Source organism: Lactuca sativa, chromosome 9, assembly GCF_002870075.4.
Source record: "Lactuca sativa cultivar Salinas chromosome 9, Lsat_Salinas_v11, whole genome shotgun sequence".
NCBI classification, from domain to species: Eukaryota; Viridiplantae; Streptophyta; class Magnoliopsida; order Asterales; family Asteraceae; genus Lactuca; species Lactuca sativa.
In genome coordinates, this window is record NC_056631.2 from 218379319 (window position 1) to 218451407 (window position 72089).

The window sequence follows — 72089 nt, forward strand, 5'->3', positions numbered from 1 at the left end:
TGCTTGGCTCATTGAAATTATCTGGCTTATTCAAGGGTTCAGGTATGTATCTACCTTTACTCATCCAAGAGGTTCTTTCTGATAAGCCTACCGTTTCGTTTGCATTATCTATTGGAGCTGACCAGAAGTACTCATCACAGCCATCAGCATTGTCTTCGTTTACAATAGCTGTGAGTTCAGCCGTCTGATGTTCGGTTACTCCAGTGACCTTGTACACTTGATTTGGAGTGGTCTGGACCTTTTGATATACAACCGCTTTCTCTACTAAGATCGGGGACTTTTGTTGGGATAATCGAGCGAACTCCATTGAATTTTCAGAAATTAGATTTTTGTGGTTTTCAGGTTCGTTTTTTACAAATTCTGAGCAGTCAACCGTGTCCTCTATAGAAATTTCACTCATGTTGTCGTCCTCGTTAAGCTCAGATGCATTTTCAACATCAATTTTGTTTTCTGAGCTTACATTGGCGTTTAAAGAGTCAAATTTTTGTATGGTTTCGGTTCTCAGTTTAAGTTTATCATTTTCATCCAAAAGATTTTTAAGCATGTTCTTGTGGACCTTGGATTTAATGAAAGATTCTATTTTGTCCAGTCCATACATGTAGGTTGGATTGACGTCATCAGATGATATCACACTCTCACAATTATAGGCTTCGGCATCAATTTCATCCTCCTTAAACTCAAGGAAGGGCAAAATCATGCGATGGATCTTTTGGCCTATTTCACAGTCCAAGTGAAGCTGAGTAATATTAGAATAAAGACGTTTTGCAATTAAACAAAAAACATTCCGCTGTTTTAACAACTTTAAATTGTCTCTTTGTAAATAAATGTTTTCGTCTTTAATTTTAACTAATTCAGACTCCTTCAACTCGATCCACATGCGCCGCTCCTCACTCTTCGAAGACACCCTACTTAATTGATCAGTTAGGTTAGAATTGGTGACTCGAGTTTGAGTTAAGCTACTATCTAGATGAGAAATTCTTGTATTAACATTTTTTAGTTCTTTCTCATATGAGGATTGTGGTACTTTAAATGAAATGAAAACCGATTGTACCTTCTTTATCAGTTCATCAAGCTCATTGAACTGCTGGCTGAGTGGTTTGGCCATAAAGCACATGCCCTCCTGCCCCTTCGGTTCATTGCTTCCACCATCAGTGTTGTATCCCTCATCTGAGATACATTAGACACCATGAAGCATCTTCCTCCACTTCTCTCCTCCTTTGCCACATAAGCCTTTCCATGAGTAGGCTTCCTTACTTCATCGTCTTCTGAGTCGGTAGACCAAACTTCCATTCTACTGAACTCTTCATTAGCAACCGAACCCTGCACAATAAGAGCATTCATGGAAGGGTTAGCTGTAGATTTCTTCTTCCTCATCTCATCGAGCCTTTTCTGCAGCACAGCTTCCTCATCCTTTTCATCATCCTTTTCAGCCATCTTTTTAAGGACACAATCTTTAGCATAGTGGTTTTTCCCACCACAGTAGTAACAGCTTACTCCAGAATCACCATCCACCTTCGGTTCCTTCTTGGGCTCTTCAACCTTCGGTTCATTGTTAACTTTTTCTGAACTATAACTCCCCTGCCAGTTTCGGTTTTTATTGCTAGGGAATCTCTTCTTTATGAACCTCTTGGGGTTAGACACCATCATAGCATAATCCTCAGACGTGAGGTCATACTCCTCCAAGTTAAGGTCTTCATCCTCCATCACAACTTTACTTTTTGATAGGAGGGCCAGCGAACCAAGGCTTGAAACAACGTTCTTCTCCTGCAGTACAATCTTCTCCTGGGACTTGAGAATACCCACCAGTTTCGCCAAAGAATATGATTTAAACTGCTCATGGGCTTTGACTGTAGACACCAATGCTCTCCATTCAGACCTTAGACCATTTAAGAACGTAACCTTCTGCTCGATAAGCTTCCTTTCAATGTCATGTTTGATCATCCTGCTGAGAAGATGATTGAAGTGATCGAACGTCTGGGTCACAGTTTCTTCGGCTCCTTGCCTGAATTCTCCAAACTCAGATAAGAGCAAGGTTTGGATAGAATGTTCCAGATCCTTGTCTGTAGAGTACAGTTCGCGAAGTCTATCCCAAACTTCCTTTGCCGTCGTGCATGAGCTGACCAACCTGAAAGTATCGGACTGAAGGGCGAATCTGATCAATCTTAACGCCTTGATATTGCACTGGAATTTATCCTTTTCATCTTGCGCAATATCTTTAACATCCTTCAGCAGATCATTGTACTCCTTTTGAGTTTTAACAATTCTTGACGTTGCAGAATGAGAAAAAGGTCCATTAATGATAGCTTCCCATATGAGGTATCCATTATCCTCAAATCCTATGACGTAGTCTTCAAAGTGATGCGCCCAGACTTCATAATCATGGGTATATAGGATTGGAATCTTCGTCGTCGAACCGATGCTGTTGGAAATATTGATAGGATTTGATTGCGATTCGTCCATTATGATCGAAAAAACCTGTTAAAAGATCAGACTTGTAATAACTCAGATTAAGGCAAAACAATAAATATCAAGATACGTCAATAATGAGATGACGGCTCAATAAATATTAGTAATTGCGGAAAAACCCTAATTGAAACCTTTTCACAGAAAAGATGTGTATCGATTACACAGCCTCCTGCTCTGATACCAATTGATGAGATTAATACTTAATCTTGAAGATCGATTAGATCTTAAACAGGTGAATAAATATTTAAACAGTAAGAACGAATGAAAAATAAAGAATAACTCAACGATGAATCAAACAGGTTGAATGATTATAAAATAACCCTCAGAAGAGCTCGATAAAGAACATCAACTGTAGAGGGTTGGAGGATTACAAGAACGATAAAAGAAACTGTAATGCTATCGTAATCTTCTTAATCGTTAATTCATTAACCTAATATGCATGCAAGCATATACTTATATAATAAACATAATGGGCTCTCGTTTGGACAGGCCCAAACCGGAATACAAAATTAAATAAACAAATAGCCGAGCCCAAAGACGCAACCCTTGAACAAATCTTCAACCCAACAGTTAACTTAAGTGCCACATCAATATTGCATGGCATGTATTTAGGGCAATGGACTAACATGCATCTAGGTCAGGTATTATTGTCCAACAAACATCCATGATTTTCCCTCCTCTCTCATCTCCTTAATCGGCTGATTTCCTCATCTCTCACTGTAACAGCCCGGATTCCCAGGTATTATTCATTTATTTATTTTGTTAATTTGTGAGGAGACTCGGCGAGTTGGAGCCTAGACTCGCCGAGTATGATCGCAGATTTGGACGCTGGTTCGCGCCTGGACTCGGCGAGTGTAAGGAATGGACTCGGCGAGTCCGCGCTGTTTAATGAAACCCTAATTTCCCGGCTTTGAGCCCTATTTAAAGGACCTTAAACCCCTCCATTGCGGCTACCTTCGACCTTGAGAGCACCAGAGCAGCTGACAGTTCTTGTGAGTGAGATAAGAGGCCATTATTCACCATTTTTGTGTGTAATTGCAAGAAAGGAAGAGGAAGGCCAAACTAGAAGAGTTGGGGAGCTTGGATCTACTCCCATTTCAGCAGAAGAAGCTATTTGAGGTAACATTCAGAGCTTATTCTCGTGTTTTTCTTGATATGGTCAAATCTAGGGTTTCTTCATGCCTTGTTTGCCTTGTATTTGGAGTGTGAGAGGTCCCATGGGGATATGGTACCTAGATCTGGACCTTAGTAGGTCCAGAGAGTCACAAATGCCATGCTTTATGCCTTTCCTTTTGAGTTGGAGACTTAGGTTGCCATTTTAGAGGTCATTTCTTCAAAAGAAGCCTTGTAGGCGTTGCATGGTAGCCAAGACTGTGAATTTACATGATGAATGTGCTTGGGAGGGCAAAATCTATGAGTTGTTGGAGCGGATCTGACCTCAGAAGCGAGATTGATTTGATGCATGGCATGGACTCGCCGAGTCCGAAGAACAGACTCGGCGAGTAGCATGAAGATTGTCCTTAACCACTCATCGAGTGGTCTTGCCGAGTTAAGGGTTGACTCCGTGAGTCAGGGAGAGTTAGAGAGGGTTGACAGGTGGACTGAGTCGAGCTGGGACTCGCCGAGTTATTCTTGAGACTTGGCGAGTTGAGTCGTGGTAGCCCCGCGATTCATACCAGGTGGAACTTGTCGAGTCAGTGGAGTACTCGACGTGTCAAAAGAGGATCCTAGGGAGTCAGTGAACACGTATAGACTCGCCGAGTCTGGTCAAAGTTGACCGTTGACCGTTGACCAGAGTTGACCAGTGTTGACTTGATGGGGGTAGTCAACCTTAGTTGAGAAAATGTTAATTAGAGGTATATTGTGTTATAGGAGGATTATAGCTCGGAGGATCGAGCGCAAGTGATTTCCGGGATTTGCGAGTTATCGAGATACGCGAGGTGAGTCTTCTCACTATACTTTACCTTGAGTAAGTAATCAGAGTTATGTGACAGAGTGTTTGTATGCTATATGTATATTATGTGTTGTACCGCATTATTTCTATGTGATTTATGCTGTGCATGTTTACAGAGTTGGAACCGGAAGGTTCCCAGAGTTAGAACCAGTGGGTTCACAGAGTAGGGTCTACGGACCCACAGAGTTATAGCCTCGAGTGGCTAATATGTGTTATGTGTGGTATTTTGGGGAACTCACTAAGCTTTGTGCTTACAGTGTTAGTGTTGTTGTTTCAGGTACTAGTGATGACCGTGGGAAGGCGCCGGCTTGATCTGTACACACGCATGAGATTTTTATGATATGTGATCTTGGGATTTTGTATGATATGGATTGGAGTTTTAAACTTGATGTTTTATGAAAATTAAATGAAAATGTTTTTATATTATGTGAAAAATTATTTTGAAATTCACGGTGTTACAATTTGGTATCAGAGCCTTGGTTTGAGGGATTCGAGTACACCTTTGGGCGTATTTGAACTCAAACTGAGGATTTGAGAAGTATTTTCAAAAAGAGTAAAAGATTTTGGAAAAAAAAAACGCAGAGCAGAGTGTGTGTACGATCGGTCCGCGCCCGAACGGTGATTTCCCAAAATACCCTCATGTTATGTGATATTGATATTGATATGATGTATTCGCATGCTAGAGTAGGCTAGGTATTCCTATTAGGACTAGAGTGGCTTGATTTGTGATGCCTTAGCCTAGGAAGAGGTGAGCTGCTATAAGATGCTTGAGAGTGAGTAGGTAGCAGCGAGGGGCTTATGAAAGATCTATTGGAGAGTGGCTTATGCATGATAGAGTACTTGGAATTTGGGATCCGAAGAGCAGGACTTGGGGTGTATTCTGATACGGTGCGGACAGTAGTATTGGGCCCGTACTACTGAAAGCACCGGAGCGGTGTACAGCCCAAGTAAGAATCTTCGGAATACCAAGGATCAAGGAGGGATGAGTTGTCGAGTGTGAGTATGCTCGAATGGGTTCTAATTTATCGTATGTTGTATTTCAGAGGTAGATCATGGTGAGGACACGTTTGATGCCTGAGAGCAGTGATACCAGTGATGAGGAGATCCGTCGGATCATCCATGAGGAGGTGGTTGTGGCCATCAGGGCAGAGATACCAGAGATGTTTGGGTCTATTAAGACCACGCTGATTGAGACCTTTGGCGAGCGTTATGCCGCTCTTTCTGAGGCTGCTGTTGCAGCGGCCACCACAGCTATTGCTGCCGCGAGGCCGCAAGGTGGTGATGCGTTGCTGTTCCGGGAGTTCAGCAACACAAAACCGCCAGAGTTTGATGGGAACCAGGACCCGGTGGCAGCTATGAGGTGGATTTCTGACATTGAGGGGTGTTTCTTCACTTGCTCATCTCCTGAGCATTTGAAGGTTCGGTTCGCGCTGAACCAGCTTCGCTTGGGAGCGAAGGACTGGTGGAAGTTTGTGACGGCGCACTTTACGCCTGCTGAGCTTGCGGTAGTGACCTGGGAGAGGTTCATTGCCATGTTCCGAGATGAGTACGTTCCCCAGGTGGAGAGGGAGCGTTTGGCCCAGGAGTTTCTGACCCTCAAGCAGGGTACAGAGTTGGTTACAACGATTACCAGGATGTTCCATGAGAGGGCGATGTTCTGCCTTGAGCATGTGTCCACCGAGCAGGCACGTATGAGCCGATATCTGAGTATCTTGAGGCGAGACATTCGGGAGTTCGCGGCAAACTCCTCGTACCGGACATTTGCTGAGCTTCAGGAAAATGCCCGGAAGAGGGAGATTGAGCTAGAGACTCAGGCCAGGGAGGAGGCGGAGTCTCAGGGGAGGGATCGGAAACCGGCACAGTCTCAGCCGGCAGCCAAGCGGGCCAAGCCCGCTGATCCCAAACCAGGGAGCTAGAAGGGCCGCACTTGTGGGAAGTGTGGAAAGGGTCATGATGGATTCTATAGAGCGGGATCTTGCTACAAGTGTGGCAAGGAGGGGCACATGGCCAAGGACTACCCCAAGGGGTTTGCGGTGTGTTTTCACTGCAATCAGACCGGACACCGGAAGGCAGAGTGTCCGCAGTTGCGAGGATCATCTCAGGGAGCACCTCAGGGATCTGCCCCCTGCCGCCATCAGAGCTACCGAGAGTCAGCCAGTGAAGGTCGAGGCGCCGAGGGCACGAGGGAGAGCTTTTCAGCTGACCGCATAGGAGGTCCGCGCAGCGCCCGATGTCGTGGCTGGTACTCTTCTTGTGAATTCTGTACCTGCCTTGGTGTTATTTGACTCAGGTGCGAGTCGGTCTTTTGTGTCTTTGGCCTTTAGTCAGCATATCAGTGTTAGTCGTGAGGCGTTGAGTCGACCTCTGAGAGTGTCCATAGCTGATGAGAGGGTGATATATGCCACAGAGGTTCTCCGAGGGTGCGTGGTCGAGATTTTCGGTGTTGAGTTCCCGATTGATCTGGTTCCTATTGCGATGGGTGATGTCTGTGTCATTGTGGGCATGGACTGGTTGAGCAGATTCGGTGCGGTTATCGACTGTGAGCGACAGCTGGTGACCATACGAGACCCTAGTGGGGGAGTTCTTTCGGTGTACGGCGAGGGTATACGTTCAGGATCAGCATTTTGTTCGGCCGCTTGGGCGAGGCAGTGTCTACAGCAGGGCTGTAAGGGTTTTGTGGCGTATGTGATGGATATGCGGGTGGATTCCGAGAGGCCGAGTTCAGTTGAGGAGGTTCCGGTAGTGCGTGAGTTCCCGGATGTATTTCCCGAGGAGTTGCCGGGTGTGCCTCCTGTGAGGCAAGTGGAGTTCAGTATCGATTTGGTTCCGGGGGCCGCGCCTATCGCTAAGGTGCCTTATCGCCTTGCACCTCCAGAGATGCAAGAGTTATCCTCGCAGCTTCAGGAGCTGCTGGGGAAGGGGTTTATTCGGCCGAGCAGCTCGCCGTGGGGAGCGCCTATCCTGTTCGTCAAGAAGAAGGATGGTTCACACCGGATGTGCATTGATTACCGGGAGTTGAACAAGCTGACGGTCAAGAACCGTTACCCGTTGCCGAGGATCGACGATTTGTTCGATCAGTTGCAGGGAGCATCTTGGTTCTCCAAGATCGATTTGAGGTCCGGATATCATCAGGTGAGGGTACGGGATGAGGACGTCCAGAAGACAACATTCAGGACGTGTTATGGGCATTACGAGTTTGTGGTGATGCCTTTCGGGCTCACCAATGCCCCGACAGTGTTCATGGATCTCATGAACCGAGTGTGTAGGCCGATGCTGGATCGGTCAGTGATTGTGTTTATCGACGACATTCTGGTATATTCGAGATCTAGAGAGCAGCATGAGGAGCATTTGAGAGAGGTTCTCGGAGTTCTGAGATCGGAGAGGCTTTATGCCAAATTCTCCAAGTGTGATTTCTGGTTGCGGGAGGTCCAGTTCTTAGGACATCTCGTTAACTAGGAAGGGATATTGGTCGATCCGGCCAAGGTTGAGGCGGTGATGAGTTGGGAGGTGCCGAGGTCACCCTCCGAGATCAGGAGTTTCCTAGGGTTGACAGGGTATTATCGGAGGTTTATCAAGGATTTCTCTAAGATCGCAGTGCCACTCACCAGATTGACCCGGAAGGGTGTTGCTTTTTCATGGGGCCCCGAGCAGCAGGCCTCCTTTGAGACACTTCGCCAAAGGTTGTGCGAAGCCCCGGTGTTAGCCCTCCCGGAAGGGATGGAGGACTTTGTGGTATACTGTGATGCATCGATTTTGGGGTTGGGAGCGGTGCTGATGCAGAGAGGGCATGTGATAGCATATGCATCGAGGCAGTTGAAGCCTCATGAGACGAGATATCCCACCCATGATCTAGAATTGGGGGCAGTGGTGTTCGCCCTCAAGATTTGGCGTCACTACTTGTATGGGGTTCGGTGTACGATATACACGGACCATAAGAGCTTGAAGTATTTGATGGATCAGCCCAACCTAAATATGCGTCAGAGAAGGTGGTTGGATGTGGTCAAGGATTATGATTGTGAGATCCTGTACCACCCAGGCAAGGCTAATGTGGTAGCCGATGCATTGAGCCGCAGGGCGGAGAGCACCCCGCTGCGGGATGTATGTTTGAGATTGACCGTGATAGCTTCAGTGTTGGACGCCATTCGTGGGGCACAGGCCGAGGCTGTGCAACCTGAGATGCAGAAGAAGGAACGGGTTGTTGGTTTGGTTACAGAGTTCGTTACCGATGGTCGGGGGCTTATGACATTTTAGGGGCAAATCTGGGTGCCGTTTGTGGGAGGAACGCGTACCATTTTGATGGAGGAGGCTCATCGTTCGAAATTTTTGATCCATCCGGGGGCCACTAAGATGTATTTGGATATGAGAAAGGAGTATTGGTGGCCCTATATGAAAAGGGATGTCGCATGGTTTGTTGAGAGGTGCTTGACCTGCCGTAGGGTGAAGGCCGAGCACCAAAGGCCGCATGGTAAGTTGCAGCCATTGGAGGTTCCCGAATGGAAGTGGGAACAGATCACTATGGATTTCATCACCAAATTGCCGAGGACTGCCAGAGGAGTTGATGCGATTTGGGTGATTGTGGACAGGTTGACGAAGAGCGCTCACTTCCTTGATATCAGCGAGAGTTCTTCAGCAGAGAAATTGGCGGAGGTGTATGTGAGGGAAGTGGTATCTCGGCATGGGGTGCCGATCTTGATTGTTTCAGACCGTGATGTGCGCTTCACTTCCAGATTCTGGAAGAAGTTTCATGAGGAGTTGGGTACTAGACTGCATTTTAGTACCGCATATCATCCCCAAACAGACGGTCAGAGTGAGCGGACGATTCAGACGCTCGAGGACATGCTCCGGGCATGTGTGTTGGATTTTGGGGGTAGCTGGGATGCGTATTTGCCCTTGGCAGAGTTTTCCTACAACAACAGCCATCATTCGAGCATTGGTATGCCACCCTTTGAGCTGTTGTATGGGAGGAGGTGTTGGACCCCCACTTATTGGGGAAAGGTTGGACAGTGGGTGATGGGCAGTACAGAGATCGTGCTTCAGACGTCAGAGCAGATCCAGCAGGTCAGACAGAGGTTGTTGACCGCTCAGAGCCGACAGAAGAGTTATGCGGACAGACGCCGGTCCGAGCTTGAGTTTCAGGTCGGCGACCTGGTACTCCTGAAGGTCTCTCCTTGGAAAGGAGTGATTCGATTCAGGAAGAGGGGCAAGTTGGGACCCTGATATATTGGTCCTTTCCGTATGATCGCGAGGGTAGGCCGGGTAGCCTATCGTTTGGATTTGCCAGCAGAGTTGGGGCAGATTCACGACACTTTTCATGTGTCGCAGCTGAGGAAGTGTATAGCCGACGAGTCGGCAGTGGTTCCATTAGAGGATATTCAGGTGGATGCGAGCCTGAATTATGCTGAAAGACCAGTGGCCATCAGAGATTGGAAAATCAAGGTTCTGAGGAACAAGGAGGTATCCCTGGTTTTGGTTCAGTGGCAACATCGGAAGGGGTCTGAGATGACTTGGGAACCGGAGCGTGAGATGCGTGAGCAGCATCCAGAGTTATTTGCAGAGCGAGACTTCGAGGGCGAAGTCTAGTTCTAGTGGGGGAGAATTGTAACAGCCCGGATTCCCAGGTATTATTCATTTATTTATTTTGTTAATTTGTGAGGAGACTCGGCGAGTTGGAGCCTAGACTCGCCGAGTATGATCGCGGATTTGGACGCGGGTTCGCGCCTGGACTCGGCGAATCCAAGGAATGGACTCGGCGAGTCCGTGCTGTTTAATGAAACCCTAATTTCCCGGCCTTGAGCCCTATTTAAAGGACCTTAAACCCCTCCATTGCGGCTACCTTCGACCTTGAGAGCACCAGAGCAGCTAAGAGTTCTTGTGAGTGAGATAAGAGGCCATTATTCACCATTTTTGTGTGTAATTGCATGAAAGGAAGAGGAAGGCCAAACTAGAAGAGTTGGGGAGCTTGGATCTACTCCCATTTCGGCAGAAGAAGCTATTTGAGGTAACATTCAGAGCTTATTCTCGTGTTTTTCTTGATATGGTCAAATCTAGGGTTTCTTCATTCCTTGTTTGCCTTGTATTTGGAGTGTGAGAGGTCCCATGGGGATATGGTACCTAGATCTGGACCTTAGTAGGTCCAGAGAGTCCCAAATGCCATGCTTTATGCCTTTCCTTTTGAGTTGGAGACTTAGGTTGCCATTTTAGAGGTCATTTCTTCAAAAGAAGCCTTGTAGGCGTTGCATGGTAGCCAAGACTGTGAATTTACTTGATGAATGTGCTTGGGAGGGCCAGATCTATGAGTTGTTGGAGCGGATCTGACGTCAGAAGTGAGATTGAGTTGATGCATGAAATGGACTCGCCGAGTCCGAAGAACAGACTCGGCGAGTAGCATGAAGATTGTCCTTAACCACTCAGCGAGTGGTCTTGCCGAGTTAAGGGTTGAATCCGTGAGTCAGGGAGAGTTAGAGAGGGTTGACAGGTGGACTGAGTCGAGCTGGAACTCGCCGAGTTGTTCTTGAGACTCGGCGAGTTGAGTCGTGGTAGCCCCGCGATTCATGCCAAGTGGAACTTGTCGAGTCAGTAGAGTACTCGACGTGTCAAAAGAGGATCCTAGGGAGTCAGTGAACACGTATAGACTCGCCGAGTCGCTCTAGTGCACTCGCCGAGTCTGGTCAAAGTTGACCGTTGACCGTTGACCAGAGTTGACCAGTGTTGACTTGATGGGGGTAGTCAACCTTAGTTGAGAAAATGTTAATTAGAGGTATATTGTGTTATAGGAGGATTATAGCTTGGAGGATTGAGCGTGAGTGATTTCCGGGATTTGCGAGTTATCGAGATACGCGAGGTGAGTCTTCTCACTATACTTTACCTTGAGTAGGTAATCAAAGTTATGTTACAGAGTGTTTGTATGCTATATGTATGTTATGTGTTGTACTGCATTATTGCTATGTGATTTATGCTGTGTATGTTTACAAAGTTGGAACCGGAAGGTTCCCAGAGTTAGAACCAGTGGGTTCACAGAGTAGGGTCTACGGACCCACAGCGTTATAGCCTCGAGTGGCTAATATGTGTTATGTGTGGTATTTTGGGGAACTCACTAAGCTTTGTGCTTACAGTGTTAGTGTTGTTGTTTCAGGTACTAGTGATGACCGTGGGAAGGCGCCGGCTTGATCTGTACACACGCATATGATTTTTATGATATGTGATCTTGGGATTTTGTATGATATGGATTGGAGTTTTAAACTTGATGTTTTATGAAAATTAAATGAAAATGTTTTTATATTATGCGAAAAATTATTTTGAAATTCACGGTGTTACACTCACCCGACCATTCATTTCAAACTTCATTCACTTCTCTTTTCCTCTCAACTCTCAAAAACTTCTTCATCCTATTCCTCTAAAAATCGTGAGTTGTGTGTGTGTTTTCAAGAGGATTTTCTTAAAGTTCCATCCCTTGGTAAGTTTATGACAAACTCTTTTTCTTTGTTCTAAGTTTGTATTAAAGATCTTTCACTTACTCTCTTATTTTCGTGAATATGCTTCTTAGAACCATCTCAACTTCGAAAATCTCCTCAAGGAAGCAATCTAGGCCGAAAACCTTCTCCATCTTCCTCTTCAAAACCAAAAAATCCCCAAGGTGAGCTTCATACCCCTATTTTTCAAGTTTTCTTTCTTTTGGGGGAGGATACAAGTCAAGGTTGTTGAGTCTAGGAGTTGCGTCATTGGGCTTTTTACTCGGTCCAATATTGTCACGGTCTGGGGCTGTCTAGCCGTCTCTATGTCATTAGGGTTTAGTATTTATGATGCATGCATGTATCGTTATCATGATGCTTCATAGTCATATTTCTTTCATCGTATTATAACTACTAGAAAAACAGCCTTTAATGACGCGCAAACAATGACGCGCAGTGATTTACGATACGCAAAAACATGCATCCTAAAATAAATGCGATCTCTTATAAAATTTGAAAGATAGAGGACGCGTATTTGTGCGTGCCCTGAAATTAGTGTTAGAAAAGAAAAAAAAGAAATACGGAGGATGCCTATTGTAAAATGTGTGTCATGTAAGGATGTCGCTTTATATTTATTTAATGAAACACGCGTTTTGAGCGGGAAATGAAATCCCCAAAAATTAAAAACCCCCTATGTGAAAAATTAAAACCCCCTCTGCTTCCAATCAGCAAGAAAGAAACCTAGGTCTTCGTCTTCCTTTCTCTCTCTCTCTCTCTCTCTCTCTCTAACCTAAAACCCAACCTATGATTTCACAGAGATCTCCCAAGGCTTTGCATATCTCACTTAAATCGTAATAACGATCAATCATTATCTTCACCTATTGACTCGACAGCCATCGTCCGATGCCGACTTTGCGTCCTCAGCCCATCACCGTATGAGCCACCACCTCAGTCGGCTGCTTCTTCACCCTCCGCTGAATCCTCTCTTTTTCACATCTCATCGGTTTCCAAAATATCCTTCACCAACACCGATGACTTTCCCTTCTCCGCTGCTCTTTGGACATACTATCGCTTCCTCTTTAACTCTAAACAGTTCGCATGTTGCCCACCACCATCCTCTCCCACCTCTAACATCGCCTACCTATGGTAATACTACTGTACTCAAATCCCAACGACAGAAGGAAACTCTCTATCACAGCAACAGAAAGTCGGAGACTGGAATGGGAGAAAGAGAAATAGAAATCGGGAAATCGACTTATACAGTAACCGGGGAAGAATCGATGATGCACGCAACGTGTTTGATAAAATGCCTCATCCGCCATGGTCTTAATCTACAAGTCTCTCTCTCTCTCTCTCTCTCTCTCTCTACCCCATACTGCTCGACAACCACCCAGGCACCCACCACCCTTCGTCTTCTCTCTGGTTCACCACACTTCTCCTTCCTGTGTTTGTTAGATTCGTCATCTGATTGGCGAGTTTTCTGTAAAAAATGACCTTTCCGTTTCATATTTTATGGATACCTCAATCTTCCATGATGATTATGAATGTGTTCGATTAAGTTCTATGTCAAATAAATCAGAGATCAAGAAACCTAAATGCTTGACTAACCATTCCATAGGATTGTCAGCATGATATCTAACAGAGGACTGTACGATCCCTTATCTAAAGGACAAGATTGATTAGATCAGAGTTTGACAACGTCTTTGAGAGCTACGATTGCAAATCGGATTGTACTTGTGCATATAGTTACTAGACTTATCCAAGTGGGAGACTGTTGGAATAGTGTCTAAGGCTGCAACTATATTAGGCAAGTATTTGACCCGGTTGTGCATGGTCCTTTTGGGTTGCCTTCACCATAGCAAATTGATAGGATGATTTATTAAGAGAGAATAAATATTATTGATATATTATGGGAACAATATAAAGAATAATAATATTGTTATTTGATTAATATAAGTCATAGAATTAATTAGAATTAATTTGGTGACTTAAAGAGATTAATTAAATAAGAGGGTATAAACTGTCAATTGTTTGATAGTTAAACTTTAGACTGTAAATCCATATTGGATAAATAGTGGACGGATTCTAGAAGCTATGGATAACTTTAAATCGTCCAAGGTTATCCAAGGAATGGATTTGGATTGCTTTAAGAGAAGATTATCCAATTAGGGTTTAAGCTGTAACCCTTAAGGAGTCTACAAGTGTAAATAGACCCTATGGCAAAGGGAAATCGGCACTTGATCAAAAGTAGAGAACCCCTGGCCGAATTCCCTCCCCTCTCCTCTCTCCCAAATCATCCTCCTTTCTATTTGGTGTTTGTAAGCCATTAGAGGAGTGACAATTGTGACTCTAGAGCTCCAAGACAACAAGATCAAACAAGAGATTCAAAGGTATGATTCTAGATCTGATTTAGTATTGTTCTTATACCTAATTAGTCATTAGAAGTCTTGGATTCAAAGCATGTTTAATTAGAAAGCCTAGATCCAAGCATTAGGGTTTTGCATGCGCACATAGGAAAGATCTTATGGCTAAAATCCATCAGAAATTTCACATTCCAATAATGGCAAACTATTTGATGTCATCTATTTCCACTTTTAACACGACGAAGATTATTGTCGCCGATCCAACCAAAATTCTGTTCATCGTTTCAATTCCTGAGTCTATGTACAACAGTGTTTCTGGGGAAAGCAAGCTCATTACTGAATACAAGAAGCTTCTTCCTACGGGACCGAGACAACTAACTTCTGAAATGCAAAGATCGTTGGATGCTGCTGATAAACCAGTGAAACAAGGGAAGAAGTTTGATCAATGAAAATGCGAGAAGGAAGGACCATCATCTAAAGCTGCTACACCTAAAAAGCGAAAGTCAGAACAAGCAACTACTTCCACTCCTAAGAAGCGAAAGATCAAGAAGAAGGCGCACAAGCCAAAGGCTCAATCTTCACATGATTCAGACTATGTTCCCTCTGACCAACAACCCGAACAAGAGTCAAGTGGTAGTGAAGATTCTTAACATGAGAGTTTGCTCTGAGGAGCTTTGCCTCCAACTTCACCGACTCATCAGGTTAACCGAAACTCACCTGCTTCCTCTCCTACTTGCTCTGTTCCTATCATAATTTCTCCATGCCCTCCGCCAATATCTTCTCCAACTACAACTTCTATACCAATACCATCCCCCTTATTCACTGAAATTACCACCACCATCACACATACAACCGAACCTCAAGTTCGTGTCAACGTATCTGATACGGGGGCACCTACTTCAAGAACCAAAATCCTAATTACATCTAAACCTCTATCTCCACCTATCTCCAACGAATCTGACACCGTTCTCGGTGGGGAGGATGCTGACTTTGATTATTTCTATTATAGCCCCTACAAATTTCAGAGCGATGATGATGATGATGCTCTTGTAACGACACGACATTTAAAGGATCTTAATGAGAAGCTGATTTCCTCTTCATCTTCCACTCCAAGAAAGACTTACTCAGAGACTGCTATCAAAGCTATGTTGGCAACTTTTGTCAAGGATGTTGGGTCAAAAATATGGTTTATACTTTGCTTTTCTAGGAAAATATTTTTTTATGTAATGTTGTATGTGTTTGCGTTTTGTGTGTACGGCCGCACACCCTGTGTACGATCGTACACAGGGTGTGCGGCTGTACACATGTGTATGGCTGGAGGTCCATATAAATAGAGGAGTGCATGTGGGAGTGTATGGTTACAGGAAAAAGAGAAGGTTACAAGAGAGCATCTTGTAGAGAGAGAAACTTAGAGAGAAGAAGTGTGTGTGTGTGAGAGAATCTATTGTAAGGAGCATAATTCATATTGAATACATCATATATTCATCATCTTCTTCTTCTCATTCTCTTCTATATGGATCTGACATCATCCAATTGATTGGGATTCCGCATCATCAATTGGATCTGATTGATACACAAGCAATTTTGGGGACATACAATTGGTATCAGAGCTTGGTTGTATCAATCAATTTTTCCAGATCTGGAGCTTATTTGATCTTATTTTGAAAAGAGAATAGCGTTTTTGGATAGATCTCGCAAAAATAAGGGGGGTTACTTCTTTGTATTTTTCATAAAAACGAGTTTTTGATCGAGTTTTAGAGAAAAAAGGGTGAAAAACGTCGTTTTTTTCGTGAATCTGTTGAAGGTGTGCGGCCCGGTTGAAGGTGTGCGGCTCATCAGCCTCGGTGTGCGGCTCAGTGTGTGCGACTCGGACGTGTGCGGTATCGTGCACGGTCCAGCTCCTTCGACTCAGTCTCGCATCTGGTTCACGGCTCAGCAGCATCGGTCTCGGCTTCGCAGCCGTCCTTGATTAGCAGCCTTCGCATTAAAAAGGAAATGGGTTTGAAGGTGCTGGGGATCGAACCCGGGACCTCTAGTTGAGCAACCCACCGCATTACCAACTCGTCTAGGAGGCTTCTTGTTTCTTAAATCCGAAATTTAGAATATAACTCATCGTTTTCGCATATAATTTCACAAATTGACATTTTCAACCCCAAAAGTTCAAAATTTTATTTTTAAAATCCTTTTTCAACCCAAAAATTTTAGTTTTTAAATTTTAAATTTCATTTTTCATTTTTTATTTAAAATTTTGACTTTGACTTTTAAATGTTGACCTTTGACTTTAAATTTTGACTTTCTCATTTGACTTTTAATTTTTCAAATTTGGTTTTTCGGTTTGACTTTTAAGTTTGACTTTTCAAGTCTGACTTTTGAGTTTGATTTTTTTTTGACTTTTAAGGTTGACTTTCTCTTTTAAGTCAAAGGGCAATTAAAAAAAATAAAAAATAAAATATATATATATATATATATATATATATATATATATATATAAATTTTAAAAAATAAAAAAATGAGTTCCACATCAATTCCGGTAAATGAAGTTTCATGTACTCCATCTTGTAAAGCTACGATTAAATTTCTCTGAGATCAAATCGATTTATTAAAAAGAGAAAATGAGGATCTCAAATACGAAGACTATACTCTTAGGAAAGGCCAGAAACCTTTAAAAGCACATTTAGAGGCCAAGATTAAGGACTTTAGGAAACTGCAAGAAGATTACAACAATAAGTGTGAGAATTATGATCACATCAAAAGAAAACTTGCTGCTGTAACTGAAGAACTTGATGCTTTGAAAATAAAGTATGGAAAAACAAATGTTAGTTTCAAAAATTATACTGCATCAAGTAAGACAGTCGAGTCTTTAGTAGAAAATCAATTGAGTTTTAAAGATAATCAAACCAAGGGTCTAGGGTATCACAGTGTGCCACCTCCATTTAATCACAACTATAACCCACCTCTTGAGACCAATGAGGAAGAAATGCCTGCTCAGTATGGTCAAACCCTTGCTTCAGCTTCAGTTAAGACTGAACAATCAGGGCCAACTGAGAGTGTTGAGTTGAATGATACTAATGCTTCTACTTCATGTGCAGGTAAAGTAGCAGAGGATGAGAACAAGGAGAACACCATTGCACAAACCAACATCTCCTTAAACTCTGAATCTGTTGCTTCGAACTCAACTGCTTATGATCAACCTGCTGTTGGTAAATACATGCCACCATTTCAAGCTAAACAGAGTGCCTGTTGTAATTGTGCGTGTGGGAAAAGCAATAGACAAGGCAAAGACACGCCACCAGGGGCAGGAAGAAACAATTTCCCAGTGAAGAAAAAGACTTGTTTTCACTGTGGAACACCTGTTCATATTGCCCGAAATTGTCCAAATCGCGCATACGTTCCTTATTATGCACAAGGCTGGCAGAACATGCCAAGAGGGAGATACTCCAAAAGATACCCCTCAAGATCACGATCAGACATTGATGACTGGAATGCCAAGAAGGCCAAGAATTCAAATCCCAAGGGCAAGAAGGGAATGTCGGCCAAGAAGCCCAATCCAAGAGATGCTCCTGTGAAGCCAAAATCAAAATCATCTCAACGGCCGACATCAAGTTCAAAAGCAAGTACTGAGCCACCCATCGGATCGAAAAAGAAATGGGTTAAACCCAACTACAAATGGGTACCGAAGGTTCAGTCTCCCAAATCACCTAACGCTTCTAATATTTTTACATCTTCTGTTTGTGATAAGCAGGACATGTCATGGGAGAGAGTACCATGCAAGGATGACAAAGGTCAACCCAGTTTCAAAATGGACTGGGTTCCAAAGACCAACTGATCCCGCTCTGTGTCGGAGCAGCTATGGAGGCATATCATCAGACTTTGGTTTGTTGGTAGTGGCTGTTCCTGGCACTTGATAGGGGAAATCTCTCAACTGTACAACATTCAGACATTTGTTTGAGAGTATGTGTCCTTTACGGGAAGGGAAGAAAGGAAGGGATCACATGGGGTTTGTGCTTAACGACATGAAGAATTTTTGGATCTGTTTTGAGTTTACGCGTGCTGTTCTCAGACCTTCTGGATGCAAATTCAATCGGTGACTTACGGTTTGCGTTTTCTTCTCTATACTCCTGAGGTTTTCTTAACCTGATTCGCTTTAAAGACTAATTTTTGTTTTAGGATAGTTTAAATTTGTGCATTTACTTTTGTTTCTCTCTTATGCACGAATTTAGGGGGAGAAATAAAAACAAAACAAAAATTAGAAAATTTTAAAAATCCAAAAACATTAGAAAATCAGATAATAAAAAAAATTGTTGGTTATGAAATGTGCTGCTTGAGGGAGATGTTCTGGGAAGTGATATGATAAAGTGATAACAGGCAACCTGAGTCTGCGTAACGTACCCGAAGTTGAAGGGTCTATGCTCTGGTTTGATGCGTCGGTGGGCACGGAAATTTTTTAAATGGACTTGACTAGGGAGAGTTGAACTTAGGAAATTTATAGACTTGAAAAATCTTGACCTAGTTAGATCTGTTCAGCCTGAAAATACGACGCTCGGATAGGTTGAGCAGGGAGATATATATGGGAATCTACTCGTCACAATAATTGAACCCGTACTTGGAACCGTGGCTTAACTTTTCCTCGATGTGCGGATTCTGTCCTTAATTCTAGTTGGATGGGGCGACTGGTAAATTCCGATAAATTAGGTCTGTAGAATATCATTTTCTTTCTTTCCGTCTGTTAGTCATATGTTGTCTCCTTTGCGTGACTTCCAATCCGACTTGGTACACAACATATGCAACTCTATTTCTCTGCAGGTTATATATGTGAAAGACTTCTTATCTGTTAGCCATATGCTGTCTCCTCTGCGCGACTTCTAATCCGACCTGGTACACAGCATATGCAACCTTCTACTTCTCAACCCCTCTGAAGTAATAAGTAATAAGTAATAGAATTCTGAATCTATCTTCTCTCTGAATGGTTTTCTGCTCACCCGGTGTAAGGAGTACTCTGGAAGTTCTTGATGGTTGGGGCATATTAGGAAGCGGGAAACATGTTCTAGTACACTTAAAATTGAACACATACAGATTGTCTATAGATGTCGCTGCTCAATTTAGGTGGACAACAATATCCCTGGTCGTCGTCAGTTGAACGGTCCTTAAGATATAGTATCTAGAAACTTAGGACCAGATATAGTATCTAGGAATTTAGGATCACATTGTCTTGTCACTTATAGTATGTCCTAATTTTGTCACAATTTTTCGTGTTTAAGTGGACAACAATACCGGCGATCGACCAGACAAAGACGTGAAGATGGAAGGTACCGACAAGCGGATAAAGGCTGTCTAAAAACTTTGATCCCAAATCATTCTTAAAGTTGGATATAATTTTATTTTTGTTAAATTTGTTTATAGTTTCTTCTAATTTAAACATTAGGGGAGAATTAAAAATTAAAAATAATAATAATAATTCAAAAATCAAACAAAAATCAGAAAATAAAAAAAATAAAAAAAAGTGTTATTTCTTGTTCAGAAAATCCAAAAAAAAAAAAAATACTGCTTTATTTTTTCAGAAAATATGAAAAATCCAAAAATATTTTTTTTGTGTGCTAATTTTTCTTTTAGTTTTGTTTTGTCTTGAAAAGTGATTTCAGGCGTAGATGAGACTCGTGGAGACTGTATTGAAGATCTTCTGAGCCAAGGCTTCATCCGTAAGCATCGAAGAATTCTCATTCGAAGGAGCAAGAAATAAAGACTATTTTTCCATCATTCAATCTTTCAACCCCAGAAGCATGGTGAAGTTGAAATTGAAGATTATGTGACGGATTGCATTGAAGCCTCCTCAATCAGTCTGCTGCTATCTTATACCTGCTGAAGTGATCCAGAAGATTATTTCTCTCTGATGTTCTCCCTGAAGATTCTCAAGCTGAAGGAGCTATCTTTCAAGAAGCCTCCTCACCCAACGTGCGTTCAATGTCAAATTTTGAAGAAAAACCCAACTGCTCAAGATGAATTCATTTATTGAAGATTCATATGTTTATCTTGATGTTGTGAAGAAATTTGAAGATTAATGCTGAAGCCAAGCTCCCAATGAAGATTAACAAGAAAAAGTCAGCTACTTTTTAGGGGAGTTTGTTGGGCCAATTAGAAAAGAAAGCTATAAACCAAGGGGGAGATTGTTGGGTCAAAAATATGGTTTATACTTTGCTTTTCTAGGAAAATATATTTTTATGTAATGTTGTATGTGTTTGCGTTTTGTGTGTACGGCCGCACACCCTGTGTACGGCCGTACACAGGGTGTGCGGCTCTACACATGTGTATGGCTGGAGGTCCATATAAATAGAGGAGTGCATGTGGGAGTGTACGGTTATAGGAAAAAGAGAAGGTTACAAGAGAGCATCTTGTAGAGAGAGAAACTTAGAGAGAAGAAGTGTGTGTGTGTGAGAGAATCTATTGTAAGGAGCATAATTCATATTGAATACATCATAGATTCATCTTCTTCTTCTTCTCATTCTCTTCTATATTGATCTGACATCATCCAATTGATTGGGATTCCGCACCATCAATTGGATCTGATTGATACACAAGCAATTTTGGGGACTTATAAAGGAGCATGACTCCTCTATTTCCAAAGCTACCAAAACCATTGAAGCTTCCTCCTCCTCTTGCCAGAAAGTAACCATCGCTGTTGAAGAATCAACAAAAGAATGCAAGAAAGCGACCGAAAACTTCGAAAAACTAATTTCTAATGCTAATCTCTTTCTAGATTCTCTTCAGGCGGCTACTCAAAAGAACGCCAAAACTGTTAATGCCACTATTGAGAATCTCACCAAATCGCTTCAAGCTAAGAAGAAGCATTTTGAAGAAGTATGCCAAAGCATCAAGTCTGACAACACCGGGCTTCAAACATTAGTCACTGCCCGTATTGATAAACTCTAGGCTGATCTTGCCTTAGAAAACTAAGTCATGGATGAACTCGCCCTAAAAACAACGAAGATTAAGACTCAGGCCTTGAAGCTTAATCAGGCGACCAATGAAATTGATGACCTCAAGTTTGAGAGAGCAGTTATCAAAAGCTGTGTTGGTGATGTGCACTCTCTTGTATCCAATCTCCTAGAGGCACATGATTCGGTTCTTACTCTCACCGTCCGAAGGCACTTGGGTGAGAAGCTGCGACCAGCTCTTGAGATGTTGAGCCGTATAGAAGGTGTTTTGGAGACTGGTGTCCCTCCGAAACAAGAGGGAGAAGTAAGTCTAGGACAACCACCACAACCTCCAACAAGCAAACCTATCTCTTCACAACCGAAAGTCACCACTGAACCGAAGGGTAATGAAGCTAGAGGAAGGAAAAAGGCAAAACGATAATCGATGATAGTGATGAGAAAGAAACCGAAGAAGATGCTCTCAAAAGAAAGCAATATGACTGAGAGCTTGATGACAATCTTTGCATCACAAAAGAAGAAGAATAGAGGGAAAGAAAACGAAACGAAGATCACGATGCATTGGAAAGTAGAAAAACTCTATTTCCTTTGTGGTCATTGGAGAAACTCTTAAAAGAAGCAATCGAGTCTCCTAGTACTCATTGGCTTGAACCGTTCATCTTGTTTGATCGTGAAAATTCGAGAGACTCTCAGTCCGACATGCCTATCACCCGGAAGGCATTCATGTTTCATTGCTTTGAGCCAAATGTTTCTATTCCCTCTCCTGACCCGAAGGTTGACCGAGAAGTAATTGAATATTATCTCGCATTCTCTCAATCACAATACTTGACCTGGAGTGCACAAAAGATCACAACGGTCAAGGTATTGAATCCAACTTCAGCGGGGAACTTTATAAACGTAAAGTTCAAACATGAATATTATTGTAAAAACGGGCCATTTTGTAACACCCAAAATCAGAAAGGTTTAGAAAAGGAAAGAAAACCCTAAGTCAAAAGAGTTGACTCGTCGAGTCCAGGGAGGAACTCGACGAGTCGGAGCGGGATCCGGGGGATCGAGTAAGTGACCAACTTGGCGAGTCGGCTCGTGGACTCGGCGAGTTGGGTCTGAAGAGGAAAACCCTAAATCCGGGACTTTGGACTCTATTTAAGCACTTTATTCTCTCCATTAGGGTTCCTTAGAGTCTCTCTCATCCAGAACATAAAACCCTAAGCCTCCATTGTTACTCATTCACGCTTTCTTGCCATTTTGGGTGATTTGAAGGAAGAAGGAAGAAGGGAATCATTGGGACTTCAAGGATTGTCTTTAGATCCATAGTTTGTGGAGCTTTCCAGAGCATTTGAAGGTGATGAATCGTTACCTTCCCTCTTTTGCAGATCGATCAAACTTGGTTTTGAGATTTGGGGATTTTATTCCATGTTTAAGAACCAATTCGAGTTAGAAGCCCAAACATGAAGTTGCTACTTCAGATCTAAGCATATCTTGGCCTAGAGAAGCATAAAGTAACTGCTTGGGTTGATTGTAGAGCCTCTTTGTCTTAAACCCTAGTTTATAGTAATTTAAGCCTAGATCTCTTTATATACACGTAAAGTTTGCCACTTTATGTAAGGGATAGGCCTTTGAAGAGTGGATCTATAGTTTGGAGTCCAAGCATGAATCAAATAGCCTCTGCATGTATTAAGGACTGAATAGACTTGGTGAGTCCTTCGAGTGGACTCGGCGAGTTGTATGGAGATGGGAAGGAACTCGACGAGTTGGATGAACAACTCGGCGAGTCTGTTGAAGATTGCTTAGGACTCGGCGAGTCTGGTCGCAGAACCCCAAACCCTTTTAGTTAAGACTCGGACGAGTGAGTTGAGTGGAGACTCAGTGAGTTGGATAGGTCATAACTCGGAAATTAGTAGACTCGGCGAGTCATGGGCTGACTCGGCGAGTTGAGTCGCGAAGGAGAGGGTTTTTGAGCTTATGAACTCGGCGAGTCAGTAGGCTGAGTCGGCGAGTAGGGTCAATCTAGAAGGTTGACTTTGACCAGGACTTTGACTTTGACCATACTTGACTTAGTTTGACTGTTGAAGGGAAGTTTGGGACTAAGTGTTATATTTGGTATTAGTAGATCGGGGAGTCATTGGAGTAGCAGTACGGGAGTTGTCAGATAGCAGTCAGCAGGGTATTAGCAAGAACTCCAGCAGTGCAAGTGAGTTTCCTTCCAGTAGGAACGGGTCTAAGGCCACAATGCTGACCCATTTAGTTAGCAGTAGTTTACGGACTTCGGTCCGATGCAGTAGTTAGTATGTTTGATGTCCTCATGGCTCAGACATGATTTATGTGTTATGTGATCCGGGCTAAGGCCCGATGCAGTATGCAGTATGTGTGTGCATGCTAGTTGATATGTTTATGCTATGCTATGTTCAGTCAGTTTCCGGACTTCGGTCCGATGCAGGGGGCAATGCTGAATGCCCCAGTTAGTCCGGGCTTCGGTCTGATGCAGGGGACAAGGTCCCAGTCAGTTTTCGGACTTCGGTCCGATGCAGGGGGCAAGGCCCAAGTTAGTCCGGACTTCGGTCCGATGCAGGGGGAAATGCCCCAGTTAGTCCGGACTTCGGTACGATGCAGGGGACAAGGTCCCAGTCAGTTTTCGGACTTTGGTCCGATGCAGGGGGCAAGGCCCCAGTTAGTCCGGACCTCGGTCCGATGCAGTGGGCAAGGCCTAGTATGTGCTTTATATGTTTGTATGGTATGTGGTAGTTTGGGGGAGCTCACTAAGCTTCGTGCTTACGGTTTCAGTTTTTGGTTTTAGGTACTCAGTTTTCAAAAGAGGAGCTCGGAGCGATTACAGTGCACACACCATAGTCAGTTAGCCTGGGATGTTTTACTCTGATAATAAGTTATGTTTCGAATTAATACTATGAAATTATGTTAGGACTTATGATACGGTTGTTATAAATATGGTTTTAGTAATGTTTTAAAAGAAATTTTTAGTCGTGATTTTTGGGTCGTTACACATTTGCAAACATTTTTGGGTAAAATGGGCTTTTATGACAATTTGGGTAAAAATGGGCCTTATGTGAAAATTTTAGTAAAATTGGGCCTTTGTTGATAATTTAGTAGAATTGGGCCTTTATTGACAATTTTAGTAAAATTGGGCCTTTATTGATAATTTTAGTAAAATTGGGCCTTTATTGGCAATTTTAGTAAAATAGGGCCTTTATTGACAATTTTGGTAGAATTTGGCTATTTTTGGACAACAATGGTAAAAATGGGCTATTTTTGACACTTATAGTAAAAATGGCTATTTTTGTCACTTATAATTTGTAGTGGAAAATATACACTAGTAACATTATTTATAACGTTAAATAATGGAATTCAATATTCGCATAAATTTCGTTAAGGCTCTTATAAGACACTCCTTCACTCGTACCTACCTAGTGTACATCGTAAGTCTTGTAGTTATAACCAGAGTCTCCTGGAGGGAGAGTGGAATATTGTGTATAGATCTATACGAGGTTGACACCCCCACACCTGAGCTGCTCGCTACAGCTAGACAAGCCAGTTTAGGGTGACAATTATCTTTAGAAACCGACGCCTGAAGAACGTCAAGATAGGCACTCTCATCATATTAGTATGGTTGTAATGACTCACACAGAGAATAACAATATTACATTAAAATTTACGCAATACACATACTCTACTCAATTTATGAAGTACAAAACTATGCGTCGACTATTTTGCATCTAATTTCACCACTCGGGTCTTAGGGTTTTAAGACCACAACTTTTCGTATGACAGAAAATATAGGATTTTCTGGGAACCATTGTCTATATGTTTTTCAAACAAGATAAACAATGAATACACATGAAATTATACATGATTTGAAACGAGACTTATATTTTTTACAGGAAAATATTGGATTTTCTGGAAGCTTACAAACTATTACAAAGTTTTCTTACAAAGATGCTTATGAACTCACCAACATTTTATGTTGACACTTCTCAAAAAGATTTGTATTCTCAGGGACTCAATAAGTAGGTTGGCAGGTACAAAATTTGGAAAATTGTTGTATTTTTGAATTATCATACCTTATGTTGTTTGGTTGTAATTTTTGTAAGCAAACACAAAGATGTAAATAATGCATGTTGATATTGTTAATGTATGATGAAGATGGTTGCTATGTTTCATTCATATTCAAATGTTATGATATTACAAGATGAAGTCACCCGCTCCCGGACGTTTTCGCCATCCCGGTTTGGGGGTGTGACATGACAATGTTCAATAGTTGAGCATTTGACAATTTTAGAACCTCCTATATAGGGGGACGAATTTTAGATGCTCTCCAGGGTTTCCTTGAGCTCTAAGGATGCCTTGGATGCATTAGGGAGGAAGTTAAGGAATTATGGTTATCTTGAAGATACCTGCCTTATCCAACACCTTCCTAGACTCATATATAAACCCATTAGGCTTTAGATTTCATGACTAATTCTTTCTTGGAGGCTAGGGCCAAAATTCTTCTCTACCCCTCTCTCTCTCTATAATGTTTCTTGGTTGCTAGGGTTTGCTTGTGAGTCATTAGAGGTGCGACACTTGTGGCGCTTGCTACCATAGGTTTTTCAAGATAGGATTAAGATTGTTATTAGTACATAACAATCAAAGGTATGTTTTTCTAACCCTAAATATGAATTTCAAAATTATTCTTGTAGTATTAGGGTTTTCCAATTGATGTTCAAATACTTGTATGTTCAATTAGAGAAAACATAGATCGGGACAATTAGGGTTGCATGCACACATATGATTGTTCGTTTTGCTGAAAACCCATCAGTGGTATCAGAGCCTTGGCTTGTTTTCTATTGAATTTGATACAATTGGTTGAATTTGATCAATTAGGGTTTATGGCAATTATACCCTTGGGGCTTGGAATTTTCACAATTAGGGTTTCCAAAACCCTAGATTTTGAAATTTTTTGGAAAGGGTTTAATCCTTTCCCTTGTCCCTCAAGATTCAAAAATTAGGGTTTCCTAACCCTATGGATTTTTGAAATTATGGCAAGGATTGAAATCCTTGCATTCCTCCCTAAGATTTGCCAAAATTTGGAAATTCGGGTTTTGGTAGGGATTTCTTAATTTTGGCAATTATCTCCTTATTTGATTAACTAGATAATTGCAAAATTTTGTTTGATTCGTTCCATATTTTTGAAAATAGCTAGATATGGTAGAGATTTCTTATTTTTGGTAATAATCTTCTTACTTGTTTAACTAGATAATTGCTAAATTTTGTTTGATCCCTTCCATATTTTCTAAAATAATTATGGAAGTGGATTATGGTAAATTATGTTGATTAATTTAGTGGATAAACCTAAAATTTATTTAATAAATTAATTAAATTTTTAATTAATAAGTAATTATTAAATCATTTGGTTTAAATTTAAATTCAAATTAAATTGTTTTAGTTTTTGAAATTTAGTAATTCAACCTAGTATTTTGAAATGTTTAAAATACACCTTATACTATATATACAATTAAATGTTTAATATTTACTATATGTATAAGACAAGTCAGTACGCCTCATTAGTGAAGCCGATTTTAAAAAGGGGGGGGGGTATAAGAAAACTGCCTATAAAATGGTAGTTGAATGTGTGTCCACTCTCACCCACCGCTTCTTTGATTGGTGGAGGGTTGTTAGCCGAATAGTTTGATAGGAAAAATAATTCTCATTAATAACTATAATGTAACTAATAAAGTAACTAAATGTTTTTATAAAATTCCCAATCTTAGTTACTTTAGGAAAAATGTGAATTTGATGCTAATCCATGAAATTGCACATTGCACTTTATATAAGTCGTTAGTGGAGCGTGTGTGGTTAACCAACACACTAGTATAGGACTAATAAAGTTGGTAATGGGTGTCTCGAAAATTATCCTTTGTTTAATGGAGTGTGTGTGGTTAACCGACACATTAAAACAAGATTATAAATGATATCGAGAGTACCAAGCTAATTTTCATGGTGAGCGCATAATTGAGATTAAACATGCCATTGAATAGGTTAATGAATCTCAAAAGATCTAGGAGTTTCATGAGATTGACATTGGTAAAAGCTTTAACTACCTAAAATAGATTCAAATTTGATTACGACATCCCTCTTTAAAGTTCAAATCGAAAATATGGATCCTAGCCTTAATTTAAATTTATGGGTTAATAATTAAGGATTAAAATCAACTAACTCGAGTTCTATTTTCTCCTATTAAAGATGTCAAGTTCAGAAAACAATGGTCTTCCTCGTTCTTCTGGAAATGTTTTTCCTTCTAAAGATGACCATCCACATTCTAGTCAAGGTGTAAGAATATTCCCTTCTTCTAGCAATGGTGGAAATGGAGGTCATACTTTTTCATCTCTTCCTCCTCCTCCTCTAGTGACTCTCTCCAAGTCATGTTTCTTTCAAGCTAAAAAAGACGAAGTTACTCAAGCGCTGTTGGCATGTAAACATCAAGATGGAAAGTCTGTGTGTGCGCATATTCTGAAAATGAATTCGCACATTAACAAATTGAGGATGTTGGGTGTCGTTTTCCCAAGGGAGCTAGACATTGACTTGGTTCTACTTTCGATTCCTGAATCATATAGTCAGTTCATCAAAGACTACTATATAAGGGACCACGATGTGACCCTAATTGATCCAATATATATGTTGATTGCTGCTGAAGCAGAAATGCTTAAAAGCACAAGTCAAGCAATAATGTTTGAAGGATCTGTCTCCAAAATTTCGATGGACATCGACAATGGCAACAATGGTAGTCCAGAAAAGGTTTCTCTTCCAAATGGAAAGGGATCGGCCAAGGTCAAACCATTTGAACATATGGTAAAGAGAAAGACTAGTTCTGAGATAGTTCCATGTGCTAATCCTAAAAGGTTAGTATGTTTCTACTGCCAATTGGAGGGGCATTGGTTACGAAGCTGCCCTGACTACCAGAAAGATCTTTGAGATGGTAAAGTGAAGTCATATGACTCTATTTCAGGTACATACATTATCTAAATCCATTATTTTAATAAGTTCCTATTCATAGATTCTTAATACATGATGTGATGATCACATTTTGATGTTTTTAGGATCTAATAGAAAGAAGGAAGCTTAAGAAGAGTGAGTTGAATCTGATCGAGAGAGATGAATTTCGATTGCATGGTTCAATGATTAGATTTTGGAAGTTTCTCTTAGGAGTTATGATGACTTAATAGATTGCTTAGGAAATATCTACAAACATTGTTTTCATATTTTGCATTGTAAGGAAATTTTTTTTCCTCATATTGTCAATAAAAGTGAAATTTTGATTTATCTACTTTACTTTGTATTTCCTTGCAATGGCATGTATGAAAATTGGTGGTTACATTTATATTATTATCAATGTTACATGTGGATTTGATTCTTAATTATATCTTTTGATTTAATGTCATGATTAACTAAGTGAAAAGGAATTCTCATCACCCAAGTTTCAGTTGGATAGAAACTTGGAGTCATGCGATTTGAATAGTGTGATGTATGAGAATCTTGATCATTGGAAAATTATGACTAATTCATTGATCACATGTTTATGTGAGTCAAGTGGAGGGCTAAAGGATCTAGTAAACATTGATGTGGAGTATTTAGATCTACCACAAAGGGCGATAAGTCTATTCGTCATGGTTTACTGATGCTTCAGTAAACATCGTTGTGTTTATAAGATTAAGCATAATTCTAATACTTTTAAAAGTTTTCAAAGAGTAATAGAATGGGTAAGAAGAATTTGTTAGGCAGAAAGATAAAGGTTTCTCCAATCTGAAAAGAAAAGAGAGTACTTTAGTAACATGTTTTATGATCATCTTAATGATTATGGAACCATGTCAGAAATTGATCCTTGAAGAACATCATAGTGCAATTATTTGACTAAGAAGAGGAGTCAAATATTGGTGAAATGGTTTGGTCAAGAGATGACTTATACTTCGTTTCCAATTAAGTTTTAGAGTCATACTTTAGTAACTATAAATCGTATATTGAAGCTTGTTTCTTACTAAGTAGGTTTATAACACCTTATAAAATGTGGAGTAATAATGTTTTCTTACTCTGGCACATTTTGAATTGGTAGCTGTGATGTTTTTTTTTATTTAAAAACAAAGGATGAACTAAGACCAATTTAATGAAGTGTTTTCTTGACAAGAATCCACACTAAATTTTGAATATTTGTTTTGCTCGTCAAGGAATGCTCCTTGAGAGAGAAAATTATATGTAAGGAAGTTAGTAGGAGTCTTCTATCTTGAAGAGTTTTAGGAGTCAGTCAAGAATAAACCTTTTAGCTATTACTAGCACACGACCTGAGGTTGATAACCTATTGTGTTACGTCGACACATTCTTGTTTCTGTGCATCTTCCAGTTGAGTTGGCAATGCTTATGAGTTATATGGTTCTCATTTGACTGCAAAAAGCAGAACACATTGGTCAGTGAGAGTACATTGATCAATATGGGTGAGCTTCTTAACAACATGGAAGCACTGGTAGGCCCTTTTGTTACCAGAAGGCAAGAAATTAAGAACGAGAAAAGTTCAGTCCATGAAAGGAAAAATAAATTTGATTTTGGTTTTGTCCTCAACCTTATCTTATGATTGTAGGTTGGAATTGATAAATTCACATGGATATGAACACATACACCATAAAATCTAGGTGGCAAAATGTTTCTCTCTAATTCATGAAAATGATTACGAGGAAACACTTTTGCTAGTAGATTTTAAATCTAATTAATATCATTAAGGTTAGCGGTTGTGATAATTACATTCTCAAGTTTTCAATATGATTACGTCATGCCTTTTCATAGTTCGAATTATGAGAAATGGAAAGAAATAGTTTGAACTTTTAGGACTTATAACTATAAGTTATGAAATGGTTTAAACAGACACATATGCTATCTAATGAAGGTGTATGAACTTGAGAAGTCTAGTTGAAGACTTATCGAAGCATTACATATCAGAACTCTGCACTTTAGTAAGAAAGTCAAAGAGTATTGATTTCTGGAAGTGTAGCTGATTTCTGGGTACATGTCAAAGCTAGCGAGAGCATAATTATTATGCAGATAGAAGTATAATTGTTATGCTAGTAGAAGCGTAATTGTTATGCTAAGTGTTGCAAGTTGACAATACTATGCGTAGGAAACAAAGTTTTCAAATTTTCAAGTTGCAAAGTTTGGAATTTTTTTACTATGGTAAGCTTAGGGGAGAGGGCACTCATACTTCATTTCAAATCTAAAAGTTTAGATTGAAGTTTTAATGGAACTTAGTCTTGGACATATATGAATATCATGTTGAAATGATTCAACACAGGAAATTCGATATATGGAAATATTATAGCAAGAGGCTGATCAGATATCAGACTTTATGTAAGACATAATGAATCGAATCCCATATGCTTCAGATATAGGATTGATTACATAGGATATATAATATTCACTTGTTCTGATTTTTCCAAATGCCTTGGGCATTGAGAGGGAAAAGGACTAGAATGTGGTATAACTAAAGTTGTTAAACAAATTCCAAGAACATTTTGATGTTATACCAAAGGATTGATTGCTTGTGGACACTTGAAAGTATAGTTGAAAGGACCATAGTGACATGCTTTAGATTGGGATGATTCTTGATCAAAATTGATGGTCATATCGAAATATGAAAATGTTTCATAGTAGGAGTTTATGATTAGAATCTACACATGAGTTAGGAATTTTAATGTAAGGAAGGTCAAGGAGTGTATCTTGAATTTGAGATTTCATTACCATGGAATTGTTTTAAGTAACAAAGTTCCAATGGAATATTCTGTAATATCGTTCGCTAAGTCTCCATGTAACATCCCAAAAATACGAGCCTAAAATTTCATTTTTAAAACATATACTTAGTAAAGCATTTAGACATAAAAGCGTCACCGATCATAACATTTCATAAAAGATATCACATGTCTGGAAAACATTTTCTTAAACATAATAATGTCAGAGTACAGATCCCCAGGAAGATCTCATAGTGCGGAATACGAGGCATGTGTGTGATGGGCTGCTACCGCGCCAGCTCCTTCCCCTTCGAAGAAGAGGTACCTGAAACCAAAACTGAAAACTGTAAGCACGAAGCTTAGTGAGTTCCCCCATAATACCTCATACCATAAAAACATACAATGAACAGCTAGGAGATACGGGCCTCGCCCACACTCATGAAGATACGGGCCTCGCCCACACTCCGATATCTGGGAGATACGGGCCTCGCCCACATTCAACTATCTGGGAGATACGGGCCTTGCCCACACTCCGCTATCTAGGTGGAGTGCTTTCTAGGAGATACGGGCCTCGCCCACACTCCGCTATCTGGGAGATACGGGCCTTGCCCACACTCCACTATCAGAGAGATACGGGCCTCACCCACACGCAGCTGCTAATCCATAACATACAAGTATCATACAGACAACGAGTATAGACAAATCTATCATACTGGAATATATCATAATCAAACTCGACCAAGAGATACGGGCTCTACCCACACTCCGACGCTAGCATATCGTCTAATCGGGCCGGCCTTGGTGCCTTAGACCTGTTACTACTGGAAGGAAACTCACCTCGAAGAGTAGCTACCGAAAATCCGACTACTAGACGTCTGGCTGCTGCACCAGTAATCCTCTGGCTACAAACCCATAAACATAGATTAGCCAATCATAAATATCCTTAGGTCAATTGACTGGCCCATCCCTGGTCCAAGGTCAACTCCTTGGTCAAGGTCAACTCCTTGGTCAAGGTCAACTTCCAGTGGACTGGACTCGCTAAGTCGTGGCGCAAACTCGCCGAGTCCTTTTCCTACTAACCCGGTCCTACTCGCCAAGACTCTCTTTCCACTCACTGAGTCACCCTTGACTCACTACTCGGGACTATAGAACCGACTCGTGATCCGACTCGCCGAGTCCGAGAGCAACTCGCCGAGTTCCACGAGTAGATCTCCTACTCACTTCCAATCCTCACCAGAACATCCCGCAAGAGGATTTGGGTTTTGGGACTACGTTACACTGCTAATTCCGCGTGCAGATACGAAGGGTTGGACCTTCAACACTTAAACCCCTCTTACTCAGTGAAATTTCATATGACTCGCTGAGTTTGAAGAACAACTCGGCGAGCTCCAGGAAATCTTCATAGGACTCGCCGAGTTGTTCATCCAACTCGCCGAGTCTAAGATCATCTTCATAGAACTCGCCGAGTTCCACTTTGGGACTCATCGAGTCCTTTGGACCCACTTCCCATACAGATCAAAACTGAGACATGCAATGCTTCTAACCCGTAGATGTATGCTCCTAGGGCATGCTTATCACTTAAAGTTGCAAACTTTATGTGCATGCATGGCACTATGAGCTCAAGAAGGCAAATCCAAGCTCTTTAAGGGGTCATACACTCAATAGGGACCTCAATAACCCCTACCACAGAGACTTTATACTTTTAGGATGTCCATAAGATCCCAATCTGAAGTCCTTTCAGAACTTAAAGCATAAATACATGGAATTTGAGGTTTTAGGGCTTGAAACCACTAATTTGGGACAAAAAGGGGATCTAAGGAACTAATCATCAAGGTAAGAACTTTTCTACCTGAATGGAAGATTCTCGCAGTGTAGATTCCGGATCTACCTCCCCTCCTTGCACACTTCAAACTCCTCTTCCTTCCTCTAAGCTCTAAACCTTCTCCAAAAAGCCAAAATCACTCTCAAGAACAATATGGGGGCTAGGTTTTCTTTCTACAGTTCTCTGGAAGTGTTAGGGACTAAGGAGGCCAAGTTAGAGCGTTTAAATAAGGTGCAAACGCCCGAATTAGATTTTTGTCCAAACAGGGTCTACTTGCCGAGTCCGGGGACCAACTCGCCGAGTACAAAGTTCAAACCCCGCGCCTTATCGCGCTCCTACTCGGTGAGTTGGTCCTTCAACTCGCCGAGTCCAAGGCAAAAATGCATAAAATTAAAATATTAATCACAAGGAGTACGTACCAGGAACCAGGTGCTACAAATCTCCCCCACATATTTCAGACTTCGACCTCGAAGTCTGCTACTCGATCCTGAAACAGCTCGGGGTAATGCTCCATCACCTCTTCCACCGGCTCCCAAGTCCACTCCGATCCCTTTCGGTGCTGCCATTGCACATTCACGAGTTCCACCCTCTTGTTCCTTAGATCCTTCGACTTCCTGTCGATGATCGCCACAGGCCGCTCGATGTAATTCAGGCTGTCATCGACCTGAATATCCTCAAAAGGCACCACTGCCAAGTCGTCTACCAAACACTTCCGCAATTGAGAGACATGGAAAGTGCTATGGATCTGGCTGAGTTCGGCTGGCAGATCCAACTATACGCCACCTTGCCTACCCGGGCTACAATCCTGAATGGCCCGATGAACCTTGGGCCAACTTGCCTCGCTTCCTAAATCGGATGACACCTTTCCACGGCGACACCTTCAGGAGAACGATATCCCCGACTTGGAATTCCAAGTCTGAACGACGCTTGTCGGCATAACTTTTCTGCCGACTCTGGGCAGTCTGGAGCCTACTACGGACCTGCTGGATCTTCTCTGTTGTATGGAGCACCACTTCGGTGCTTCCCATGACCCTCTGGCCAACCTCTCCCCAACATATCGGGGTCCTGCACCTCATTCCATACAACATCTCGAAGGGAGGGCGGTCGATGCTTGCATGATAGCTATTATTATATGAGAACTCCGCCAACGGGAGGTAGGTATCCTAACTACCTCCGAAATCCAGAACACATGCCCGCAGCATATCCTCTAACGTTTGGATGGTTTGCTCGCTCTGACCATCCGTCTGCAGGTGAAAAGCGATGCTGAAATGCAGACGAGTACCCAAATCGTTATGGAACTTCTTCCAAAATCTGGAAGTAAATCGCACATCTCTATCTGAAATCACTGATACGGGCACCCCGTGCCACGCCACTACCTCCCTGTTATAGATGTCGGCCAACTTCTCGGCCGAGATGCTCTCATGAATTGGGATAAAATGGGCGCTCTTAGTCAACCGGTCCACGATGACCCATATAGAATCCACTCCCCGTGCGGTCCTGGGTAGCTTCGTGATAAAGTCCATCGTAATATCTTCCCATTTCCACAACGGAATATCCAACGGCGGCATCTTGCCGTGCGGTCTCTGATGCTCGGCCTTGACCTTCCTGCAGGTCAAGCACCGCTCGACGTACCAAGCCACATCCCACTTCATGCAGGGCCACCAATAGTCCAGACGAAGATCCCTATACATCTTCGTCGCCCCGGGATGAATGGAGAATCGAGATTTGTGTGCCTCCTCCATCAAGACCTGGCGCACGCCTCCGAGGTACGACACCTACACCCTGCAGTGTAATGACAATAATCCCCGGCTATCATAGTCGAAGGAGGAAAACTGACCCACTATGCGCTCACTCTTTCGATGTTCCTCCTTGATGGCCTCCTGCTGGGCCTCCCGAATCCGCTCCAAAAGCGGGGTTACCACTGTCATCCGCATGCAAATATCCCTGATCGGCACCACCTTGCGGATAAGCGCATCGGCCACCACATTGGCCTTCCCCAGGTGGTAAAGGATCTCACAGTCATAATCCTTCACCACATCGAGCCACCGATGCTGCCTCATGTTCAGATTCGGCTGATCCATGAGGTACCTCAAACTCTTGTGGTCCATGTAAATGGTACACCGAACCCTATAGAGGTAATGTCGCCACATCTTGAGGGCGAAGACCACCACCCCCAACTCTAAATCGTGCATCGGGTAGTTCGCCTCGTGAGGCTTCAGCTGCCTCAAAGCGTAGGCAATGACATGACCTCTCTGCATTAGTACCGCGCCCAACCCCGAAATGGACGCGTCACAATATACCACAAAATCCTCTACGCCCTCTGGCAGGGCTAAGATTGGGGCCTCACACAATCTATGTCTCAGAACCTCGAATGTTGCCTGCTGTTTAGGCCCCCATTGAAAGACCACGACTTTCTTAGTCAGCCGCGTCAGGGGTACGACTATCTTGGAGAAGTCCTGAATGAATCTCCGATAGTAGCCCGCTAATCCCAGGAAACTCCGAATCTTGGATGGAGACTTCGGAACCTCCCATCTCGTCACGGCCTCCACCTTGGCCGGGTCTACTGAAATCCCATTTTGATTGACGAGGTGCCCAAGAAACTGCACCTCGCGCAACCAAAACTCACATTTGGAGAACTTGGCGTACAAGCTCTCCCTCCTCAAGGTCTCCAAAACCTCTCGCAGATGCTCCTCGTGCTCCTCTTGCGTCTTGGAATAAACCAAGATGTCATCAATGAAAACTATCACAGACCGATCCAGCATTAGTCTACATACGCGGTTCATGAGGTCCATGAACGCGGCAGGAGCATTGGTGAGCCCAAATGACATCACCACGTACTCATAATGGCCGTAACGCGTCCGAAACGCGGTCTTCTGTACATCCTCCTCTCGGACCCTCATCTGATGATACCCTGAATGCAAATCGATCTTGGAGAACCAAGATGCTCCTTGCAACTGATCAAAGAGGTCATCAATCCTCGGGAGTGGGTAACGGTTCTTCACTGTTACCTTATTCAGCTCCCGTTAATCAATACACATCCGATGCGACTCGTCCTTCTTCTTCACAAGCAGGATTAGGGCTCCCCAGGGTGAACTGCTCGGTCGAATAAATCCCTTGTCTAGCAACTCCTGCAGCTGCGTAGACAACTCCTGCATCTTGGGAGGAGCCAACCGATAGGGTGCCTTGGCTACCGGAGCCGCACCAGGAACTAGGTCGATCCTGAACTCTACCTAACGCTCTGGAGGTATTCCAGGAAGCTCATCCGGGAACACATTAGCGTAGTCTCGCACCACTGGAACCTCGCTCACCGTCGCCTTACCCGCCTCCCGGGTATCCATAACGTACGCGACATATCCCGCGCAACCCTGCTGAAGGCAACGCCTAGCCCTTGTTGCTGAACATACTGTGGGTCCACGCTGTGGCCTCTCGCCGTGGATCACCAACTCTCCCCTACTCGGGGTCCTGATCCGCACCAGCTGCTGTGTGCAATCTATCACCGCCCCATTAGGGCTCAACCAATCCATGCCTATAATCACCTTGTTCCCACGTAACGGAATGGGAACCAAATCCACCAAGTAGCGCTCCTCAAACAACCTTAGAACACAATCCCTGAACACTGCTGATTCTCGCACTGATCGATCATCGACAATATCCACCTCTAAAGGGCAATCCAATGTGCCCAAAGACTCAGGAAACTTCTTGTTAAGCGCAAGAGAAACAAATGATCGGGTAGCCCTCGAATCAAACAACACCTGAACTAGAATACCGTTCACACGGAACGATCCTAAACAAAGCACATATCAATATCATAACATCATAAAAAATAAGATAGAGGGAAAGAATCATACCCGTTACCACATCGGGTGCGGCGCGTGCCTCCTCTGTCGTCAGCTGAAACGCCCGAATCCTCACCACTGAAGCCTCTGCCTTGCCCTGCTAGCCATTTGTGATCCTCAGAGTCACTGGAGCTGGCGCCTTCACTAGCGCTGATGCTGCCGTCAACTGGGGGCAATTGGCCCTCTTGTGGCCCCTCTGGTTGCAGTGGAAACACAACAACTCAGATGTCTGAACAACCGAGACAGGGGCAGTACAATCCCTGCTAAAGTGCCCCACCTTGCCGCACTTGTAGCAGCCTGATGATCCCAACCTACATGCTCCCTCATGCGACCTGCCGCATTTTCCGCAGCAGCCCGGCCCCCCTTGCCCTTTCGGCCTACCATCTGATCCCTTGGGCTTCTTCCCTGAAGCCCCAACCACTTGCCCCGCCTCTGCCTTTCTCTTTCGAAATAGCTCCAAATCAATCTCCCTTTCCCTCGCCCTGGCAATCACGGACTCCAGAGCAGGGCAAGCTGAAAAAGCTAACATGCTCCCGGATGTCGGCCCGTAGCATGTCATGATAGCGGGTCCTCCTCATATCCTCATCTTCCGCATACTGGGGCACCAGTAATGCCCTCTCCCGGAACTTGGCGGTGATCTCCGCCACGGTCTCCGTAGTCTGCCTCATGTCTAAAAACTCTCTGGCCAGCTGTTGAAGCTCGACAGCCGACGCAAACACTACTCTAAAACTGGTCACAAAGTCTGACCAGGTCATAGCCTCAACAGCCGAGGTTCCCAATGCGTCACCGACGGACTCCCACCAATCTCTAGCTCGGTCTCGTAAACATCCTGCTGCATATCTCACCTTCGACCCCTCGGGGCAGAAGCTGGTTAGCTGTGCGGACTCAATGTCCATAATCCATCGTCTGGCAGCAATGGGGTCCTTCGCCCCATGGATATTCGGCGCACCACTGCCCATGAAGTCCTTAAAGGACAGTGTGCGAGATCCTGACTGGCCAGATGCCATGTCACTCCTGAACACCCTGAGGCGGTCCTCCATCAACTCAACTATCCCTTCCTTGTTCGACCCGAAAATGATGGGGGTCGACTCAAGGATGCCTCTAGTGATCTCTGACGCGATGAAATCACGTAGCCTCTCATCTACTGGCTCGGAACCTAATCCCGAACCCGATCCCTCTCCAGAACTGCCACCAGCTGGCCTCTGGCGTAGCACCACCATTCTGCAATACACACAGACAACCATTAGTGATACTGATACCCCTAAAGGGATCATATTTACTTCAAGTTCCCTGGTCTTGTCTCAGACTTCCTTAGTTCGGGTATGGATCCTCTGCTTTCAGTAGTACGGGCCCATACTACCTTCCATATCTATCCGTACCTTCTCCAAGGACTGCCTTGACTCCCCCATGTCCCTTTTCACTACTGCTAATCACTGCTATACTCATCCTAGGCTTGCCCCAGGAAAATTTCTAACTCCACCCTACCCGGTCCTCAGCTGCTGAAGGCCTCCTTGTAATGTCAATTAGTCATTACCTGATTACCATCACATGAGGTGAGGCTCAAATAATCCTTCGAGTAACAGACTCAGCCCTTCAACGGTTAGACTCATACAAGAGCTGCACAATAGGGCCAAATCTAGCACTCTAAGATTATTCAACCCTGATCACATGTGATGTGACGTATTCACCTAATGTCTAACTCCCATCACTCAGAGTCCCACGAAGCACAAAGCAAGCAGCATTCAGATAAAAAGGGAACATTCTCAAGCAAATCTGTCCTCATGGAGAAAAGCTGAACTAGCATACCATGCTAAACTCATACTATCAGGCATAACCCTAACAGGCTATCCTACTGCTGTCTACTCAATTCTAGCATGCAATTTTCATACACTGAAACACATAAAGAAGGCACATAAGGCATCACTCCAAGATCCTTAGTCCTATTCTAGCATGCTGTTCTACTGGAACTGATAAACATAACATAAGCTGGTATGGGTACTTTGGGGAATACTTACTTGAGCTCGGCCGATCGGTGCACATCACACACTTCTTCTTAAAACTCTTTACTTAGCTTTTTAGAAAATATCTTATGCTTTAAAATCTTTTAATCCCTCGATTTGAGTTCAGACACCCCCGAAGGTGTGTCCGAATCCCTCAAACCAGGGCTCTGATACCAACTTGTAACATCCCAAAAATACGAGCCAAAAATTTCATTTTTAAAACATATACTTAGTAAAGCATTTAGAGATAAAAGCGTCACCGATCATAACATTTCATAAAAGATATCACATTTCTAGAAAACATTTTCTTAAACATAATAATGTCAGAGTACAAATCCCCAGGAAGATCTCATAGTGCGGAATACGAGGCATGTGTGTGATGGGCCGCTACCGCGCCAGCTCCTTCCCCTTCAAAGAAGAGGTACCTGAAACCAAAACTGAAAACTGTAAGCACGAAGCTTAGTGAGTTCCCCCATATGACCTCATACCATATGTAACGCCCGTAGATCAGGGCTAGTCAATTTAGAGACAATAAGAGTCAAAAATGACTTTTTGATAGAAGATTATTTAGGATGAATAATCCTAACTAAGTTGTAGTATATGTTACAAGGTTTCCGTACATATAAAGAACGCCAAAATCCGAGTTATAACGAAGAAGTTATGACCTGTCAAAGTTTCGCGACAGAACCGGCACGACACAGCGCGACGTAAAAAGTGAATTTACGTTAGAGCGATATTTAGCCTTAGCAATCTAAACGAGAATCGAAGATCTCGTTGTTGGTATCGAAGCGATAAAAAGTTAGGCGAGAACGGACGTCAAACGAAGAAGTTATGAATTTATAACGAAGTTTTCTGTCGCGGCCTATTAAAATAAATAATAAAAATAAAAGTCAAAATTAGCCGACGGAGTCTAAACGAAAGTTGTAGAGCGTAGTCTCACCTTCGCGTGGATATAAAGAACGTCGAAAACGGAGTTCATATGAAGAAGATATGAATTTCCGAAGTTTATTAATCAATTTGTATTTAAATTTAATAGGAAATTCGGAAGCATTATCCGAAGGAGTCACCGGTCTGATCCGAGGTACGCGCTGCGTACTCGAGTACGCCCCGCGTACTCCGAAGTGTCGACATTCGCAGCAAGTGGCTTCGGATGACGCACGCAGTGACGTTTTTCGGACCAGTACGCCCCGCGTACTGGCGTACGCCCCGCGTACTCCGAGGCTCCAGCCTCCTATAAATAGGATGCGAGGGCAGCCGACCCAATTGCCAATTTCTTCTCTTCTCTCTCCCGTTTTGCATCGTTTTGCGTGCCAGAAATACCCCGAAGCCCCGGTATTATACCCTAGCCCCGAGGCAAGTCCCGAGATCCCGAAGATCCCGAAAAGTGCGGTTCCCGAGTCGAAGCTCTGCCCGCGAGAAGTTTGATTTTCGAGGAGATCTTCCAGATCTGCTGAGGAATACTACTTCTATAAGCCGTAGTGCTGTCGGATCGTCTTCTGATCAAGTGAGTGTGTAGTTATTTCTTCTAATACAATAATACGAAGTATTTTATATAAAAATACGTGCTATGTGTATATATTTGGTTGTGTTATGTGTGAATGAGTATTCACTCTCTTCTATCTTACAGATCTGCTTATTTCTTTATGAGATATGTGTTACGTGTGTGTGCCTCATCTGTTATGTGATATATGTGTTGATTAAAGCATGCTATACAGGTTTTCTTTAAACTATGTATACAAATGTATATTTTTATCTACTAATATTGTTGGGTAGAACATGGGTAGAGGGGTTAGTTGGTGACTATGGAGTTAGCGCCTGCAGTTAGATAAACCTTGGTGACTATGGAGTTAGCGCCTTTTGTATAAACCTTGGTGACTATGGAGTTAGCGCCTATTGCATAAACCTTGGCGACGATGTGACTTCGTGCCTATTTGATGAACCTTGGCGACTATGGAGTTAGCGCTTGTTAAGTGTACCTTGGTGACTATGGAGTTAGCGCCGCTTGAGTAAACCCCGACGACTATGGAGTTAGCGTCTTATAACTATGGATTTAGTACTCGATAGATGAACTTTGGCAGCAATGGATTTCGTGCCGATTCCTTAGGAATAAGTGAATGAAGGATAGTTGGTTCTTAGGGGGAAACCTTAAGAATGATGATGGAGATGGGTATTTGAGTTGAATGTTTGATAATTAAATATAATAAATGTATTATTGTGGGTTGAAAACCCTATATGCTCACCAGGCTCCCAAGCCTGACCCACTCAGTTTTCTTTTCATTACAGGTAATGACACAAGAGTATAAGTCGGCGGACTTGACGAGAGATTTTGGATTATAGATCAGTAGTTGAATAACTATTGTAAGGTCTATTTTATGTTGTTTATGCTTTTGGTCTGTAACGAACATGACATCCCGAGGTTTTATTATTTAATAAAAATACATTCTTTTCGAGAAATGTTTTGATAAAATGGTTATCATATTTTATTTTGGGAACAAATTCCGCAACCGTTTCCTTTAAACGATCACTCTGATTTTGAAAACAAAGCATAAACAAATCGGTCTTTTCTGGCCGTGAAATTGGGGATGTCACACCATACAAACATACAATGAACAACTAGGAGATACGGTCCTCGCCCACACTCCGCTAGCTGGGAGATACATGCCTCGCCCACACTCCGCTATCTGGGAGAAACGGGGCTCGCCCACACTCTGCTATCTGGGAGATACGGGCCTCGCCCACACTCCGCTATCAGCGAGATACAGGCCTCACCCACACTCAGCTGCTAATCCATAACATACAAGTATCACACAGACAACAAGTATAGACAAATCTATCATACTGGCATATATCATAATCAAACTCGACCATGAGATACGGGCTCTGCCCACACTCCGACGCTAGCATATCGTCTAATCGGGCCGGCCTTGGGGCCTTAGACCCGTTACTACTGGAAGGAAACTCACCTCGAAGAGTAGCTACCGAAAATCCGACTACTAGACGTCTGGCTGCTGCACCGGTAATCCTCTGGCTACAAACCCATAAACATAGATTAGCCTCTCATAAATATCCTTAGGTCAATTGACTGGCCCATCCCTGGTCCAAGGTCAATTCCTTGGTCAAGGTCAACTCCCAGTTGACTGGACTCGCCGAGTCGTGGCGCAGACTCGCCGAGTCCTTTTCCTACTAACCCGGTCCTACTCACCAAGACTCTCTTTCCACTCATTGAGTCACCCTTGACTCACTACTCGGGACTATGGAACCGACTCGTGATCCGACTCGCTGACTGCGAGAGCAACTCGCCGAGTTCCACGAGCAGATCTCCTACTCACTTCCAATCCTCACCAGAACATCCCGCAAGAGGATTTGGGTTTTGGGACTACGTTACACTGCTAATTCCGCGTGCAGATACGAAGGGTTGGACCTTCAACACTTAAACCCCTCTTACTCAGTGAAAGTTCATATGACTCGTCGAGTTTGAAGAACAACTCGGCGAGCTCCAGGAAATCTTCATAGGACTCGCCGAGTTGTTCATCCAACTCGCCGAGTCTAAGATCATCTTCATAGAACTCGCCGAGTTCCACTTTGGGACTCATCGAGTCCTTTGGACCCACTTCCCATACAGATCAAAACTGAGACATGCAATGCTTCTAACCCGTAGATGTATGCTCCTAGGGCATGCTTATCACTTAAAGTTGCAAACTTTATGTGCATGCATGGCACTATGAGCTCAAGAAGGCAAATCCAAGCTCTTTAAGGGGTCATACACTCAATAGGGACCTCAATAACCCCTACCACAGAGACTTTATACTTTTAGGATGTCCATAAGATCCCAATCTGAAGTCCTTTCAGAACTTAAAGCATAAATACATGGAATTTGAGGTTTTAGGGCTTGAAACCACTAATTTGGGACAAAAAGGGGATCTAAGGAACTAATCATCAAGGTAAGAACTTTTCTACCTGAATGGAAGATTCTCGCAGTGTAGATTCCGGATCTACCTCCCCTCCTTGCACACTTCAAACTCCTCTTCCTTCCTCTAAGCTCTAAACCTTCTCCAAAAAGCCAAAATCACTCTCAAGAACAATATGGGGGCTAGGTTTTCTTTCTACAGTTCTCTGGAAGTGTTAGGGACTAAGGAGGCCAAGTTAGAGCGTTTAAATAAGGTGCAAACATTTGGATTAGGGTTTTTGTCCAAACAGGGTCTACTCGCCGAGTCCGGGGACCGACTCGTCGAGTACAAAGTTCAAACCCCGCGCCTTATCCCGCTCCTACTCGGCGAGTTGGTCCTTCAACTCGCCGAGTCCAAGGCAGAAATGCATAAAATTAGAATATTAATCACAAGGAGTACGTACCAGGAACCAGGTGCTACACTCCATGACTTTGAAACTTCAACATCTCAAAAGGAAATTGCATGTAAAGTTGAATTCTAACACATTTAGAAGTGACAAGAATTTGGAATCTTACACGTTTTAATAAGAATTAGGAATTGCGAAATAAGCATTGTTGGAATAATGTCCGTTCGATCTGTTCACAATGGAAGGACCATCGAGAAACATAGTATGCATGTTTATTACATGGCATGACTGATGTTTAATTCAAGTATTCAGTTGATTACTCGAAACATTATACAATAAATAAAGTCTAATTGATATGGTGATTAAATAATAAGATTTTTATTTATATTAAATAGTTTTGAGACCATAGTTAATTAGGTTATTATTGTGTTTCACTTTACATGTTTTACTTCCCGAATAATTAGATTATTCAAAACTCCACAGTCGGTCGTACTTTTGGAAGTAAGTATCGAATCAAGACTATCATGAATTGAATTGTAGATTATCTAAGGGTTTTGACATAGCAATAGTTTTGGTACAATGTTCATGAGTACACGGAAATGGGGATTTTAAGTATTGGATAAACCCACACTTAGAGAATTACTTCATGAATTTTATCACGAGTAATTTTGAGACGATTATATCTTATATTCTTGAAACGAATATATGTGAGTTGTTGTTTATGAGTCGACTATGCATTGATAATACATAAACGCAATAGTAACTTGATGTTATAAAACGTATTGTTGTGCATGATTTGATGAGTGAATAGTGCAAGCATATGAGTCGAAGTTTATCCGTTCCTTTTTCCCTAACGGAAAAAGCGATATCAATGAGCCCCTCGATGAGTTGATGATGACATCTTAAGAACTTGGCCAAGCCTGGATTGAATTGATGTGTTCAATTAGTAGTATGATTTCAGTCGTCATAAATCAGAAATTGTGAAAAATATCTTGGACAGATAGAATGATTATAATTCATGTCTCATTTCCATATGATATTTTGTATAACGGAGGAATATTTGATCACTTATCTTAGGACATGTCACTGACTGGGTCAGAGTTCGACAACGACTTTTGTTAGCTACAATTTGCTAGTCAATTCAGTAGTTATAGTGGCAGTTATAGTTATTAGGCTTATCCAAGTGGTAGACTGTTGGGTTAGGTGTCTAAGTCCATAAGTATAATTTGTATATACTTGAATTGATAGTAGCACAGTCCTTTTAGGTTGCCTTCAAATCTGGCAGTTGAATAGGATGACTTTTAGAGAGAGAAGAATGATTTATTAATTTATTACTTGGTTAATAAATTAATTAGAAATCAAAATAAATGATTTATTAATGTATTATGAAATAATATATTAATTATAAATCATATTGTTTAATTAATATTTAACCATAAATTAATTTGGAATTAATTTTGGGGTTAAAGGAATTAGTTAAAAGTGCAAGGACTAATGGTAAAAATGTTCAATAGTTGAGCATTGGGCAATTCTAGAACCTCCCATATAGGGTTGATGAATTTTAGATGATCTCTAGGATTTCCTTGGGCTCTAAGGGTGCCTTGGATGCTTTAGGGAGAAAGTTAAGGGATTATGGTTTTCTTGGAGATACCTGCCTTATCCAACACCTTCCTAGACTCTTATATAAACCCATTAGGGTTTAGATTTCATGACTAATGCTTTTTTGGAGGCTAGGGACGAAATTCTTCTCTACTCCTCTCTCTATATAATGTTCCTTGGTTGCTAGGGTTTGTTTGTGAGCCATTAGAGACACGACACACAAGTAGAAAGCAGACCTTTATTGACACAAAATATATGATACACATTGGTTTATGATACGAAAAAGTGTGTGACCTAAAAATAATGTTAGCTCTCGATAAATTTTAAGGATTTAGGATGCGTATTTTTGCGTGCCCTAAAATTAGTGTTAGAAAACAAAACACGGAGGGAGCTTATTATAAAATTTGTGTCGTCAATGGAGGTCGTTTCATATTTTTTTAATGAAACGTGCACCTCATCTTTTAATACCTAAGGGGGGAAATGAAATCCCCCAAAATTAAAAACCCTGCCTTCTTCTCACTATCCCTTATTTCCACTTCCGAAAACCCCTTTTTTTCCATGTTTCAATGGCTACTTTGTAGCTGATCCTTCTACCTTTCCACAAAACCGACTATCGCCGCCCACCTCTATAATCAACGATTAACAATAGACGTGATTAATTTTTGTTACTGTGATGAACGAGCATACCACCCCCTGCCATCAACATCGCCTCACTACTTAGCCTCCATCAAATTTCTCTGAAAAACCCTAGAGTACCAACTTCAGTTTCTTCTTTTTTGTTTTTGTTTTACGATCTAGGGTTTCTGGGTGTTTTTAAGAGCCCAATTTTCAGAGAAATTTTGAGAGATGTAGAAGTATTAAGAAACCAATGGCCCAAAATGGCCAGGGAATAGACCTTGTCATACTCGATGATAAAATCACTTTGCTATTGGAGTTCCAGCTAGCTTGGACCGTCCGACATGTTCAACTTTCGGAAGCAGAGATCCACCAACTATGTGTCGCTGCTCGGGAAATATTTCTTCTACAGCCTAATATTCTAGAGATCAAAGCTCCCATTAAGATATTTGGTAAGAAAAATGATAATTTGATTTCCTTGATGTATTCAAATTTCAAATACTATTGGTTTTGTGGCGATTTTTCAAGCAAGGAGGTTGATGAGAATTAAACTCTCTAAGATCGATAGATTCACCAGATAATAACGAATAACGTTAGGAACAGAAAACAATGAACACAATAATAAATTAAACGTCCGTCGAATGATTAATATGCTCTATCTCAGAAGAATTCAATGTGAATTGGTACTGTAGAAATAGGATAGAATTACAATACAATAAGCAAAAGTAATTCTCAAAAAGCGTTAACAATATAATGCGTGCAGGCACTATATATATAAACCCTAAAACTAAACACGTTTGGACAGGCCCAATCTGCGAGTATAATGGACCAAACATCAAAGCCCAATGGCACAACCCTTTAGACTCAACAATCCCCCCCTTTGCGCCAATTGAGGCGAGAGATCACTTCGGTTGAGTAATGGTTGTTTTCTTCACGGTCTTGAATAGCTTCGGTATGAGCGCAAGTAGAGTTTGTCTGAAGTTCATATACCATCGAAGAATATCCGAAAATAGCTTCTTGTCTGCATCACTGTTCTGGTCGCACCTGTAAATGATATCTAGAATATGCTCCAAGCAAGCGGTGGAGAACAAGTGTTTGTCTGCAAGAGAGAACAAGCATTTTGACTATCGCCCCTTATGAACAAGATATTGTGAAATTGTGGATCAATATTTCCCTTCATCATCAAATTCATATCACTTTGATTCCCAATGGGTTTGATAGTGAGCTTCTTTCTCAGGGCATAGGCGATCTCTTGATCCATTTTTGCGACGTCAAGAATATAGCACACCAACATTCGCTTGATATGGTCAATGATAGGCTCATATTCGTGTTGATTAATCAACAGGATGTTGTTCAAGAGAATCCAGTCATGAGGATTCAGATTTGGAAGATCAACAAAGGAAATCACATAGACCGAACCATCTGACCCTCGAGTCACCTTGAACTTGATGTTGATAAACTTCCCCGCCGAAGTGGGTTTCAACACCTTGACTGTTGTGATCTTCTGATTACTCCAAGTCAGGTATTGGGGTTGAGAGAAAGTAAGATAGTACTCCAGTAAGTCTCAATCAACCTTCAGATCAGGTGAAGGAATAGCAACAATTGAATCAAAACAGTGAAATATGAATGCCTTTCGGGTGATTGGCATGTCGAACCAAGAATCCTTGGAGTTATTAAGACTGAACGAAAGGACTGGTTTGAGCCAATGTGTGCTTGGAGACTCGATTACATCCTTCAAAAGCTCTTCCATCATCCACAAAGGGAACATGGATTTCCTTCGTTCCATAGCTTCATTCGTTTCTTTTTCCTTCTTCTCTTTTTCAATTTTCTCATTTTCCTTACGAAGTTTTTCCTCAAGCTCTCGTTCATTTTGCTTGACTTTGAGATTTTAAGTTTTGGAGGTTTTCCCTTCACTTTCGATCACATCTTCGATTTCAACAACATCATCTTCACCAATTTTATTCTTTCTTTTGTCCTTCATACTACCCGAAGCTCCATTATCCTTCGGTTCAGCAGTGACTTTCGGTTGTGGGATGGGTTTGCTTGTTGGAGGTGGTTGAGGTTGACCTTTGCTAACATTTTCTCCCCCTTGTTTCGGAAGGACCATAGGCTCCGAAACACCATCAATCCTGCTTAGAATGTCTAGAGCAGCTCTCAACTTGAACTTGATGTTGAGAATTAAACTCTCTAAGATCGATAGATTCAACAGATAATGATGAATAACGATAGGAACAGAAAACGATGAACACAATAATAAATAAAACATATGTCGAATGATTAATATGATCTATCTCAGAAGAATTCAATGTGAATTGCTACTGTAGAGATAGGCTAGGGCTACACTACGATAAGCAAAAGTAATTCTCAAAAAGCGTTAACAATATAATGCATGCATGTACTATATATAAACCCTAAAACTAAGCACGGATGAACAATGTAACAGCCCGAAAGACAGGTTATTTTTATGACCCTTCTATTTTGGAGAATTGGCAAATTAGTCCCTTAATGATTGAAAGGTGGATTTGGTGAGTACGCTGGGTGTACTGGGGGTACGCCGCGCGTACACGCACACTTATTTTGTACGTGGGTCCATCCGGGTACGCTGGGCGTACCCAAAGTTACGCCGGGCGTAACCGGCCCAGATGCAAAACCCTAATTCCTGGCCTTGCACTATAAAAGGAACATGTAGTCCTTTTCCCTAGCCACCATACACCCTTGAGTGAGTCCTTGGAGAGATGGGATTCGTGCTTTAGCTTGTGTGTGTGTGTTTTTGAGCTTCAAGTTGTCTTTTCAAGGTGAAGAAGGAGAAGAAGGAGCCATTGTTGGAGCTAGAAGTTGAAGAACAAGTGTAGATCCGAGTTCTACAGTGGTTGGAGATCCTTTCTGAGGTATAAAGCTCAAAGCTTTCCTTGTTCTTCATAACTTTTGCTTGTTGGACCATTTTTAGGGTTTATGGTTCAAAGTTGGAGACTTTATGTGCAAAGAGTCTCCATAAGGTTAGATCTGACCTTTTCTAGTGTAATATGTGTTGAGGAGTCATAAAAATCTAGTCTTGGACGTGGATCTTGCGTCATGCATGAGTTATAGCCTCATTACGGAAAGAGGAAAGGTGTTTTGAGCACAAATGACCCTTACAGCCATGCAAAGGCTTAAAGGTTTCAGCTTTATGGATTAAGACACATTAGAGGAGTCAGATCTGAAGTTTGGATGCAAGTCTTAGCCGATTAAGACCTGAATGTGTTGGATAAAGAAACTGGGCATTACGCTGGCCGTAATCCCAGTACGCGCCGCGTAGAGGGTCGCGAAAGAAAGGGTACGCCCCGCGTACAGGATCTGGTACGCCCCGCGTATTGCTTGCTGTTGACTTTTGTTGACTTTTAGGGTTTTAGTCAACATGTGGATTTTTGGGTGAGGGAGGGGTAAAATGGTCTTTTACCTTTCTGTGGAATTTTAGAAAGGAAAATAGTATAGCCTTGAGAGCTATTAATGATTTGGAATAATTATTGGATGTGAATAGGCGACGCTAGGTTGTTGTTGCGAGATTTAGAGATTTCGAGCACGTAAGACACTAGACATCATACGAGGTGAGTCTTCTCACTATACTGTACCTGGAAGGGTACCTATGTGTGACCGGAAGGTCTGGTATGTTATGAGATATATGCATCGTATGAGTTGCCTGTTTCGTATGCGTTATGTGTGTGATTTGTATTCCATGTTGATATGGGCCGGAAGGCATTATGTTATGGGCCGGAAGGCATTATGTTGTGGACCGGAAGGTTAGAGAGTTATGGACCGGAAGGTTGACACAGGTAAGACAGGAAGGTTTACTGGGTTGGGACAGAAGTCCCCTGAGACACATGGACCGGAAGGGCGTATGTGTGTATGTGGTATATTGGGGAACTCACTAAGCATTTATGCTTACAGCTGTTGTGTTATGTGTTTCAGGTACTAGCGAGGACCGTGGGAAGGCGCCGACATGACTCGTACACACACGCGTAGGCGGATTTGGATTTAGTTGATCTTAGGATTTGACATGTTTTGTATCATGACTATGTTACATTGGATTTTTATGGTTGGTTGGAATGAAATTATGTTTTAAAGAAATGAAAAATCTGTTTTCAAAATTACGTTGTTACAAGTTGGTATCAGAGCCTTGGTTTGAGGGACTCAGATGCACCTTTGGGCGTATTTGAACTCAAACTGAGAATTTGAGAAATTTTCAACGATAAAAACTAAATTTTCTAAAACAGCAAGAGGTTTTGAGACAACCAGAACAGAGCAGTGTGTATGGTCAGCCAGTGCCCGAACGGTGAATCCCTAATGTACCCTTACATTATGTGTTATGAGATATGCTATGTTATATTCTGCATGCTAGGGTAGGCTAGGTATTCTTATTAGGACTAGAGTGGCCTGATTTGTGATGCCTTAGCCTAGGAGATTTCTGCTTCTGAGTTGCCATGAGAGCGAGTAGGTAGCAGTTAGGAGCTCATGAGAGGTCTATCAGAGGGTAGCCAATGCATAGTGAGAGTAGAGTACTTGTGATCCGAGATCCAAGGAGCAGGACTTGGGGTGAATGCTGATGCGGTGTGGTCAGTAGTATAGGGCCCGTACTACTGAAGACACCGGATCAGTGGGTAATCCAAGTAAGAATCCTTTGGACATCGGAGGACGAGTAGGGTTATGTCATCGAGTGCGAGTATAATCGATCGAGTCTCTGATATTTATATGTTGTATTTCAGAGGCATCATGGTTAGGACTCGACACACACCTGAGAGCAGTGGTGTCAGCGACGAGGAGATCCGTCGATTGATTCATGAGGAGGTGGCTGCTGCCATCCGGGCTGAGATTCTAGAGATGTTTGGGGACATCAAGACCACATTGATTGAGATCTTTGATGAGCGGTATACAACAGTAACTGAGGCTGCGGTTGCTGCAGCTACTACTGCTGTTGCTGCTGCCTGACCCTAGGGAGGTGACTCGTTGTTGTTTCGGGAGTTTAGCAACACGAAGCCACCAGAGTTCGATGGGATGCACGAACCGATTGCTACAATGAGATGGATCTCTGACATCGAGGGATGTTTCTATACATGTTCTTGCCTAGAGCACTTGAGGGTACGGTTCGCTCTGAACCAGCTCCGCTTGGGAGCGAAGGATTGGTGGAAGTTCATGACGGCGAGCTTCACTCTGGCGGAGATTTCTGAGGTGACCTGGGAGAGGTTCACCGCTATGTTCAGAGATAAGTATGTTCCCCCGGTGGAGAGGGAACGGTTGATTCAGGAGTTCTTGACCCTCAAGCAGGGTAATGATTCGGTTACTGTGGTTACCCAGAAGTTTCATGAGAGGGCGATGTTCTGCCCTGAGCAGGTGCCTACTGAGCAGGCACGTATATGCCCCTCCTTGCCACATTTGTAGCAAACACCCGATCGACAAGCTCCCTCATGACCCTTGCCGCACCTCCCGCAAGTGTGGCCCTTCTGGCCTCCAGTCCTCGAATCAGCGGGCTTGGCCCGCTTGGCTGCCGGCTGAGACTGAGCTGGTCGCCGATCCATCCTCTGAGACTCGGCCTCCTCCCTAGCCTGAGTCTCCAGCTCGATCTCCCGTTTCCGAGCATTTACCTGAAGCTCAGAAAATGTACAGTACGTCGAGTTCGACATGAACTCTCGAATGTCCCTCCTCAAAATGCCCAAAGGGATTTATGGTTTGCTTTCATTGCAACCAGACTGGCCATCGGAAGGCCGAGTGTCCACAGTTGCATTTGGGGTCAGCACAGGGATCTGCACCTGCTGCTAGGGTTACCGAGGTTCTACCGGTGAAGGCTGAGGCTCCGAAGGCTCGTGGGAGAGCTTTCCAATTGATTGCGGAGGAGGTCCGCGCAGCGCCCGATGTTGTGGCTGGTATGTATTATGTATTTATCTTTTCTTTGAGATATTGTGCTTATGTGATGATATGCGTAGGTACTTTTCTTGTGAGTTCTGTACCTGCTTTGGTGTTATTTGACTCGGGTGCGAGTCAGTCATTTGTTTCCTTGGCATTTAGTCAGTACATTAGTATCCGTCGAGAGGCGTTGGGTCGACCTCTGCAAGTTTCCATAGCTGATGAGCGAGCAATGTATGCTCCAGATATGATTCAAGGATATATCCTTGAGATCTTCGGTGTGGAGTTCCCGATAGATCTAGTCTCGATTGCAATGGGGGATGTGTGTGTTATAGTGGGCATGGGTTGGTTGAGCCGAAATGTTGCTGTTATAGACTACGGGCGTCAGTTGGCGATGATATGAGACCCTAGTGGGGGAGTACTTACGGTGTTCGGTGAGGGAACCCGATGTGGGTCAGCGTTTTGTTCGGCTGCCAGGGCGAGACAGAGTTTGTAGCAAGGCTGCAATGGATTCGTAGCCTATGTGATGGACACACGAGTGGCCGCTGGGAGCCCAAGTTCGATTGATGAGGTTCCGATAGTGTGAGAGTTTCCAGATGTTGTTCCCGACGAACTACCAGGTGTGCCTCCCAAGAGGCAAGTGGAGTTCCGTATCGATTTGGTTCTGGGAGCAGCACCTATCGCCAAGGCGCCTTATCTCCTCGCGCCGCCAGAGATGCAGGAGTTATCCTCGCAGCTTCAAGAGTTGTTGGGAAAGGGTTTTATTAGACCGAGTAGCTCACCTTGGGGAGCGCCAATCCTTTTTGTCAAGAAGAAGGATGGTTCACACCGGATGTATATTGATTACCGGGAGTTGAACAAGTTGGCTGTCAAGAACCGTTATCCGTTACTGAGGATCGACGATTTGTTCGATCCGTTGTAGGGAGCGTCTTGGTTGTCCAAGATAGATTTGAAATCGGGTTATCATCAGATGAGAGTTCGGGATGAAGATATCCAGAAGACAGCGTTCAGAACTCGTTATGGGCATTACGAGTTCGTGGTGATGCCTTTTGGGCTCACCAATGCACCAACTGCATTCATGGATCTCATGAACAGGGTGTGTAGGCCGATGCTGGATCGGTCGGTGATCATATTCATTGAGGATATTTTGGCGTATTCGAAATCTAGAGAGCAGCATGAGGAGCATCTGAGAGAGATTCTCAGGGTATTAAGGTTGGAGAGGCTTTATGCCAAATTCTCCAAGTGTGATTTTTGGTTACGAGAGGTTCAGTTCTTGGGACATCTCATCAACCAGAATGGGATATTGGTCGACCCGGCCAAGATTGAGGCAGTCATGAAGTGGGAGGTGCCGAGATCGCCCACTGAGATCCGGAGCTTTCTGGGATTGGCCGGTTATTATCGGTGATTTATTAAGGATTTCTCCAAGATCTCCGTGCCACTTACCAAGTTGACCCGGAAGGGTGTTGCATTTTCTTGGGGTCCAAAGCAGCAGACCTCGTTCGAGACACTTTGCCAGAGATTATGCGAAGCCCCGGTGTTAGCCCTTTCGGTAGGGATGGAGGATTTCGTGGTATATTGTGATGCATCGATATCCGGATTGGGAGTGGTGCTTATGCAGTGGGGGCATGTGATAACATATGCATCGAGGCAGCTTAAGCCCCATGAGTTGAGGTATCCCACTAATGATCTGGAATTGGGGGTTGTAGTGTTCACCCTCAAGATTTGGCATCACTATTTGTATGGGGTTCGGTGTATGATATACACGGACCACAAGAGTTTGAAGTATTTGATGGATCAGCCCAACCTGAGTATGTGCTAGAGGAGGTGGTTGGATGTAGTTAAGGATTATGATTGTGAGATCCTGTACCACCCGGGCAAGGCTAATGTGGTAGCTGATGCCCTGAGTCGTAGGGAGGAGGGCGCCCCGATTCGAGATATTTGCATGAGATTGACAGTGATGACTCCGGTGTTGGACACCATTCGAGGGGCCCAGGCAGAGGCCGTGAGACCGGAGAACCGAAAAAGGGAGAGGGTGATCGGGCAGGTATCGGAGTTTGTTACCAATATTCAATGACTTATGACCTTCCAGGGTCGGGTTTGGGTACCGTATGTGGGAGGGACGCGTACCGTCTTGATGGAAGAGGCGCATAGATCGAAGTTCTCGATCCACCCCGGGGCCACTAAGATGTATTTGGACCTAAAGAAGGAGTATTGGTGGCCCTGTATGAAAAGGGATGTTGCATGGTTCGTAGAGAGGTGCTTAACCTGTCACAAGGTTAAGGCCGAGCACCAGCACCCGCATGGTAAGTTACAGCCGTTAGAGATTCCCAAGTGGAAGTGGGAACGGATATCCATGGATTTTATCACCAAATTGCCGAGGACTTCCAGGGGTGTCGACGCGATTTGGGTGATCGTGGACAGGTTGACGAAGAGCACTCACTTCCTTGCTATCAGTGAGAGCTGTTCTGCTGAGAGGTTGGCAAAGCTGTATGTGAGGGAGGTGGTATCGTGGAATGGAGTTCCGATCTCGATTGTTTCAGATCGAGATGTGCGATTTACTTCCAGATTTTGGAAGAAGTTTCACGAGGAGTTGGGTACGAGGTTGCATTTCAGTACCGCATACCACCCACAGACGGAGGTTCAGAGCGAGCGGATGATTCAGACGCTCGAGGACATGCTTCGGGCGTGTGTATTGGATTTCAGCGGAAGTTGGGACACGTATTTGCCCTTGGCTGAGTTTTCCTACAACAACAGCCATCACTCGAGCATTGGTATGCCACCTTTTGAGCTGTTGTATGGGAGGAGGTGTCGGACCCCCATTTGCTGGGGTGAGGTAGGGCAGCGTGTGATGGGTAGTACAGAGATAGTGCTTCAGAAAACGAAGCAGATACAGTAGGTTAGGCAGAGGTTGTTGACCGCTCAGAGTTGGCAGAAAAGTTATGCAGATAGGCGACGATCTGAACTCGAGTTCCAGGTCGGTGATTATGTGCTCCTAAAGGTATCTCCTTGGAAAGGAGTGATCCGATTCAGGAAGCGGGGCAAGCTGGGACCCCGATATATTGGGCCGTTTAGGGTAATCTTTAGGGTGGGCAAGGTAGCGTGTCGCTTGGAGCTACCTGCAGAGTTGGACCAGATTCATGATACCTTCCACGTGTCACAGCTGAGGAAGTGTATTGCCGATGAGTCGGCAGTGGTACCATTAGAGGATATCCAGGTGGACGTAAGTCTGAATTGTGCTGAGAAGCCGATCGCAATCTTGGATCATAGGATCAGGGTTTTGAGGAACAAGGAAGTGCCCTGGTTCAGGTGCAGTGGCAACATTGAAGAGGGTTTGAGCTGACCTGGGAGCCAGAGTCATAGATGCGGGAGCAGCATTCGGAGTTGCTCACAACATGAGACTTCGAGGGCGAAGTCTGGTTTTAGTGGGGGGGAACTGTAACAGCCCGAAAGCCAGGTTAGTTTTATGACCCTTCTATTTTGGAGAATTGACAAATTACTCCCTTAAAGATTGAAAGGTGGATTTGGTTAGTACGTTGGGTGTACTGGGGGTACGCCGCGTGTACTCGCGCGCTTATTTTGTACGCGGGTCCATCCGGGTATGCTGGGCGTACCCAAGGTTACGTCGGGCCTAACCGGCCCAGATGCAAAACCCTAATTCCTGGCCTTGCACTATAAAAGGAACATGTAGTCCTTTGCCCTAGCCACCATACACCCTTGAGTGAGTCCTTGGAGAGCTGGGATTCGTGGTTTGGCTTGTGTGTGTTTTTGAGCTTGAAGTTGTCTTTTCAAGGTGAAGAAGGAGAAGAAGGAGCCATTGTTGGAGCTAGAAGTTGAAGAACAAGTGTATATCCAAGTTCTACAGTGGGTGGAGATCCTTTCTAAGGTATAAAGCTCAAAGCTTTCCTTGTTTTTCATAACTTTTGCCTGTTGGACCATTTTTAGGGTTTATGGTTCAAAGTTGGAGACTTTATGTGCAAAGAGTCTCCATAAGCTTAGATCTGACCTTTTCTAGTGTAATATGTGTTGAGGAGTCATAAAAATCTAGTCTTGGACGTGGATCTTGTGTCGTGCATGAGTTATAGCCTCATTACGGAAAGAGGAAAGGTGTTTTGAGCACAAATGACCCTCACAGCCATGCAAAGGCTTAAAGGTTTCAACTTTATGGATTAAGACACATTAGAGGAGTCAGATCTGAAGTTTGGATGCAAGTCTTAGCCGATTAAGACCTGAAGGTGTTGGATAAAGAAACTGGGCATTACGCTGGGCGTAATCCCAGTACGCGCCGCATAGAGGGTCGCGTAGTACGTTTCTGGAAAGCAAGGGTACGCCCCGCGTGCAGGATCTGGTACGCCCCGCGTACTGCTTGCTGTTGACATTGGTTGACTTTTAGGGTTTTAGTCAACATGTGGATTTTTGGGTGAGGGAGGGGTAAAATGGTCTTTTACCTTTCTGTGGAATTTTGGAAAGGAAAATAGTATAGCCTTGAGAGCCGTTAATGATTTGGAATAATTATTCGATGTGATTAGGTGACGCTAGGTTGTTGTTGCGAGATTCAGAGATTTCGAGCACGTAAGACACTAGACATCATACGAGGTGAGTCTTCTCACTATACTGCACCTGGAAGGGTACCTATGTGTGACCGGAGGGTCTGGTATGTTATGAGATATATGCATCGTATGAGTTGCCTATTTCGTATGCGCTATGTATGTGATTTGTATGCCATGTTCATATGGGCTGGAAGGCATTATGTTATGGACCGGAAGGCATTATGATGTGGACCGGAAGGTCAGAGAGTTATGGAGCGGAAGGTCGACACGGGTAAGACCGGAAGGTTTACCGGGTTGGGACGGAAGTCCCCTGAGACACATGGATTGGAAGGTCATGGCCTGGAAGGGCGTATGTGTGTATGTGGTATATTAGGGAACTCACTAAGCATTTATGCTTACAGCCGTTGTGTTATGTGTTTCAGGTACTAGCGAGGACCGTGGGAAGGTGCCGGCATGACTCGTACACACACCCTCAGGCGGATTTGGATTTAGTTGATCTTGGGATTTGACATGTTTTGTATCATGACTATGTTACATTGGATTTTTATGGTTTGTTTGGAATCAAATCATGTTTTAAAGAAATGAAAAATTTGTTTTGAAAATTACGTTGTTACAGACAAGCCCAATCCACGAGTACAAATGGACCAAACATCAAAGCCCATTGGTGCAACCCTTTAGACTCAACAATCTCCTCCTTTCCGCCAATTGAGGCGAGAGATCACTTCGGTTGAGTAATGGTTCTTTTCTTCACGGTCTTGAATAGCTATGGTATGAGCGCAAGTAGAGTTTGTTTGAAGTTGATATACCACCGAAGCATATTCGAAAATAGCTTCTGGTCTGCATCACTGTTCTGGTCGCACCTATAAATGATCTCTAGAATATGCTCCAAGCAAGCGGTGGAGAACAAGTGTTTGTCTGCAAGAGCAAACATGCATTTTTGACTTTCGCCCCTTATGAACAAGATAGTGTGAAATTGTGGATCAATAGTTCCCTTGATCATCAAATTAATATTGCTTTCCTTCCCAATGGGTTTGATAGTGGGCTTCTTTCTCAGGGCAGATGCGATCTCTTGATCCATTTTTGCGACGTCAAGAATACAGCACACCAACATTCGTTTGATATGGTCAATGATAGGCTCATATTCATGTTGATTGATCAACAGGATGTTGTTCAAGAGAATCCATTCATGAGGATTCAGATTCGGCAGATCAACAAAGGAAATCACATGGATGGAACTATCTGACCCTCGAGTCACCTTGAACTTGATGTTGATAAACTTCCCAGCCGAAGTGGGTTTCAAGACCTTGACTGATCTTCTGATTACTCGAAGTTAGGTATTTGGGTTGAGAGAAAGTAAGATAGTACTCCAGTAAGTGTCCATCAACCTTCGGATCAGGTGAAGGAACAACAACATTTGAAACAAAACAGTGAAATATGTATGCCTTTCGGTGATTGGCATGTCGAACTGAGAATCCTTGGAGTTATCAAGACTAAACGAAAGGACTGGTTCAAGCCAATGTGTGCTTGGAGACTCGATTACCTCCCCCAAAGGCTTTTCCGTCATCCATAAAGGGAACATGGATTTCCTTCGTTCCATAGCTTCATTCGTTTCTTTTTCCTTCTTCTCTCTTTCAATTTTCTCATTTTCCTTACGAAGTTTTTCCTCAAGCTCTCGTTCATTTTGCTTGACTTTGAGATTTTCAATTTTAGAGGTTTTCCCTTCACTTTCAATCACATCTTCGATTTCAACAACATCATCTTCACCGATTTTCTTCTTTCTTTTGTTCTTCATACTGCCCGAAGCTACATTATCCTTCGGTTCAGCAGTGACTTTCGGTTGTGGGATGGGTTTGCTTGTTGGAGGTGGTTGAGATTGACCTTTGCTAACATTTCCCCCTTGTTTTGGAAGTAACACAGGCTCCGAAATACCTTCAATCCTGCTTAGAATGTCTAGAGTAGGTCTCAACTTCTCAGCTAAGTGGCGTCGAACCGTGATGGTAAGAACCGAATAATGTGCTTCCAAAAGATGTAGAAGAATAGAATGCACATCACCAACAAAGCTTTTGACAACTGCCCGCTCTGTCTTGAGGTGATCATTCTCCTTTTGAACCTGGGTGAGTTGCAGAGCTTGAGTTTTGATCTAAGTGGTTTTGAGGGCCAATTCATCCATGACTTTGTTTTCCATGGCGAGATCGTTTTGCAGTTTGTCAAGGAGAGAGGAAATGGATAACAGGAGAGCAGTCTGATCAGCTTTTAGAGAATAACGCACCATCGCAAATTTTTGTTGCTCATGATGAAGTGACTTGGAAGGAGAATCAATAGCAGAATTGACCTTGTTAGCATTAGACTCAACAACTCCCTTAAGAGAGTCCAGAAAAATCTTGGCATCTCCAATCACATTGGCCACCTCTGTAGATGCATTCTTACAAGACAAGGTAGAGGCATCCACAGCCCTGGTTGCCGTCTTGATAGACTCATCATGCTTTTGAATGGAAATTTCAATCAGGGCTTTGAAAGCAGCATCAGAATAAGAAGAGGTTGAGGAAGTGGAAGATGAGGCGAGCAACCTGTCAAACTTCTCATTGAGATCCTTTAGGTGTCGCTTGGTGATGGGAGCATCGTCATCGTCATCTCTTAGAACATGATATGGGCTATAAGAAACAGAGTCATACTCCATATCGGCTCTGCCAAGAACAATATCAAATTCGGGTGGGGATAAAGGTTTTGAAGTAATAGGGATTTCGAGACCTTTGGTAGATGCCCTCGTATCAGATACGTTGACAACAACCGGAGGTTCAGTTGTAGTAGTTGTAGTGGTTGCTTGTGTGATGATTTGAGGTGGAAGAGGAGTAATGGAAGTAGTTGGTGGAGTTGAAGTAGGTTGAGAAGTAACCGGTGGGGGAAGAGGTGCAATAGAAATAGGTACTGTAGTATCAGATGGAGAAGGAGGAGGAGTTGTAACAGATTCATGTAAACGTACCTCAGGAGTTAGGGAACGAGAAGGTGTATTTCCTCTTGGTGAGAGTTCAAGATGAACAGTTTCGCCTTCATTAGACTGCTCTTGGTCGTGATCCGACGGAACATAATCCGAATCACTAGTTGAGGCAGCCTTCGATTGCTTAGCCATCTTTTTAATCTTTCGCTTCTTGTGGGTAGAAGAAGGTTCTTTTTCTACTTTGCACTTTTTAAGCGTGGCTACTTAGGATGATTGCCCTTTTGCATCCTTCTATTTTGTTCTTTGGTTTCTTTCCCCTCTTTGCTGGTTTATCAACAACCTCCAACACACTTTCCATTTTTGGAGTTTGTTTCCTTGGTCTTGTTGGTGTCAATTTCCTATAATCAGCCATAACCTTGCTCTTGGCTGTAACACACCTGTACATCGATTCAGGGATGGAACCGATGACCATAAACTTTGTGGGATCAGAGACGATGATTTTTTTGTGTGGAAGGTCGCAATGGAAGATCTCAATGCGTCCTCCATGACCGGAATTTGAAAGCGCTCGATTTCTCTGTGAGTAATTAGCGTCCATAATCTTCCATAAGAAATTTCTGAGTGTTTGGAAGAAGAATTGAGACTCTGCACCAGTTGAGTCCAAATCAAGGATCCATAATCTAGATTGGTCCCATGGTAAAGACCATAAAGAATGGTCATAAATCCCTTGCTGGCACCATCAGACCCAACAACTTGTTCTGCTAATCCTTTGAATAGAAGAGTGAAAAGACCATTCCACTATGAAGGCAAACAAGACTTCTTGAACTTCGTAACCGTGGTAAGCATATCGGTGTAGCCCATATTGTAGACCATCGAGAATAGCTGTGTGGATGGAGTCAGGAGCCACGACAAAGTCATCGGTAATCAACCCTAATAGTGAACAAAAACGGGCTTTGGAGACAGAGGACTTGTGATTGAAAATATCAAAGTAGATTCTTTCCTTTCGTTTATCGTAAGAAGTAGATGTATAGACTTGAGATAACAGCGACATGGGTACCGATTCAAGCTGGGTTAAAGCAATAACCAGTGGTGAATATTTGAGGCATTCAAGCACTTGTAGCATGTAAGGATCATAAAGGAATGGATTCAGTTCGATAATTAGGTTTTGGTTTGGTTTGATGGTCAGAAGAGAAGATTGAGCAACCTGTTCATGAACCGAAGAAGAATCTGCCATTGATGATCTTGAGCAAGAAGATGAACAGTAGAGAGAGAATACACCAAATAGCTGTCGTAAGAATTTGGAAGTGGTAAAGTAGTACAAGAGGTGTGAGAAACCATTATATACCATTCCTAGGAGAGAGGGAGAGAGAGTATTAACAGTAATGATGATACGATCTTCTGAATCGGCGCCTTAAAAAGCGCGATTTGACAGCCGTATATCACGAGGAATACGTCAGTAGGCGTGATGTCAGGAACTATTTCAAATTCACGCGCCCTTTGCAATTCTTATCCTTTGAATTGGTTTGAAATCCTATCTTGTTACCGCCTCTTAAACTTCAAAATGCTTGAATTTTGTTTGCCAACTATGACTCACCATTTCGCTTCATATAAGTCTAGTAATGTTCGCATCTGAGCATTAAATCTGAAAAATTGCCATCAGTACCAAGAATAAGAATTGGGAAAATCATAAAGATCTTCGTGCAAGAATGTGCCAATAAAGAATAAATAAAGAAAGTTATTTGTGGGATTTAAGTGATGTCTATATAGACACGAAACTGTAGATCCTGGGCACGAATCGCTTCCTTCAAAGTCAAGAGAGACTTAGAAGTGTCTGTGTGTTTTTTCGTTGAAATACGATCAAATGTTTGTTAAGAAACATTGAAAGGCATCTTTTCAAATTTAAGCTATAAAGGGTGGCTTAACTTCAACCGAACTTCGATACTAGATATAAGACCGAAAGTTTGATGAAGTACTTGTGAGACCGGTGTAGCCTTTTAAACAAGTAGGATAGATAATATATTTAGTGACTTGGTGATAGATATAGAAATATCAAAAACAAAATTAAAAATTATCTTATGGGAAGAAATGTCTTGGGGTTAGAAAATTTCATAAAGACCGCACAAAAATTAAAAGAGACTTCTTGGTACTGTCCACAAAAGTGGTTTCGTTTAAAACATGGGTGAAAACTAGAACAGTTAATTGTTCACCGTCAATTCGTTATTGGTGTTGGATTTTGGGTTTCACTTAGCACGTGGTGAAACGAAACTAAGATCATCAACACAGATGTTGTGTAACCATAAACCTCAGTTGTAAATGTTGAGAGTCTCAAGAGTTACTATTATGAAACGTAATGAGATGGAGAAAGAAGAAGAGGTGGTTAAATAACTGAAAGTACCTCTGCTATTAAAATAGACTAAGCATATAACTTTTAACTCGATATGAGAAGAGTAAGGTAGCTCATGACTTGAGTGAGTTTATCAGCCTAATTGGGAAGAAACGATTGGTATATATCGAATCATTAAGGCTTCACTCAAAGTCTTGGAGGCTTCGGTCGACATGCGACAGCATGCTTCTAAGGATACTTAGCTAGTACATAGATGGAAAATGTATACCTGTCCTAGCTCCATGATGAGATAAAATCTGTGATCCAGAATTATAAATTTTTTTTAGGTTTTTAAGAATTTTCTGAAAAAGAAAAAAACAGAAAAGAAATAATTTTGTGTTTTAGGAATTTTCTGAAAAAGAAATAAAAACAGAAAAGAAAGTATTTTTGAGTTTTATGAGTTAGAAGACATAAATAAAAAGATATACATAATATACAAAGGATATGTGAGTTACAAACCAGAAGATGAAACAATCGCTCGCTTAAATTTTTTTTTGATAGGCGAATTAGACTGAGCCTTCGGTTTATTTCGGTTCCTGAAAAATTAGGAGCAGAAATAGGCCGAGCGTTCGACTCATTTCGGTTGTTAAAAAAAAGTTAAAGAAAGCAAAAGAGAAAGTTATACTTAATGAAATGAGTTTGGTTTTGGAACTGACTCAACTTCCATCATCCCTAAGCCTTGTTGTATTTAATTAAATGATGCTTCAGACAAGGCCAACTGATCAGAGGACCGAACGAAGTGAATTTCAACATTCCCGTCTTCTACGTGATCCTTGATAAAGTGATATCACAGTGCTATGTGTTTTGTCTTGGAGTGTTGCACTGGATTATGACAAATCCTAATAGCACTTTCAGAGTCGCAATAAACATGAATCTTCTTCATGTTAAGGCCATAATCTCTTAGTTGACTTTGGATCCAAATGACCTGAGAAGTGCAAGATGCTGCAGCGATATATTCAGCTTCAGCTGTAGAGAGAGAAACACATGTTTGTTTCTTGGACTGCCAGCTGACAAGCTTACCGTTGAGGAATTGACTTCCGCCTATAGTGCTCTTTCGGTCCAGACCGCATCCTCCAAGATCATCATCAGAGAATGCTTGTACAAAAAATCATAATTTAGCAGAATACCATAGACCGAGAGAAGAGGTTCGCTTCAAATATTTGAAGATATTCTTAACAGCCACCATATGAGGTTCGCATGGATTAGCTTGGAACCGAGCACAAAAACAGACAAAAAACATTATGTCTGGTCAACTAGCTGTTAGATACATAAGAGACCCTATCATTTGTCGATAAAGAGTCATATTAACAGCCGGTTTCTCCAGAGATGGTGTTAACTTCGTTCCAAACACCATGGGCACCTTTACTTTGGAATCACCCATCATGCGATACTTTTCTAGCAGTGTCTTCGTGTAGGCTTCCTGGTTGATAAATATGCCTTCGGGTCTCTGTCTAATATTCAAGCCAAGGAAAAAGTTATATGGACCCATTGAGCTCATCTCAAACTTAGTCTCCATCAACTTCTTGAATTCAGCTGTTAGGCTAGGATTTGTGGAACCGAAGATGATGTCATCGACGTAAATGTTGACAATCATTAAATGGTCACCCTCTTTCTTACAAAAGAAGGTTGGGTCAACCGAACCTTGTTTAAACTTTGACATTTTTAGAAATCTAGTAAGGGTTTCATTCCAGGCTCTAGGAGCTTGCTTCGACCCACAGACGACTTTATCCAGAATATAGCAGTGATCATGGAACCTTTTGTTCATGAAACCTAGTGGTTGCTTAGCATATACGGTCTCCTCTAGTTCACCATTCAGGAATGCACAATTGACTTCCATTTGAAACACTTCAAAGTTTTTGAGTGCCGCATATGCCAGAAAGATTCGCACGGATTCTAACCTTGCCATTGGAGCGAAGGTTTCTTCATAGTCTATACCTTCTTCTTGACAATATCCTTTCACAACCAACCTTGCTTTATTACGAATAACATACCCTTCTTTGTCCATTTTATTTTTGAAAACCCATTTTAGGCCAACGATAGATGCATCCTTTGGTGTGGGAATAAGTCTCCAAACTCGATGTCGCTCAAACTCATGGAGTTCGTCTTGCAATGCTTGTACCCACTCTGAGTGATCGAGTGCAATGTTAACCATTTTTGGTTCTATTTTTAAGATGAACAAGTTAAACATGCAAAATTCAACTTGAGAGAACCGAGCAGTTCACTTCGCTTTTATTTGAGATCGAGTAAGGTCTCTCTCAGATGTTTCACCAATTACTTGAGTTTTTGGATGATCTCTTGTCCATTTTGCATGAGGAGGATAGTTCGGATCACAGGATGGATCCAATTCGACATTAATTTCCTCTTCCAGTTCTGATTGAAAATCCAAATGATTTTTCATATTATGATTCTCCCCTCAAATGATGAGACGAATTCAACATTAGGATCAAAATGCTCCCCCTCGAATGAGACATCATGGGTCGTTGTTAGTGATGGATTTTCCTCCTGGAAAGACGAATCAGGGTTATCTGGTGTGGATGAACCCTCCCCTCGAACATAGAATTGTCTTTTGGAGGTTCTCTTGGACCTGGCTGTTCGGTTGGTTCGCGATGTTCTCTTTCCATTTCCTTTGCTGCATCATCTATAAGTTTCTTCAAATTGTCAATCTTATTGTCAACTTCCTTTGTCTCAGAATTTATTGCTCTCTCTGGCTCATCAAATAGCAACGTATATTCATCAAATAGATTGGAAATAGGGACCGATACTTGACCTAAAGTTGGAAACATTTCCTCTGTTGGTTCTTTATTAGATTGAAGCTTTTTCACGTAATCATCATCAAAGGTGACATAATAGGTTTCTTCAATTTTCTTTGAACGCTTATTCAGTACCGTATATGCCTTTGAAGTCAGTGAATAACCAAGGAAGATCCCTTCATCTGCCTTTACGTCGAACTTGTTTCGGGTTTCTTTGGGGTTGAAAATGAAGCACCTTGAACTGAACACATGGAAGAACTTGACATTCGGTTTGCGATTATTCAAGATCTCGTACGGAGTGATGGAAAAACGCTTGTTGAGGAAGGATCGGTTCTGGGTATAGCAAGCAACAACTATAACATCAGTGTAGAAATACAAAGGTAAAGAAGCGAAGCAAAGCATGGTTCGGGCTGCTTCACACAAAGAGCGGTTTCGCCTTTCAACAATTCCGTTCTGTTGCGGAGTGTAGGGAACAGAGAAATTGGGAGTTACTTCCTTATCAATGTAACACTCAAAATTTTCAAATAATTTTTCACATTTTAAAAACAGACTTTCATTCACAAAATATTATAAAAATGTCATTGTATCACGTATCAATCCATAGAAACACGACCCAAGATCATAATGTGTAAAACTCCTCATGTGTGTACTGATCATGCCGGCGCCTTCCCGCGATCCTCATTGGTACCTGAAACACATAACACAACACTGTAAGCATAAATGCTTAGTGAGTTCCCCAAAATACCACATACAACACATATTAGACACTCGAGGCTATAACTCTATTTGACCCTCTGGTCAATGTGTCTCAGTGGAACCCTCCAGTCCCATAACTATGTGGATCGTCTGGTCCTAATTCTATGGACCTTTCGGTCTTAACTCTGTAAATTCTGAATCATACATAGCACAAATCACATAGAAATCACATCATACAAAAACATACAAGGTACGCTGTCACATAACTCTAATTACCACTCTTTGGTAAAGTATAGTGAGAAGACTCACCCCGGGTAACTCAGTAATCTCGAGCTCGGTAAAAATCCGGTCTAGCCTCCGCCTAATCATATGAAATAAACACTCTTAATCAATACAACTCTCAAGGCTAGACTATTCCCTCTCTTAGTACTCTTAGAAGGGTAAAAGACCATTTTACCCCTCTCATGGCTCAAAGACCCTAAAGTTGACCAAACCCTAAAAGTCAACAAAAGTCAACCCTCCGGGTTACGCGGCGCGTACCAAACCTGTACGTTGGGCGTACCCGACGACCTCACAGAAACGGGGTACGTGATCCCTTACGCCGCACGTACTGGGATTACGCCTCGCGTAACTCCTAGTTTCAGACTCCTAAGCTTTTGGGGTCTTAAACAGTTAAGACACACGTCAAACTTCTAGATCTGACCATTTCTAAGCCTCGTAATCCATAAAGTTGGTCACTTTAAGCCTTTGCATGGAGGATCAAGTCACTAACACCCATAACATTCCATTTCCAACCCTAGATAAGCTCATAACTCAAGCATGACCTCATAACAACGACCAAGTTGGGATTTTTATGGATCTATAACACAAATATCACTGAAATGGGACAGATCTAGGTCCATGGAGTCCATTACACTCATAAAGTCTCAACCTTTAGGACTTTTAACCCTAGAAATTGTCCATGCAACACCAAAACAAAATAAAGAGGAAAGTTTTGAACTTTATACCTTTAGATGAAGCTCCTTCCTCTGAAGATCTCAGATCCAAACTTGCACTTCAAGCCCTAGCCTCCACAAGCTCCTCTCCTTCTTCTTCACTAACAAACCAAGGCACTTTTAGCTCAAAAAAGTCACACACAAGCTAAAGGACGAAGGAAGGCTCTCTTAGGGTTTCACTCTCTGCTATGGTGGCTGAGAAATAAGCCTTAGCATCCCTTATATAGTGCACAAGCCAAATATTAGGGTTTGCATCTTGGCCCTCTACGCCCAACGTACCTAGGCGAGTTCGCATCCAAATTAAGCGTATGAGTACGCGCACCGTACTCCCCTGTACGCCCAACGTACTCATTTGCTACAAAATTCACTCAAGGGCTAATCTTGACAACTTGAAAAAAGAGAAGGGTTAAATAGCTTTACCTGAATTTCGGGATCTTACAATTCTCCCCCACTAGAACGAGACTTCGCCCTCGAAGTCTCATACCGAAAACAACTCCGGATGCTGTTCCCGCATCTCTGACTCCGGCTCCTAAATCAGCTCGGACCTCCTCAGATGCTGCCACTGGACCTAAACCAGAGGCTCCTCTTTGTTTCTCAGAACCTTGATGTTCCGGTCCAAGATCGTGATCGGTCTCTCAACATAATTCAGACTCGTGTCCACCTGGATATCCTCCAACAGCACCACTGCCGACTGGTCGGCTATACACTTCCTCAGCTGAGACACGTGGAAGGTATCATGAATCTGGCTAAACTCCGCAGGTAGCTCCAAACGATATGCTAACCTGTCCACCCTCACGATCACCCTAAACGGTCCAACGTACCGGGGCCACAACTTGCCCCTTTTCCTGAATCGGATCACTCCTTTCCAAGGAGATACCTTCAGGAGTACAAAATCTCCAACCTGAAACTCGAGCTCGGATCGTCGCCTATCCGCGTAGCTCTTCTGGCGACTCTGGGCCGTCAGCAACCTCTGTCTAAATTGTTGTATCTGCTCTGTCATCTGAAGCACTATCTCAGTGCTGCCAATCACTCGCTACCCTACCTCTCCGCAACAGATGGGAGTCCGACACCTCCTCCTATACAACAACTCAAAGGGAGGCATACCAATGCTCGAATGGTGACTGTTGTTATAGGAAAACTCAACCAATGGCAAATACGTGTCCCAAATTCCTCCGAAGTCCAACACAAATGCCCGAAGCATGTCCTCGAGCATCTGAATCGCCCGCTCACTCTGTCCGTCCGTCTATGGGTGGTAAGCGGTACTGAAATGCGGCCTAGTACCCAACTCCTCATGGAGCGTCTTCCAGAACCTGGAAGTGAAACATACATCTCGACCTGACACAATCGAGATCGGTACACCATGCCGCGATACCACCTCCCTTACATACACCTCTTCCAGCCTCTTTGCGGAAGAGATTTCACTGATAGCAAGAAAATGAGCGCTCTTTGTCAGCTGGTCAACGATCACCCAAATTGCATCGACACCTCTCGTAGTCCTCGGCAATTTGGTGATAAAATCCATGGAAATTTGTTCCCACTTTCAATGGGGAACCTCAAGTGGCTGCAACTTTCCATGTGGACACTGGTGCTCGGCCTTCACCTTGTGACAGGTCAAGCACCTCTCTACGAACCATGCGACATCCCTCTTCATACAAGGCCACCAATACTCCCTCTTCAGGTCCAAATACATCTTAGTGGCCCCAGGATGGATCGAGAACCTCAATCTATGCGCCTCCTCCATCAGAATGATACGTGCCCCACCTTCAAATGACACCCAAATCCGACCCTGAAAGGTCATAAGCCCACGGATATCGGCAACGAACTCAGATATCTGTCCGATCACCCGCTCTTGCTTGCGGTTCTACGGTCTCATGACCTCTACCTGGGCCTCCCGAATGGTGTCAAACACCTGAGTTATCACTGTCAACCTCATACAAACATCCCGTACCGGGGCACTCTCTACCCTACGACTCAAGGCATCGGCTACCACGTTAGCCTTGCCCGGGTGGTACAGGATCTCAAACTCATAATCCTTTACCACGTCCATGTTGGATTAATGTCTAAGTCCATAACTATAATTGGTAAGACTTGACCCGACTCGACATGGTCCATTTGGGTTGAATGGCATCATGTACTTGGATAGACTATAATGAGAGAAATAACACTTAAGGTTGATTAATATATTAATAGGATTATTTAATTAGTATTGATCGAGAATTAATCTAGAATTAGTTAAGTGATCAAAAGAAGACTATTTAAATATATGGGTTGATTGTGTAAATCATCCATACTTGTATAGTGGGCTAATGCTCCATGGATAATCAAGTTGGGCTAAAACCCATAGGATGGTCCATGGATGCTCCATGGTGTATTTGAACCCATGGATCCAAGGAAATGGAAGGCCATGACAATTAGGGTTTACCCTAATTGTAACAACTATATAAGATCATATTCTTTGGGAAAAATCGGCCACTATGAATAATAAGAATGGGCTAGCCGATTTTAGGAGTTTTCAAGTTTCTCTCAAGTTATTCCAAGTGTATTTGGTGTTGTGTGAACCATTTGAGGTGTCACACTTGAGGCACTAGGCACTCAAGCTTCATGAAGACATTCTACATCAAAGAGGTATGTATTCTATCTTGCTATATTCATTATTTTGTATGCTAGATTAGGATAATACCTTGGATGTTCATAATTGCATGTATAATAGAGAAAACATAGATCCAAGGTATTTAGGGTTGCATGTACACTTAGGAGTGTTAGAATGCTCAAAACCCAACAGTCCAACCATCTCCTCTGGCGCATGTTCAGGTTGGGATGATCCATCAGATACTTCAGGCTATTGTGGTCCGTTTATATGGTACACTGAACCTCATACACATAGTGACGCCAGTTCTTGAGGGTGAACACCATAGCCCCCACTTCCAGATCGTGAGTAGGATACCTCGTCTCATGAGGCTTCAGCTGCCTCGATGCGTATGCTATCACATGCCCTCTCTACATCTGCACTGCACCCAGTCCCGATATTGACGTGTCACAATATACCACAAAGTCCTCCATTCCCTCCGGAAGGGCTAACACTGGGGCTTTGCACAATCTATGGCGAAGTGTCTCGAATGAGGTCTGCTGCTCCGGGCCCCAACTGAAAGCCACGCCCTTCCGGGTCAGTCTGGTGAGAGGAACAACAATCCTGGAGAAATCCTGGATGAATCTCCGATAATAACCGGCTAACCCAAGGAAACTCCTGATTTCTAAAGGGGATCTCGGCACCTCCCAACTCATCACCACCTCAATCTTGGCCGGATCGACCAATATCCCATTCTGGTTGACGAGGTGTCCTAGAAACTGGACCTCTCGTAACCAGAAATCGCACTTGGAGAATTTGGCATAAAGCCTCTCTGATCTCAGAACTCTAAGGATCTCCCTCAAATGCTCCTCATGCTGCTCTCTGGATCTCGAATACACCAATATATCATCAATGAACACGATCACCGAATGATCTAACATTGTCCTGTACACCCTGTTCATGAGATCCATGAATGCTGTCGGTGCATTGGTGAGCTCGAAAGGCATCACCACGAACTCGTAATGCCCGTAACGAGTTCTGAACGCTGTCTTCTGGATATCCTAATCATGCACCGTCATCTGATGATATCCAGACCTCAAATCAATCTTGGAGAACCAAGACGCTCCCTGCAACTGCTCGAACAAATCGTCGATCCTCGATAAGGCGTAACGGTTCTTGACCGTCAGCTTGTTCAACTCCCGGTAATCAATTCACATCTGGTATGAACCATCCTTCTTCTTGACAAAAAGGATCGGTTCTCCCCACGACGAGCTACTCGGCCGTATAAACCCCTTTCCCAGCAGCTCCTGAAGCTGCAAGGATAACTCCTGCATCTATGGAGGCGCAAGGCGATAGGGCGCCTTGGCGATAGGTGCTGCCCCCGGAACCAAATCGATGCGGAACTCCACCTGCCTCTCCGGAGGCACACCCAGAAACTGCTCGGGGAAAACATCTGGGAGCGCACGCACTATCTGGACCTCATCGACCGACCTCAGTCTCTCTGCACCTACTCTTGTATCTACCACATAAGCCACTAACCCACTACAGCCCTGCTGTAGACTCTGCCTCGCTCTAGAGGCCGAATAAAATGCTGACCCAGAACGGGTACCCTCGCCATAAACCGTAAGAACTCCCTCACTAGGGTCTCGTATGTTCACCAGTTGTCGCTCGCAGTCGATAACCGCTCCAAATCTGCTCAACCAGTCCATGCTCACGATGACACAGACATCTCCCATAGCAATCGGGACCAAATCAATCGGAAACTCTACGCCGAGGATCTCGAGTACACATCCTCGAATCACATCAGTGGCATACACCGCTCTCTCGTCAGCTATGGAATCTCACAAAGGTCGACTTAACGCCTCTTGACAGATACTAATGTGCTGACTAAAGGCCAACGACACAAAAGACCGACTCGCACCCGAGTCAGATAACACCAAAGCAGGTACAAAACTCACAAGAAATGTACCTATGCCTATCATAATATAAGCATAACACCACAAACTCAAAATAAATAGATGAAAGAATACATACTAGCCACAACATCGGGTGCTGCGCGGACCTCGTCCGCTGTCAACTGGAAGGCTTTCCTGTGAGTCTTCGGCGCCTCGGCCTTCACCGGACGACTCTCCGTAGCTCGCACGGAAGCAGGGGCAGATCCCTGTGAAGCTCCCTGAGATGACCCTTGCAACTGCGGACACTCGGCCTTTTGGTGTCCGGTCTGGTTGCAGTGAAAATAGATTGCAAACCCCTTGGGGAAATCCGTGGCCATGTGCCCCTCCTTGCCACACTTGTAGCAAGACCCTACCCTACACACCCCTCATGACTCTTTCCGCACTTGCCATAAGTGCGGCCCTTCTGGTTCCCCGATCTCGAATCGGCAGGCTTAGCCTGCTTGGCAGCCGACTAGGGACTGTGTCAGTTGCCGATCCCTCCCCTGAGACTCCGCCTCCTCCCTAGCCCGAGTCTCGAGCTCAATCTCCCTCTTCCGAGCATTTTCCTGAAGCTTGACAAATATCAGGTACGTCGAGTTCGCCACGAACTTGCGGATGTCTCTCCTCGAAATGCTCAAATATCTACTCATGCGTGCCTTCTCAGAAGACACATGTCTAGGGCAGAACATCGCCCTCTCATGAAACATCCTGGTGATCACTGTAATAGACTCGATACCCTGCTTGAGGGTCAAGAACTCCTGGGCCAAACGTTCCCTTTCCACCGGGGGAACGTACTCATCACGAAACATAGCGGTGAACCTCTCCCAGGTCACCGCGGCAAGCTCTGCAGAAGAATAGTGCGCTGTCACAAACTTCCACCAGTCCTTCACCCCTAAGCGAAGCTCGTTCAGCACGATCCAAACTCTCAGATGCTCCGGACAAGAACACGTATAGAAGCATCCCTTAATATCAGCAATCCATCTCATCGCAGTGATCGGATCCTGCGTCCCATCAAACTGGGGTGGCTTCGTGTTGCTGAACTCTCGGTACAACATCGAGTTACCCCCCTGTGGCCTCGCAGCAGCAACGGCTGCGGTGGCCGCATCAACAACAACATCAGTTAGAGCAGCGTAATGCTCGTCAAAAGTCTCGATCAGGGTGGTCTTGATAGACCCAAACATCTCTGGTATCTCAGCTCGGATGGCAGCAGCCACCTCCTCATGAATCAATCTACGGATCTCCTCATCGCTAACACCACTGCTCTCAGGTCTGTGGCGTGTCCCAACCATGGTGTCTCTCTGAAATACAACACAAAATGTCAGAGACTCGTTCGAGTGTACACACACTCGATATCCCATACCTACTCGATCCCAGGTACCCTAAGGATTCTTACTTGGGCTGCGCACTGATCCGATGTCTTCGGTAGTACGGGCCCAATACTACCGTCCACACCGCATCAGTATTCACCCCAAGTCGTCCCCTAAGATCCCAAGTCCCAAGTACTCTACTCTCTCTAAGCATAATCTACTCTTTAGAAGATCACTCATAACCTCCTCGCTGCTATCTATTCACTCCTAAACATCTCCTAGCAGCAAAACCCCTAGGCTAAGGCATCACAAATCAGGCCACTCTAGTCCTAATAAGAATACCTAGCCTACTCTAGCATGCATATCATATCATAACATATCTCATATCTAATAATGTAAGGGCATTTTGGGAAATCACCGTTCGGGTGCTGGGTGATCGTACACACTGCTCTGCTCATTCAAAAACTTTTTACTCTTTGAGAAAAATTTTGTGATTTTATTTTGAAAATCTCTCAAATCCTCAGTTTGAGTTTAGATATGCCCGATGGTGCAGCTGAATCCCTCAAACCAAGGCTCTGATACCAACTTGTAAAACCCAAAATTTTCAAATAATTTTTCACATTTTAAAAACACACTTTGATTCATAATTATTATAAAAATGTCAATGTATCACATATCAATCCATAGAAACACGACCCAAGATCATAATTTGTAAAACTCCTCATGTGTGTACTGATCATGCCGGCGCCTTCCCGTGATCCTCACTGGTACCTGAAACACATAACATAACACTGTAAGCATAAATGCTTAGTGAGTTCCCAAAAATACCACATACAACACATATTAGCCACTTGAGGCTATAACTCTGTTTGACCCTCTGGTCAATGTGTCTCAGTGGAACCCTCCAGTCCCATAACTCTGTGGACCCTCTGGTCCTAACTTTGTGGACCTTTCGGTCCTAACTCTGTAAACTCTGAATCATACATAGCACAAATCACATAGAAATCACATCATACAAAAACATACAA